Raw genomic sequence first — 72,089 nt, forward strand, 5'->3', positions numbered from 1 at the left:
TCACCGAAGAAGACTGGTGCGCGAAATTGTGATCTAGATGTGAAATTGTTGTTCGAAATTGTTTCCTTGGAAATGGCTCCAAAAACGTGTTCACAATACCATGGTCCAAACATAACTTCACAACTTCGCGCAACTAACCAGCAAGTGCACTGGGTCGTCCAAGTAATACCTTACGTGAGTAAGGGTCGAATCCCACAGAGATTGTTGGTATGAAGCAAGCTATGGTCATCTTGTAAATCTCAGTTAGGCAGATTAAATTGTTTTAAGAAATTATAGTGGATGAAAATAAATAAAATATAAAATAGGATAGTGGTACTTACGTAATTCATTGGTGAGAATTTCAGATAAGCATATAGAGATGCTTTCGTCCCTCTGAACCTCTGCTTTCTTGCTGTCTTCATCCAATCCTTCCTACTCCTTTCCATGGCAAGCTGTATGTAGGGCATCACCGTTGTCAATGGCTACTTCCCATCCTCTTTGTGAAAATGGTCCAATGCGCTGTCACTGCATGGCTAATCATCTGGAGGTTCTCGATCATACTGGAATAGGATTCACCCTCATTTTGCGTCTGTCACTACGCCCAGCACTCGCCAGTTTGAAACTCGTCACAGCCATCCCTTCCCGAATCCTACTCGGAATACCACAGACAAGGTTTAAACTTTTCGGATCTCAAGAATGGCCATCCATGGGTTCTAACTTATACCACGAAGATTCTGATTAAGAAATCCAAGAGTTACTCATTCAATCGAAGGTAGAACGAATCTGGTTGTCAGGCACACGTTCATAGGGAATGAATATCTTAAAAGCTGAATAAGTTGAATTGAATAGAAAAACAGTAGTACTTTGTATTAATCATGAGGAACAGCAGAGCTCCACACCTTAATCTATGGTTTGTAGAAACTCTACCGTTGAAAATACATAAGTGATAATGGTCCAGGCATGGCCAAATGGCCAGCCCCCATGAAAGTCTAAGATAGCATAAAACTAATCAAAGATCCCCTACAAAGATAGTAAAAAGTCCTATTTATACTAAACTAGTTACTAGGGTTTACAGAAATGAGTAAATGATGCAGAAATCCACTTCCGGGGCCCACTTGGTGTGTGCTTGGGTGGAGCTTGAAGTTTACACGTGGAGAGGTCATTTTTGGAGTTGAATGACAGTTTGTAACGTGTTTCTGGCGTTGAACTCCACTTTGCAACTTGTTTCTGGCGCTGAACGCCAGACTGCAACATGTAACTGGAGTTCAACGCCAGTTTGCATCGTCTAAACTCGTGAAAAGTATGGACTATTATATATTTCTGGAAAGCTCTGGATGTCTACATTTCAACGCAATTTGAAGCACGCCATTTGGGGTTCTCTAGCTCTTGAAAATCCACTTTGAGTGCAGGGAGGTCAGAATCCAACAGCATTTGCAGTCCTTCTTCAACCTCTGAATCTGATTTTTGCTCAGGTCCCTCAATTTCAGCCAGAAAATACCTGAAATCATAGAAAAACACACAAAACTCATAGTAAAGTCCAGAAATATGATTTTTAATTAAAAAATAATAAAAATATAATAAAAACTAACTAAATCATACTGAAAACTATGTAAAAACAATGCCAAAAAGCGTATACATTATCCGCTCATCACAACACCAAACTTAAATTATTGCTTGTCCCCAAGCAACTGAAAATCAAATAGGATAAAAAGAAGAGAATATACTATAAATTCCAAACTATCAATGAAATATAGCTCCAATCAAATGAGCGGGACTTGTAGCTTTTTGCCTCTTGAATAGTTTTGGCATCTCACTTTATCCATTGAAGTTCAGAATGATTGGCATCTATAGGAACTCAGAGTTCAGATAGTGTTATTAATTCTCCTAGTTCAGTATGTTGATTCTTGAACACAGCTACTTTATGAGTCTTGGCCGTGGTCCTAAGCACTTTGTTTTCCAGTATTACCACCGGATACATAAATGCCACAGACATATAACTGGGTGAACCTTTTCAGATTATGACTCAACTTTGCTAAAGTCCCCAATTAGAGGTGTCCAGGGTTCTTAAGCACACTCTTTTTTTTTTGCTTTGGACCTTGACTTTAACCGCTCAGTGTCAAGTTTTCACTTGACACCTTCACGCCACAAGCACGTGGTTAGGGACAGCTTGGTTTAGCCGCTTAGGCCAGGATTTTATTCCTTTAGGCCCTCCTATCCACTGATGCTCAAAGCCTTGGATCCTTTTTATTTACCCTTGCCTTTTGGTTTTAAGGGTTATTGGCTTTTTGCTCTTGCCTTTTGGTTTTAAGAGCTTTTGGCTTTTTCTGCTTGCTTTTTCTTTTTCCCATTTTTTTCGCTATTTTTTTCACATTTTTTTTCTGCAAGCTTTTGTATTCACTGCTTTTTCTTGCTTCAAGAATCATTTTTATGATTTTTTAGATTATCAAATAACATGTCTCCTTTTTCCTTATTCTTCAAGGGCCAACATATTTAACATTCATAAACAACAACTTCAAAAGACATATGCACTGTTCAGGCATTCATTCAGAAAACAAAAAGTATTGTCACCACATCAAAATAATTAAACTAGTTTCAAGGATGAATTCGAAACTATGTACTTCTTGTTCTTTTGTAATTAAAACATTTTTCATTTAAGAGAGGTGATGGATTCATATTCACTACTTTAAGGCATAGACACTTAGACACTAATGATTATGTAATAAAGACACAAACATAGATAAACATTTAACATAAAAAAAATGAAAAACAGAAAATTTAAGAACAAGGAATGAGTCCACCTTAGTGATGGTGGCGTTTCCTTCTTGAGGAACCAATGATGTCCTTGAGCTCTTCTATGTCTCTTTCTTGTCTTTGTTGCTCCTCTCTCATTGCTCTTTGATCTTCTCTAATTTCATGAAGGATGATGGAGTCCCCTTGATGTTCCACCCTTAGTTGTGGGTTTTGGAGATGAATCTTTCCATCTCCCATGACTCGGAAGTGGAAACTTTTGTCTTCCCTTTCCCTTTTCTAGAGATTTCTCCGGTCTTAGGTGCCATCAATGGTAATGGAAAAAAAAAAGCTTATGCTTTTAGCAGAACAAACTTAGAATATTGCTCGCCCTCGAGCAAGAGAAGAAAGAAAAGAAGAAGAAGAAGAGAAAATATGGAGGAGATGAAGGGGTTTGGGGAAGGGTTTTTATTGGGAAGAGAGGATGAATGTTGAGAAAAGGGAAGAATATGAGTGGAGCTAGGTGGGGATCCTGTGGGGTCCACAGATCCTGAGGTGTCAAGGATTTACATCCCTGCACCAATTAGGCCTGTAAAACACCTTTGCATGCAATTCTGGCGTTTAAACGCTGAATTGATGCTTGTTCTGGGCGTTCAACGCCCAGATGCAGCATGTTTCTGGCGTTCAGCGCCAGCTCTTCTCAGGGTGCATTCCTGGCATTTGAACACCAGGATGTTGCTTGTTTCTGGCGTTCAACGCTAGATCCATGCTCTGTTCTGGCGTTGAACGCCAGCCAGATGCTCCTTACTGGCGTTTAAACGCCAGTAAGTCCTTCCTCCAGGGTGTGATTTTTCTTCTGCTATTTTTTATTCTGTTTTTAATTTTTGTATTTATTTTGTGATTCCACATGATTATGAACCTAATAAAACATGAAAGAATAATAAAAATAAAAATAAAATTAGATAAATAAAAATTGGGTTGCCTCCCAACAAGCACTTCTTTAATGTCAATAGCTTGACAGTGGGTTCTCATGGAGCCACACAGGTGATCAGGTCAATTTTATAGACTCCCCACACCAAACTTAGAGTTTGGATATGGGAGTTCAACACCAAACTTAGAGTTTGGCTGAGGCCTCCTAACACCAAACTTAGAGTTTGACTGTGGGGCTTTAGTTGACTCTGTACTGAGAGATGCTTTCTATGCTTCCTCTCCATTGTTACAGAAGGAGATTCTTGAGTTTTAAACACAAAGTTGTCCTCATTCAGTTGAAGGATCAATTCTCCTCTGTCTACATCAATCACAGCTCTTGCTGTGGCTAGGAAGGGTCTTCCAAGGATGATGGATTCATCCTCATCCTTCCCAGTGTCTAGGATTATGAAATCAGCAGGGATGTAAAGGCCTTTAACCTTTACTAACACGTCCTCTACTAGTCCATAAGCCATTTTCATAGATTTGTCTGCCATCTCTAATGAGAAATTGGCAGCCTATACCTCAAGGATTCCCAATTTCTCCATTACAGAGAGTGGCATGAGGTTTATCCCTGACCCAAGGTCACATAGAGCCTTCTCAAAGGTCATGGTGCCTATGGTACAAGGTATTAAGAACTTTCCAGGATCTTGTTTCTTCTGAGGTAATGTCAGTTGATCCAGATCACTTAGTTCATTGATGAGCAAGGGAGGTTCATCTTCCCAAGTCTCATTACCAAATAATTTGGCATTTAGCTTCATGATTGCACCAAGGTACTTGGCAACTTGCTCTTCAGTAACATCCTCATTGTCTTCAGAAGAAGAATACTCATCAGAGCTCATGAAGGGCATAAGGAGGTTCAATGGAATTTCTATGGTCTCTAGATGAGCCTCAGATTCCTTTGGTTCCTCAAAGGGAAACTCCTTGTTGATCACTAGACGTCCCAGGAGGTATTCCTCACTGGGATTCACGTCCTTTTCCTCCCCTGTAGGTTCGGCCATGATGGTTATATCAATGGCCTTGCGCTCTCTCTTTGGATTCTCTTCTGTATTGCTTGGGAGAGTACTAGGAGGAGTTTTAGTGATCTTCTTACTCAGCTGGCCCACTTGTGCCTCCAAATTTCTTATGGAGGACCTTGTTTCACTCATGAAACTTAGAGTGGCCTTGGACAGATCAGAGACTAAGTTTGCTAAATTAGAGGTATTTTGTTCAGAGTTCTCTGTCTGTTGCTGAGAAGATGATGGAAAAGGTTTACTATTGTTAAACCTGTTTCTTCCACCATTATTAAAGCCTTGTTGAGGCTTTTGTTGATCCTTCCATGAGAGATTTGGGTGATTTCTCTATGAGGGATTATAGGTGTTTCCATAGGGTTCACCCATGTAATTCACCTCTGTTATTACAGGGTTCTCAGGATCATAAGCTTCTTCTTCAGAAGATGCCTCTTGAGTACTGTTGGATGCAGCTTGCATTCCATTCAGACTCTGAGAAATCATATTGACTCGCTGAGTCAATAGTTTGTTCTGAGTCAATATGGCATTCAGAGCATCAATTTCAAGAACTCCCTTCTTCTGAGGCGTCCCATTACTTACAGGATTCCTCTTAGAAGTGTACATGAACTGGTTATTAGCAACCATGTCAATGAGTTCTTGAGCTTCTGCAGGCATTTTCTTTAGGTGAATGGATGAACCTGCAGAATAGTCCAGTGACATCTTGGAGAACTCAGACAGACCATAATAGAATATATCCAAAATGGTCCATTCTGAAAGCATGTCAGGAGGACACCTTTTGGTCATCTGCTTGTATCTTTCCCAAGCTTCATGGAGGGATTCACCATATTTTTGCTTGAAGGTCTGAACATCCACTCTAAGCTTGCTCAGCTTTTGAGGAGGAAAGAACTTAGCCAAGAAGGCCGTGACCAGCTTATCCCAAGAGTTCAGGCTATCTTTAGGTTGTGAGTCCAACCATGTTTTAGCTCTGTCTCTTACAGCAAAAGGGAACAGCATGAGCCTGTAGACTTCAGGATCTACTCCATTAGTCTTAACAGTCTCACAGATCTGCAGGAACTCAGTTAAAAACTGGTAGGGATCTTCTGAAGGAAGTCCATGGAATTTGCAGTTCTGTTGCATTAGAGCAACTAATTGAGGTTTCAGCTCAAAATTGTTTGCTCCAATGATGGGGATTGAGATGCTTCTTCCATCGAACTTGGAAGTAGGTGTAGTATAATCACCAAGCATCCTCCTTGCATTATTATTGTTAGGTGCGTCTGCCATCTCCTTTTCTTGTTCGAAAATTTTAGTAAGGTTGTCTCTGGATTGTTGTAATTTAGCTTCTCTTAGTTTTTTCTTCAGAGTCCTTTCAGGTTCTGGATCAGCTTCAACAAGAATGCCCTTTTTCTTGTTCCTGCTCATATGAAAGAAAAGAGAACAAGAAAAGAAGAGGAATCCTCTATGTTATAGTAAAGAGGTTCCTTATTGTTAGTAGAAAAAGAAAATGAATTAGAGTGAAAAAGAATGGATAATCCAAACACAAGGGTGAGGATAGGAGCAGAGATATGAGATGAAGAAAAGTGTTAGTAAGTAATTAAATAAATAGAAGGAGATGAGAGAGAGAAGTTTTCGAAAATAATTTTTGAAAAGGAGTTGATGATTTTCAAAAATTAAAGGGGAAATAAAATTAAAATTAAAATTTAAAATAATTAATTAATTAAAAAGAATTTTTGAAAAAGAGGGAGGTATTTTCGAAAATTAAAGGTAGAGAGTTAGTTGGGCAGTTTTGAAAAAGATAAGAAACAAACAAAAAGATAAGATTGATTGAAAAATATTTGAAAATTAAATTTTAAAAAGATAGGAAGTTAGAAAAGAAGTTAGAAACTGATTCCCTGGCAATGGCTCCAAAAACGTGTGCGCAATACCATGGTCCAAACATAACTTCACAACTTCGTGCAACTAACCAGCAAGTGCACTGGGTCGTCCAAGTAATACCTTACGTGAGTAAGGGTCGAATCCCACGGAGATTGTTAGTATGAAGCAAGCTATGGTCATCTTGTAAATCTCAGTCAGGCGGATTAAATTGTTTTAAGAAATTATAGTGGATGAAAATAAATAAAATATAAAATAGGATAGTGGTAGTTATGTAATTCATTGGTGAGAATTTCAGATAAGCGTATAGAGATGCTTTCGTCCCTCTGAACCACTGCTTTCCTGTTGTCTTCATCCAATCCTTCCTACTCCTTTCCATGGCAAGCTGTATGTAGGGCATCACCGTTGTCAATGGCTACTTCCCATCCTCTCTGGGAAAATGGTCCGATGTGCTGTCACTGCATGGCTAATCATTTGGAGGTTCTCGATCATACTGGAATAGGATTCATCCTCCTTTTGCGTCTGTCACTACGCCCAGCACTCGCGAGTTTGAAGCTCGTCACAGCCATCCCTTTCCGGATCCTACTCGGAATACCATAGACAAGGTTTAGACTTTCCAGATCTTAAGAATGGCCATCCATGGGTTCTAACTTATACCACGAAGATGCTAATTAAGAAATCCAAGAGATACTCATTCAATCGAAGGTAGAACGAAAGTGGTTATCAGGCACACGTTCATAGGGAATGATGATGAGTGTCACGATCATCACATTCATGTTGAAGTGCGAATGAATATCTTAGAAGTGGAATAAGTTGAATTGAATAGAAAAACAGTAGTACTTTGTATTAATTCATGAGGAACAGCAGAGCTCCACACCTTAATCTATGGTGTGTAGAAACTCTACCATTGAAAATACATAAGTGATAATGGTCCAGGCATGGCCGAATGGCCAGCCCCCATGAAAGCCTAAGATAGCATAAAACTAATCAAAGATCCCCTACAAAGATAGTAAAAAGTCCTATTTATACGTACTAAACTAGTTACTAGGGTTTACAGAAATGAGTAAATGATGCAGAAATCCACTTCCGGGACCCACTTGGTGTGTGCTTGGGCTGAGCTTGATGTTTACACGTGGAGAGGTCATTTTTGGAATTGAACGCCAGTTTGTAACGTGTTTCTGGCGTTGAACTCCACTTTGCAACTTGTTTCTGGCGCTGAACGCCAAACTACAACATGGAACTGGCGTTCAACGCCAGTTTAAGTCATCTAAACTCGAGAAAAGTATGGACTATTATTTATTTCTGGAAAGCCTTAGATGTCTACTTTCCAACGCAATTGAAAGCGCGCCATTTAGAGTTGTGTAGCTCCAGAAAATCCACTTTGAGTGCAGGGAGGTCAGAATCCAACAGCATCTGCAATCCTTCTTCAACCTCTGAATCTTATTTTTGCTCAGGATCCTCAATTTCAGCCAGAAAATACCTGAAATCACAGAAAAACACACAAACTCATAGTAAAGTCCAGAAATGTGATTTTTAATTAAAAACTAATAAAAATATACTAAAAACAAACTAAATCATATGTAAAAACAATGCCAAAAAGCGTATAAATTATCCGCTCATCAAAGATGCATCCGGTATCATCTCAGGACATGACGACCCCATGGTCATCACCATCATACTGGAAAATGCCAATCTCCACCGCACATTAATAGACCAAGGGAGCTCCGCCGACATCTTATTCAAAACTGCCTTTGACAAGCTCGGCTTAGAAGAAAAGGAGCTTAGAGCATACCCGAACAGCTTGTTCGGACTGGGAGATACCCCAGTACAACCACTGGGATACGTGTCACTACATACAACCTTCGAAAAAGGGAACCAATCCAGAACACTCAAGATAGACTACATCGTGGTCGACGTGAGTTCAGCCTACAATGCCCTAATAGGTCAGACAACACTAAATCAACTCGGCGCAATAGTCTCAACTCCACATCTATGCATGAAATTCCTAACTATAGAAGGGATAGCTACGATAAAAGCAGATCAAAAGATGGCACGCCGCTGTTATAATGAAAGTTTAAACCTCAGAGGCAGAGAAGAAGAGTTCCATACAATTGAGCTTGGTGGAGTTCAGAAACGAGAAGAACTACGTCCACAGCCTGAAGGAGAAATAGAGAAAGTTCAGATCGGAGATACCTCAGACAAAACAAGTAATATTGGCACGATCATGAAGGGAGATGCAAAAGAATTACTAGTACAGTTCTTACGAAATAATGTCGATCTCTTCGCATGGAAAGCTGCAGATATGCCAGGCATAGATCCCAAGCTAATGTGCCAAGTTGGCGGTCTACTCAGGATCTCGGCTGGTACAGCAGAGACGAAGAAAACTTGGGCCAGACTGATCCCAAGCCGTGGAAGAACAGGTACAAGCACTACTGGAGGCAGGATTCATAAGATAAGTTAAGTATCCACTATGGCTAGCTAACGTCGTCTTGGTGAAAAAATCAAATGGAAAATGGCGAATGTGCACCGACTACACCGATCTCAACAAAGCCTGCCCAAAAGATCCTTACCCACTCCCAAGTATCGACGCTCTGGTAGATGCTTCATCCGGATATAGATACCTCTCATTTATGGATGCATATTCTGGATACAACCAAACCCCCATGAATCCACCAGATCAAGAAAAGACCTCGTTTCTGACACCAAAAGGAAATTACTGCTACATTGTGATGCCTTTCGGTCTCAAGAATGTGGGAGCTACTTATCAAAGGCTAATGAATAAAGTCTTTTCAGATCATATCAGAAAAATCATGGAAGTCTACATGGACGACATGTTAATAAAGACACAAAGCGAAGAGACATTATTATCTGACTTGGCTCAAGTGTTCGACACTATAAGGAAGCATGGCATGCAACTCAATCCCGTAAAATGCACCTTTGCAGTATAAGCGGGCAAATTCTTAGTTTTCATGCTCACACAAAGAGGAATTGAAGCAAATCCGGACAAATGCCAGGCCATACTCAACATGAAGAGTCGAACTTGTGTCAGAGAGGTACAACAACTCAACGGGAGATTGGCAGCCTTATCAAGATTCTTAGCAGAATCAGCGATAAGATCTCTCCCCTTCTATGCCACTTTAAGGAAAGGAAAGAAGTTCGAATAGACAATGGAATGCGAGCAAGCCTTCCAGGATTTCAAAAATTTCCTGGGACAACCACCTATCCTAACTCGACCACGAGAGGAAGAACCACTCGTATTGTACCTTGCGGTAGGAAGTCAGGCAGTAGCCTCAGCACTGGTTCGAGAGGACGACAAAGGGCAACAACCTGTATACTTCGTTAGTAAAGTGCTGCAGGGATCCGAGCTGAACTACCAAAAAATAGAAAAGTTCGCCTATACTCTCATACTGACATCTCGACGACTTCGCCCGTACTTCCAGGCTCACACCTTTAAGGTTCGGACCAACCAGCCCATAAAAGGGATATTGCAGAAAACAGATCTAGCAGGCAAAATTTTACAATGGACAGTCGAGTTATCCGAGTTCGACCTCCAATATGAAGCTCGGACAGCCATCAAATCACAATACTTGGCCGACTTCATTGCAGAATTCATAGATACCTTGGAAACCCCCACAGAATGGAATCTCTACGTGGACGGGTCCTCGAATAAGACTGGAAGCGGCGCAGGTGTGATAATAGAAAGCAACCAAGGAACCCGAATTGAGCTTTCCCTCAAATTTGGGTTCCCGGCCTCAAACAACCAGGTGGAATATGAAGCATTACTAGCTGGTTTAAAGCTGGCTAAGGAGGTTGGAGCTCAAAAACTCAACATGTTCAGTGATTCACAAGTAGTCACCTCACAAATAACAGGGAGCTACCAAGCCAAAGACCCCACCATAAAAAAGTATTTGGATAAAACCAAGGAACAGCTCGGACAACTCGGAGAATATAAGATCTGTCACATACCCTGCGAACAAAATGCCCGAGCTGATGCACTCTCAAAACTAGCCAGCACCAAACCAGGGGACAACAATAGAAGCCTCATCCAGGAAATGCTGCAGAACCCGTCAATCTCGGAAGAATAAAAAGTCCTAGCCATAACAAGTTAGGATCAAGGATGGATGACCCCCATAATTAATTACCTCAAAACAGAAACACTCCCCACAAATGAGAAAGAGGCAAAGAGGTTAAAACGGGAGGCTCAGTACTACACTATCATAAACAACACCCTATATAAAAGAGGGATTTCAATACCACTATTAAAATGTGTGCCGACCTCCAACACAAGGGAAGTTTTAGAGGAAGTACACAGTGGCATTTGTGGTAATCATCTCGGAGCACAAGCTCTCACCAAAAAAGTACTCCGGACGGGATTTTATTGGCCAACTCTACAAAAGGAAGCTACAGAGTTTATAAGGACATGCACACCATGCCAGAAACATGCCAACTTTCACATCGCCCCGCCAGAAGAGCTCATCAGCGTAACCTCGCCTTGGCCATTTGCAAAATGGGGACTCGATCTTCTCGGACCCTTTCCCTAAGGATCGGGACAAGTTAAATTCCTCATAGTCAGGGTAGACTATTTCACAAAGTGGATCGAGGCAGAGCCCCTAGCCAACGCTACTGCTCAAAGGAGCCGGAAATTCCTATATAGGAATATTGTCACAAGGTTTGGGGTTCCATACTCCATCACTACAGACAATGGCACCCAATTCACAGACGCGGGCTTCAGAAAGTTAGTAGCCGACTTAAACATAAAACACCAGTTCACCTCCGTTGAACATCCCCAAGCCAATGGACAAGCTGAAGCGGCTAACAAAGTCATATTGGCTGGGCTGAAACGGAGACTGCAAGATGCAAAGGGAGCCTGGGCCGAAGAACTTCCACAAGTCCTATGGGCATATCGAACAATGCCACATTCCACCACAAACGAATCACCATTTCGACTAGCATACGGAGTGGAGGCAATGATCCCAGTAGAGGTCGAGGAAAGGTCGCCTAGAGTGGTTCATTACAATGAGGAAGCCAGCTCCCAACTTCAAAGGGAAGAGCTCGACCTACTCTCTGAAATCCAAGGAAAAGCTCGGATCAGGGAAGAAGCACTAAAACGTCGAATGGCTTCCAGGTATAATCAAAAGGTAGTGCTAAGAGGTTTCACTGAGAATGATCTCATCCTAATCCGAAATGATATTGGAACAACTCGACCCGGAGAAGGAAAGCTGGCAGCAAACTGGAAAGGACCCTACCGAGTCATAGAAGTACTTGGGAAGGGCTACTACAAACTGTCCGAACTCGAGGGACGAGAGCTTCCCAGATCATGGCACGCCTGCAACCTAAGAAGGTACTATAGCTAGGAAAAGTAAAAGATCTCATCATAGGATGCACTCTTTTTCCTGAAAAGGTTTTTTAATGAGACACCAAGATGAGATTCAGAAATTATCCGACTTAAAGGGATGAAAAACTCCCACATGTATATATTTGCATTTTTTAAATAAAGCATATTTTAGATATTCTACAAATTCTCAAGACGTATTAATCTGAAGCATTCATCGTCCGATTATAAAGCAACAGATCGGCAGAAAAGTGAAAAACAGATTCACTGCACGATCACGATAAAGACCAATAGAGATGAAAACGCGATTCATCTAAAGGTCAACCAAACAAAGATAGAAACCACCTTCTACAAATCGGCAAAGATGAACACAAAATAATGCAAGAAGTTATCGAAAGTGATCTGGAAAAAGAACCTGACGAGGTCTTATGGATTGCTAAATATTAACTTAAAGACTGGCCGACGTTAAAAAGTCGGACCAAGTCAACCCAAGTTATCAGCAAATCCCTGGAAAGTGGTCTGGCCAACCCTATAAAAGAGGAATTGCTATAACTTAGAAGAGATCGACATGACGAAGTCGGTCTCCTACGAAAAACAAGTTATAAAAGTAATCCCTGAAAGAGACCTAACAAAGGTCCAAGAAAGAGGATTACAAAAATAACTTAGAAGAGATCGACATAAAGAAGTCGGTTTCCTACAACGAACAAGTTATAAAAGTAATCCCTGAAAGAGACCTAACAAAGGTCCAAGAAAGAGGATTACAAAATAACTTATAAGAAATCGACATAAAGAAGTCGGTCTCCTACAACAAACAAGTTATAAAAGTAATCCCTGAAAGAGACCCGACAAAGGTCCAAAAAAGAGGACTACAAAAATAACTAGAAAGAGGACCAACGAAAAGAAATCGGTTATGGACGGCCAGAAATAAATACAAGTAAGAGCCAGAAAACTGAAATACAAGTTGGATCCACACATCTACAACCTCAAAGGATCCAAGCTACATGCAAAAGGTGCCAAAAAGGTACAAAGACAATAAAACCCCATGAACTACCAATAACACTCTACTAGCATGAACATCCTCTTCCATTTCATTCTTTCTTCTCAATAAATCATTTCTTGCTTAGGGACAAGCAAGCTTTAAGTTTGGTGTTGTGATGACAAGTCATCTTAGCCTAGTTTCACTAGCTTTTTTCTTTAGTTTTTAATTGAATTATGCACTTTCTTGAACCATAAGCAAGCCAATTGGGTATATTTTCATGTTTCCTTTGATTTAATCAACCATGTATGAATTCATGCTATTTCATGAGGTTTTATGCTATAATTGTCACATATTATGAAAGAATGAATATCTCATGATTTTGAGCATAGCTTTGATGTGTTTGGTTGATTAATGATAGATGAAGAAAGCTTGGAGAAAGGTTGAAGCAATAAGGAATGGTTAGAAGGAAGAGAGGACAAAAAGTTTGAGCAAAAGTTTGCCTCAAACTTTAGCTCAAACTTTTGGATTAATTGAAAATGAACCAGGAAGCAAAAAGTTGGAGCAAAAGTTAGCCTCAAACTTTTTGGCTAACTTTTGGGCAAAAGCTGGAGCAAAAGTTAGCCTCAAACTTTTTGGCTAACTTTTGGCATCACAAAACACACCCTGGAGAGCAAAAGTTTGCGCCAACGTTAGCCCCTAACTTTTTGGCTAACGTTGGCGCTGAAAAACACTCCCTGGATGAGCAAAAGTTTGCGCCAACGTTAGCCCCTAACTTTTTGGCTAACGTTGGCGCCATGAGTATGCAAGGGGAGGCCAACGTTGGAGCAAAAGTTAGACCCCTAACTTTTGCCCCAACGTTGGTATCAGCAAAGAAGGGTGGCTGATGTGAAAAGTTGGAGTAAAAGTTAGCCTCCAACTTTTACTCCAACTTTTACTCAAGCTTTCATGATTCCAACCCGGTTCAATTTGGTTCTTCTCCAAACTCCAAGAGCAATCAACCAAGGCCTCTATCAACCCAATTCCATCAAGAGCAAAGGCCCAATTGAAGGCTTGAAGACCATTTGAAGAAAGTGTATAAATAGCATAGGATTTAAGTTTTTCAGAGAGCTTTTCCTTGGAGTTTTCAGAAAGAGTTTTCGGAGAGCTTTTGGTATTGAGTGAATTTTAATTTCTAAGTCTCGGGGAAGGAGAATTGAATTCCCTTCCTCTTAGTTTTCTTGTTTTCAATTTCAATTACAATTGTCTTGGATCTTGGGTTGGAGAATTGAAGAAATTCTGTTTCAATCTTATCCTGAGACCTCTCTGCTTTATTTTACTGCACAATTGAATTCAGTTTCGGTTAATTGCTTTTCATCTACTTTCTTTGCAATCTACATTTCCTTTGCAATTGTTCTTGTTGGATCTAGGAAGGCATTGAGATCTAGACTTGGTTTTCTAGTCTCTTGGGTCCTGAGATCCAGAATTCCCATTTCCCATTCCCTGTTTACTGTTTTCACACTCATTTACAATTCTGTTTAAGATCCGGTTCAATTCCATTCATCCTTTACTTCTCTGTTTGTTGCAATTTACTTTTCCTTGTTTAAATTTTGCAAATCCAATTCCCAATTCCCTTTACAATTCAAGCCATTTACATTTCTTGCACTTTAAGATTCTGCAATTTACATTTCTTGCGTTCTAAGTTTCTGCCATTTAATTTCTTGTTCTTTAAGATTCAGCACTTTAAATTTCAGTTCTCTTTAATTTCATGCCAATTACCCATTCCCCTTACTTTCCATGCAATTTAAATTCTGCAAATCACAAATCTCTCAACCAAATCTTGATTCGCTTGACTAAATCAACCACCAAACTAAAATTGCTCAATCCTTCAATCCCTGTGGGATCGACCTCACTCCCGTGAGTTATTAATACTTGATGCGACCCGGTGCACTTGCCGGTTAGATTTGGGTGTTTTGGAGAAATTCGTTTTTCCACAAAAATATCCCATCAAGCCCTTCCCAAGTACTTCTATGACTCGGTAGGGTCCTTTCCAGTTTGCTGCTAGCTTTCCTTCTCCTGGTCGAGTTGTTCCGATATCATTTCGGATTAGGATGAGGTCATTCTCCATGAAACTTCTCGGCACTACCCTTTGATTATATCTGGAAGCCATTCGACGCTTTAGTGCTTCTTCCCTGATCCGAGCTCTTTCTTGGATTTCAGGTAGTAGTAGGTCAAGCTCTTCCCTCTGAAGTTGGGAGTTTGCTCCCTCATTGTAATGAACCACTCTAGGCGATCCTTCCTCGTTCTCTACTGGAATCATTGCTTCTATTCCATATGCTAACCGGAAGGGGGATTCCTTCGTGGTGGAATGCGGCGTCGTTCGATATGCCCATAGGACCTGTGGAAGCTCCTCTGCCTAGGCTCCCTTTGCATCTTGTAATCTCCGTTTTAACCCGGCAAATATGACTTTGTTGGCAGCTTCGGCCTGTCCATTGGCTTGTGGGTGTTCAACGGAGGTGTACTGGTGCTTTATATTCAAGTCGGCTACTAGTTTTCTGAAGCCTGCATCTGTGAATTGAGTGCCATTGTCTGTGGTTATTGAATATGGAACCCCGAACCTTGTGACAATATTCCTGTATAGGAATTTCCGGCTTCTTTGAGCAATGGCGTTGGCTAGAGGCTCTGCCTCAATCCATTTTGTAAAATAGTCTACTCCGACTATGAGAAATTTTACTTGTCCTGATCCCTGGGGAAAGGGTCCGAGAAGATCAAGTCTCCATTTTGCAAACGGCCAAGGCGAAGTCACGCTGATGAGCTCTTCTGGCGGGGCGATGTGAAAGTTGGCATGTTTCTGACATGGTGGACATGTCTTTACAAATTCTGTAGCTTCTTTCTGTAGGGTTGGCCAATAAAACCTTGCCCGGAGTACTTTTTTGGCGAGAGCCCATGCTCCGAGATGATTACCGTAAATGCCGCCGTGTACTTCTTCTAGCACTTCCCTTGTGTTGGAGGTCGGCACGCATTTTTGTAATGGTATTGAGATTTCTCTTTTGTATAGGATGTTGTTTATGATGGTGTAGTACTGTGCCTCCCTTTTTAACCTCTTTGCCTCCTTTTCTTCTGTGGGGAGTGTTCCTGCTTTGAGGTAGTTGATTATGGGGGTCATCCATCCTTGGTCCTGACTTGTTATGGCCAGGACTTTTTCCTCTTCCGAGATTGACGGGTTCTGTAGCATTTCCTGTATGAGGCTTCTATTGTTACCCCCTGGTTTGGTGCTGGCTAGTTTCGAGAGTGCATCAGCTCGGGCATTTTGTTCGCAGGGTATGTGGCAGATCTTATATTCCTCGAGCTGTCCGAGCTGTTCCTTGGTTTTATCCAAATATTTTTTCATGGTAGGGTTTTTGGCTTGATAGCTCCCTGTTATCTGTAAGGTGACTACTTATGAATCGCTGTAAATGTTGAGTTTCTAAGCTCCAAACTCTTTAGCCAGCTTCAAACCAGCTAATAATGCTTCATATTCCGCCTGGTTGTTTGAGGCCGGGAATCCAAACTTGAGGGAGAGCTCAACTTGGGTTCCTTGATTACTTTCTATTATCACGCCTGCGCTGCTTCCAGTTTTATTTGAAGAACCGTCCACATAGAGATTCCTTTCTGTGGGAGTTTCCAGGGCATTTGTGAATTCTGCGATGAAGTCGGCCAGATACTGCGATTTGATGGCCGTCCGAGGTTCGTACTGGAGGTCGAACTCTGATAACTCTACTGCCCATTGTAAAATTCTGCCTGCTAAATCTATTTTCTGCAATATTCCTTTTATGGGCTGGTTAGCTCGAACCTTAATGGTGTGAGCCTGGAAGTACAGGCGAAGTCGTCGAGATGTTAGAATGAGGGTGTAGGCAAACTTTTCTATTTTCTGGTAGTTCAGCTCGGATCCTTGTAGCGCTTTGCTTATGAAGTAGACGGGTTGTTGCCCACTTTCGTCTTCTCTGACTAGTGCTGAGGCTATTGCCCGGCTTCCTACTGCGAGATACAATTGAGCGGTTCTCCTTTTCGGGTCGAGATAGGGTAGGCGGCCGTCCTAAAAGTTCCTTGAAGTCTTGGAAGGCTTGTTCACATTCTGTCGTCCATTCGAACTGCTTTCCCTTCCTTAAAGTGGCATAGAAGAGGAGAGACCTTATCGCTACTCCTACTAAGAATCTGGATAGGACGGCCAATCTCCCGTTGAGTTGCTGTACTTCTTTGACACAGGTGGGGCTCTTCATGTTGAGTATTGCTTGACATTTATCCGGGTTTGCTTCAATTCCTCTTTGTGTGAGCATGAACCCTAAGAATTTGCCTGCTTCTACTGCAAAGGTGCATTTTGCGGGATTGAGTCGCATGTCGTGCTTCCTTATAGTGTCGAACACTTGAGCCAGGTCGGACAATAGTGTATCTTCACTTTGTGTCTTTATCAACATGTCATCCACATAGACTTCCATGATTTTTTCGATGTGATCTGAGAAGACTTTATTCATTAGCCTTTGATAAGTAGCTCCTGCGTTCGACAGGCATCACGATGTAGCAGTAATTTGCTTTCGGTGTTAAGAACGAGGTCTTTTCTTGATCTGGTGGATACATGGGGATTTGGTTGTATCCCGAGTATGCATCCATAAACGAGAGGTATCTATATCCGGAGGAAGCATCTACCGGAGCGTCGATACTTGGGAGTGGGTATGGATCTTTTGGGCAGGCTTTGTTGAGATCGGTGTAATCGGTGCACATTCGCCACTTCCCATTTGATTTTTTCACCAAGACGACGTTGGCTAGCCATAGTGGGTATTTGACTTCTCTTATGAATCCTGCCTTTAGTAGTGCTTGTACTTGTTCTTCCACCGCTTGGGATCGCTCTGTCCCAAGTTTTCTTCGTCTCTGTTGCACCGGCCGAGATCCTGGGTAGACCGCTAACTTGTGACACATTAACTTAGGGTCTATGCCTGGCATGTCTGCGGCTTTCCATACAAAGAGATCAACATTATCTCGTAAGAATTGTATCAGTAATTCTTTTTTGAGTCTCCTCTTAGGATCGTGCCGATATTAGTTGTTTTATCCGAGGTGTCTCCGATCTGAATCTTCTCTATCTCACCTTCTGGCTGCGGACGGAGTTCTTCTCGTTGCTGAACTCCACCAAGTTCAATTGTATGAAACTCTTCTCCTCTGCCTCTAAGGTTTAGGCTTTCGTTATAACAGCGGCGCACTATCTTTTGATCTGCTTTTATTGTAGCTATCCCTTCTGTAGTTAGGAATTTCATGCATAGATGCGGGGTTGAGATTATTGCGCCGAGTTGATTGAGTGTTGTCCGACCTATTAGAGCATTGTAGGCTGAACTTACGTCGACCACAATGTAGTCTATTTTGAGGGTCCTGGATTGGTTGCCTTTTCCGAAGGTTGTGTGTAGCGATACGTATCCCAGTGGTTGTACCGGGGTATCTCCTAGTCCGAACAGGCTGTTCGGGTATGCTCTAAGCTCCTTTTCGTCTAAGCCGAGTTTGTCGAAGGCTGTTTTGAATAAGATGTTGGCCGAACTCTCTTGGTCTACTAATGTGCGGTGTAGATTGGCATTTGCCAGTATGATAGTGATGACCATGGGATCGTCGTGTCCCGAGATGATGCCGGATGCGTCCTCTTTAGTGAATGTTATCGCAGGGATGTCGGGTGCTTCCTCATTTCCCTCGATGTGATATACTTCTTTGAGATATCTTTTTCGGGATGATTTGGAGATCCCACCTCCTGCGAATCCGCCGTGTATCATGTGGACGTGTCTTTTTGGTGTCCGAGGTGATCGTTCAGCTCGTCCGTCATCTTCGTCCCTTCGTCTCTTTCTTTGGTCATCATCTCGGGTAGCCAGAAATCGATCTAATTTTCCTTCTCTCAGCAATTTTTCTATGATATTCTTTAAGTCGAAGCACTCGTTGGTGGAGTACCCTCAGACTCGATGGTATTCACAATATTACTTCCGGTTTCCTCCTCCCCTTTTGCCTTTGAGTGGCCGTGCTGGGGGGATTTTCTCTGTATGGCAGACTTCTTTGGATACGTCGACCAGGGATGCCCTGAGAGAAGTGTAATTATGGAATTTTTTATTTTCCCTCCTTGTCGATCCACTTTCCTTTTGGTTTCCTTGTCTTTATCTCGGTAGGGGCCCCAGATTTAGAGGTTTCTCCTAACCGAGCGTTTTCTTCCATGTTGATATATTTTTCTGCTCGTTCCTGTACTTCGTCTAAGGAGGTCGGGTACTCTTTTGATATAGACTGGCTAAAAGGTCCCTCTCGTAGGCCGTTGATGAGTCCCATGATGGCGGCCTCTGTTGGTAAGCTTTGTATGTCCATGCATGTTTTGTTGAATCTCTCCATGTAGTTGCGGAGGCTCTCCCGATCTCCTTGCTTGATCCCTAGTAAACTGGCAGTAATGGGAGGTATACAGATGCTACTTCCATATGTAGCAGTAATGGGGTTAGTATATGACCCCAAAGTTCTTCTACACTGTTCATTTCCACTTAGGTCCATGATGGAGAAAGGGAGATGATGGATTGCAAATAATTTTTTTTTTTGAAAACCGAAATTAAAATAAAATAAAATAAAAGAAAATAAATGAAAAATTGACTATAATTTCGAAAATTTAAAGAAAAATAAATAAAAGAAAATTGAAAACTAAATTAATTAATTAAAAAGATTTGAAAAAGATGTGGGTGAGGATTTTTGAAAAAATTCAAGAGAAAGAAATTGGTTAGGAAGTTTTGAAAAAGATATGCCTTAAAATTAAAGATACTTGTAAGAAAATAAAATAAAATAAATAAATAAAAAGAAAAGATATGAAAAAGATTTGATTTTAAGATTTGAGATTAGAAAAGATAAGATAAGCTAGGTAAGAGAAGATAAGGAATTTAAATTAAAAAATTATGAAATTTAAATTTTAAATTTGAAATTTAAATTTTAAATTTTAAAATTTGAATTTTGAAATTTGAAATTTGAATTTTAGAAGTTGAAATTTGAAATTTGAAATAAGATAAGATAAGTTTTTGAAAAAGATATGATTTTTTTTTCTGAAAAAGATTTGAATTTCGAAATTTTTGAAACTATGATAAGATAAAATAGAAATTTTAAAATAAAAATCTGAATTTTTAAAGGAAAATTTCGAAAATCAATTAGAATAAAAAGGGAAAATATTTTTGAATTTAATGATGAAAGAGAAAAACAATAAAAAGACACAAAACTTAAAATTTTTTTAGATCTAATGCTCCTTATTTTCGAAAATTTTGAGGAAAAACACCAAGGAACACAAAACATAAAAATTTTAAGATCAAAACATAAGCAAGACTCAAGAACACCTTGAAGATTCACAAGAACAGGAAGAACAAAAATTCAAAGACTCAAAGGACTCAAGAACATAAAAAAAAAAAAAGAACACCAAACTTAAAATTTTTAGAAAATCAAAAATAAATTTTCGAAAATTAAATAAAAACTAACAAGAAAATACCAAACTTAAAACTTGACACAAGATTTAATCAAAGAAAAATTATTTTTGAAAAGATTTTAGAAAGAAAGACTCAAAGGAGCAACTATTAACAAGAACATAGACACATTCAATAAATGCAAGGATTAAACAGAGAAAAATAAACCGTCAGTTGTCCAAACTCAAACAATCCCCGGCAACGGTGCAAAAAACATGGTGCACAAATTGTAAATCACACTTTTCACAACTCGTACCACTAACCAGCAAGTGCACTGGGTCGTCCAAGTAATACCTTACGTGAGTAAGGGTCGATCCCACGGAGATTGTCGGCTTGAAGCAAGCTATGGTTATTTTGTAATTCTTAGTCAGGAAATCAATAATAAGAATGATTATATTTATGAAGAGTAAAAAGCATAAATTAAATAGTACTTGTTATGTAGTAATGGAGAATATGTTGGAGTTTTGGAGATGCTTTGTCCTCTGAATCTCTGCTTTCCCCCTGTCTTCTTCTTCATGCATGCAAGGTTCCTCCTATGGCAAGCTGTGTGTTGGTGGATCACCGTTGTCAATGGCTACCATCCGTCCTCTCAGTGAAAATGGTCCAAGTGCTCTATCACCGCACGGCTAATCATCTGTCGGTTCTCACTCATGCTGGAATAGGATCCATTGATCCTTTTGTGTCTGTCACTATGCCCAACCCTTGTGAGTTTGAAGCTCGTCACAGTCATTCAATCCCTGAATCCTACTCAGAATACCACAGACAAGGTTTAGACTTTCCGGATTCTCAAGAATGCTGCCAATGGATTCTAGCTCGTACCACGAAGATTCTGATTAAGGAATCCAAGAGATACTCATTCAATCGAAGGTAGAACGGAGGTGGTTGTCAGGCACGCGTTCATAGCACTACAAAAAAAATACCCATTCAGCCACACTTTTTTTAAGCTACAGTTGAAAAGCGTAGCCTATTCTATGAATAGGCTACGCTTTTCTCCGTGTTGCCTTTTTATATGAGAAAAGGATACACAATTATGGTATCATTTAAAAAGTGTAGCCTTAAGTATTTTAGAAATCACTTATAAAGCGTAGCCTTATCTAAATATCTATGAATACACTTTTCTCATCAAAGAAAACGCTTTTAAAGAGTAGCTTATTTATTCTGTTTCAGGTGCGCTTTTAAAATGTCTCCTAATATGACAATCCTCAATAAACACTTAGTAAAAAAAATTTGTTGGCCCTCTCCCTCACTCACGCAGCAGTGCAGCACACACTCTCATCCTCACTCAACATACACAAATACGAAAGAGAGAAGAAATCAGAGAGGAGAAGTGAAGGAAGGAAAGAGAGGACGATGCCGCTAGGGCTCCGCCGCCATCGCCGTTGTCGTCGAGCGCCAGTGAGAGAGAGAGCTCGAGGATGAGAGGAAACGCGATGGAGGAGAGAAAAATGAGGTGCTCTGTCGCCACTGAAGCTCCACCACCACTGCTAAGGCTTGTTTCAGTCATTGTTCTGCCACCGTCGGGCTTCTGTGCCCCCGCCGAGGAGCTCGAAGGGAGGAAGCAGGGATGTATCACCGCCTTCGTGCTCTGTCGCGGCGCTGCCGTCGACTGGAGCTCGCCGTTGAGCTGCTGCACCGTCTCCAAGCTGTTGCGTCACCGCTCATCTCTTCACTGTCACTGCTCAACACCATCGTCGTATCCTCTGTCACCAGGTAAGCATTATATTCTCTGTTCTGCATCCTCTCTTTCTTGCTCATTCTCTAACACGCTCTCACTTTGTAGTTTGAAGGTGTGTATGATTTTGATAGTGATGATGAACTGCAATGGCTAATTGAGATACAGAAGGTATGTATCAATTTTCAATTGGTTCTATGAATTTTTGGGCGTTTTGGGTTCTAATTTTAGGTCTTCTAATTTTGGGGGTTTCGCCTTCTGATTCTCAATTTGTTATGATTCCTTTCTGTGTTTGCATAAACGGAAGCAATAGGTGCTGGAAATTTCATACGTGCATGCTAAACTAGGGAAATCATTCTGTAGAAAAGTGTCGAGCTGAAGGAGTTTTCATTGATTTCATGCCCTCCTAGTATGGGTCTTCAAGGGATGCGATGGTCAATTATCGTTGATCAGGTTTTACTTCCTTCACATTTCAATATTATAACCTGAAAAATAGTAGTTTTGGATATTTTATTAAGAATATTTCACATGATTAGGTTTTGATTCAGACACAAATGAAATGAGCATTTTCTTGGTATTTCACAGCGAGTCCTAAAACTGGGTTTAGATTGGGACACAAATGAAATGAGTATTTTGATGTTTGCTAAGCTTGTAAAGCCATTGATCGAAACTGTTGGGATTGTGATTAATAGTCTTCATATCAAGGTTGATGTGTGTAAAAGCAATGTCCACATTTTGAATTTTGAAGAAGCAAATTTAGAGAAAAAGAAAACGTGGATATCTTATCTTTACTTCTGGCGCTATGAACTATTGAACTGATTTTCATGCATTAATTAAAAACATGGTTTGGTGCTTTATCTTTTTGTTATTAAAATTCATATTCATTTTGCAGCTTCTATTTACACCAATCCTGGATGGAAATGCACTTTTGTATTCATTTGTATCCTGAATGGCCTGGTGTTTTTTCTGGTCTGGTGTGTTTCTACTACATTTGATTTAATATAATTGTTGTAAGAAAAATAATAAAATTTGAGTTGTGCTATTTTCCATAAAAGACTTCTGTTTGTGGTGCTTTTGTAGAAAGAATATGAACTTCGGTTTTGATGCAACTCTTAGAAATTGTAATGCATTGTGAATTATGAAGCTGATTCTATGTAAATGGATATCAGCTTGATGCCTTTCTTGTAATCATGCTTATTTTGAATTTAAATTTTTGTAGGGAAAGCTTTTTGTGAGAGCCATTCAAGAGCTATGGCAGTGGTGGTCGCGGTTATTGCACGTGGTGGTGGATACAGAGGAGGAGGAGGCGGTGGTGATGGTGCTTGCTACAGCTGTGGTGGAAGCTGTAACAACTGTGGGTATTTTGGGCTTTTGCAAGGGACTGCCCAGCAAGCTCTCGCTGAAAAATGTAAGTATACAGCTTTAATTTCTCTGATCATTATGTTGTGTTTGAAAAATAGTGGTTTTGCAGAATCTTGTGTCTTTCGAGTAGGATTGATTGAAAATTTTTGGTACCCTTTTGGTTAAAAAGTAATTTTAAAACTGAATTTTTGGTTAATTGTAAAAATTTTAATTTTTAACTTACTATTCACCTGCAAATGTTTATGCAAAATAATTGGTCTTTATTCTCAATGCAGCTTGGTGGGTTTGAGGGGAAGGAGGAAACTGTAATTTAGTAGAGGAATGGTGCAGTGGAGTGGGGCAGCGGAGGTGGCGGCAATGGCCTGATCAGATTGGGACTTGGGAGTAGGCAGAGGAGCATTACTGAACTCCTTCAGGTGAGGATTTACGCCAATTTCTATATCTTGGTTTCCTTGATTGGTTAGTTAGTTTGTATTGTTTCATGTTAATGTTTTGGTCCTGCTTCTACATTTGATTTAGAATTGTTTCTTCACTAACTGCAGATTGGGGAAGCTGGTAGAGCCTATATTGGTGTTTTGGATCTACTCATAAAAGCAACAAGCAGGTTGGTCATGCTGTCCTTGTTCCTGAACCTGCTACACCAGCAGGTCTAGCTGCTACTGTGGCACCAAATCCTTCAACCACCATTGTAATGCCATTCATTGTCCCTCTATCTTCTCCTGAATCTTTTCTCCAATCTGATCCACCTTCCGCTACTCCTTCGCCGGCTGGATTACTCTCTCTCAGTCAATTCTTACTCATCTGGTGGACCTGCATCCATTTGTGAAATATGGGTTTAACAGATTAATGAGTATTGTTAGATTAGTGATTTTTTATGTTTATCTTACCTTCTGATAAAGAATAGAATATTGTCATTATGTTTATCAATTTGTCTGGTTTTTATTTTTGACATTAACTCCCACCTTAAACAATTTTGATACTCACACTTATTCACTTACGTAACATGTCAGGTGCTAATCATTGCCACTGCTGATCGTAACTACGCGACACTATCGCAGGTCAGATATTGGCAATAGATTCTTCTGTTTTGTATTTATTTGGTCCAACTAATGCGCATAAACTTGTTATGCTACGATTTAGAAAATTGCACGATCGGCAAATTTCCTTCCGGCAAGTGCACCGGTTATCGTCAAGTAAAAACTCACAATAGAGTGAGGTCGAATCCCACAAGGATTGGTTGAATGAGCAATTCGGATTAGAAGTGTGTTCTAGTTGAGCGGAATCAAGATTTAGATGAGAATTGCGGAATGTAAAATTGGCGGGAAAAGTAAATGACAAGAAATTGAAATGGCGGAATCTTAAATTGCATGAATTAAAGAGCAGAAGCTAAATTGCTGAAATTAAAAGGGAATGGGGGTGATTGCATGAATTGAGTTGCAGAATGTAAAGAGAAAGTGGAAATCAGAAATGGGGAATTCATTGGGTATAGGAGATATTGAGATCTCCGAATCAAAACATGTTTATCTCTTCCTCAACCAATGCGTTCATTAAATTTTGCTTGGCAATCTTATATGATTGGATCCCAATCCCTTGGCTCACCAATTCTCTCTAAAAACAAACAAATTCCCAATCCCTTGGTTTAAATGTTCATAAGAAGAGATGATGCTCGATCACTGATTATACCACACAGTTTCATGAACCACAATTTGGTAGGATTACATGTCACAATATCCATCCAAACCCCAATCCAATTCACTGTGAGAAAGCTTCTCTAGCATGAATCCTCCATTCCTTTCCCAAGGTTCCGAAGGATTCCAATTATGGGTAGTTTCTTTCCCAAGACAACTACCCAATGGAATTAGATCGAGAAGCTTTCTAACAAAATTCAAGAGAAAAGATTGAAGAAGAAGATAAACTATTATTGATTCATTGAATTACAATAGAGCTCCCTAACCCAATGAAAGGGGGTTTAGTGAGTCATAGCTCTGAATTCAATTACAAAGATATGAAAACTAGCCAAATGAAAAGGTAAAAGTTCTCTCTAACTTAAATTCTATCCTATTTATACACTTTCTATATTGAGCTTCTGTTGTGTTTCTTGGGCTTTGAGGCCTCTTCCTGCTTTCCTTTTGCCTTGGGTTTATGATCCATAATCTTGATGAGGCTGTTGATCCAAATTCTGTAACATTCATTGAGCCAACTTAGTGATAATCAAATAATGACACATGACTCAATAAATGGAAATTTCAGACTCATCAATCCTTCAGGCCCAATCCTATAAACCATGATATTCAATTGGGTTTCATACCAGAGTAAGTTTAAGTTAATGTTTGTGCTCAAATACTAACTTAAACCGCAATATTTTTGGCCCAGAAACCCTTTTCCAAGAGTGGCGTTTAAGTTGCAGTTTAAGCTTAAACTGCAGCTTAAACGCCAGACACTTCCAGTGATGCCTTTTGTGGAAGCACGTTTAAGCTTCAGTTTAAGGTTAAACTGAAGCTTAAACGTGGAAATGGAATAAGGCAGCCCTGGAGGGTAATATAGTCGAACACGTTTAAGCTTCAGTTTAAGGTTAAACTGAAGCTTAAACGTGGAGATAGAAAAGGCAGCCCTGGAGGTCGAACACGTTTAAGCTCCAGTTTAAGGTTAAACTGGAGCTTAAACGTGGAAATGGAAGAAGGCATCCTGGAGGTCGAACACGTTTAAGCTCCAGTTTAAGGTTAAACTGGAGCTTAAACGTGGAAGCTGAGAAAGGTAGCCCTGGGGTGTCGAACACGTTTAAGCTCCAGTTTAAGGTTAAACTGGAGCTTAAACGTGGAAATGGAGAAAGCAACCCTGGAGGAGAAACTTGGTCGAACACGTTTAAGCTCCAGTTTAAGGTCAAACTGGAGCTTAAACGTGGAAATGGCTCCCTGGTGCTTTTCCCCTTTCTGGCGTTTAACCTCCAGTTTAAGGTTAAACTAGAGGTTAAACGTGGAACTGCCCCCCTTGGTGTCCTTCTCACTTCTGGCGTTTAACCTCCAGTTTAAGGTTAAACTGGAGGTTAAACGTGGAAATGCTTCTTTGGTGAGACTTTCATTCTGGCGTTTAACCTCCAGTTTAAGGTTAAACTGGAGGTTAAACTTCAATTCCAGCATTTCTTAGCCTTCCTGATTCTGGCGTTTAAGCTCCAGTTTAGGCTTAAACTGGAACTTAAACTCCACATGTGATATTCAAGCTTCCTTTATTGATTTTGTTGCTTCCTTGCTTAGCCTCTTCTTCCCTGAAATCATCCAAACAATTGCATCAAAGTCTTGCAAAATTTCATGAGAAATCTTCCATTCATAGCATTCAAGTAATATAACTAAAACTCATGGATTTTGCATTAAAATCATACTGTTTGGATGGTTCATTGCTTTGTTATTCATTTAACCATTCTTGGTTACTTTAAGCTCAAGAAAGTGCATAAAACAACTAAAACTAACAGAAAAATGCTAGTGAAACTAGCCTAAGATGCCTTGGCATCACAACACCAAACTTAATACTTGCTTGTCCCTAAGCAAGTCCTGAGTTATTTGAGAAGAAAGTATGAAACAGAAAGCAATTACATTGGCTATATTAGCAAGCATTTGAAGTTCATCAGAAGGGTTTTATGCAGAAAGTTGCAGCATCACTTTTTCATACTTATCAGATAAGATTATCACTTTTTCATTGCATCCATCAAACACTGCTATGGCCTCTTGTTATTCTTATGTCCTTGGCACTTTTCTCTTCTTTGTTTTTCTTTTCTTTTTCTTAGAGCTCCTTTGCTTCTTGTTTGCTTAGTGTCATGTGTTGCACAAGCCTTTGGCATTTTCTTTTTCTTATCAGTGCACTACACATATCCACTTTAGGCATTTTAGTTCACATTTCTTCTTGAGACATTGGTGCCCAGCACCTCTTTGTGTGACTAAATGTTTTGTATTTAGGTTGCTCTTGATAATGGACTTTTGTTTGATAATCCCGGGTTAGTTAACCCAAGTTACCGAGTGTTGAAACACTCCTCAGAACCTATTCATCCAAGCATATCCTTAATACATAAACACCACAGGCATTTGTCTCAGAAGTTCAAACCATTGGTGCCTAGCTTATTTTCTCAATTTTTTTGCTTTTTGGTTGCCCTTTTTCAGTGGCTTTTTCTTCTTCTTTTTCTTTCTTTTTCATGGCCAAAGACATTTATTCATCAAGATCCATAGACAGTTTTCAATTTCTACACAAAAAATGATAATTCTACACTCTATTTCCAGTGATCTGACTTAAACAATCAAGCATGCATACCACCACTTAATTCTACTTGATTTGTCACTAATTGAGCCAAGTCACTTTTGTTCAACTTTTCTTTTATTTTTGGAAACAGAACAAGCATGGCAAGCACTTGTTTAAGAAGATGAAGTTATATCCAAACATCTAGGCATTCACTTTATTCAAAGCAATAAACAGACAAATATACTAAAAACTTCACATTCCAGAAAGATTCAACATTTACAGTTTAAACCAGAACAAGCATGCTTTTGTTTTGCCCTTTTTAAAGAATTATCAAGGAACAATACCACCTTGTGAAATTCCTTGTTTTCTCTTTGTTGCCAGGAAACACTTTAATTTCTCCTTCTTCTCCTAATTGTTGCTTCATGTTTTAAGATCCTTGTTTCCTTTCCTGCAAACAGTGATGAAGTTGCTTGCTCTTCAAGCACTTGAGTGGTTAGCTCAACTATGTGTGGGTAAGTATCTGAGTCTTAAGTTGGTGTGTGAACACCAAACTTAGTCTCCCACTTACTTCTCTGTTCTTTGAATCCTTGAGTTCTCTTTGGAATGAAGTTGCTGCTAAGGGTTTTAAGCATTTCTGTGACTGCTTAGAATGGTTGTTCTTTTCATATAATTCAAAGGTTGTTGTGTTCAGTTGATCTTTATGGTGGAACACCAAACTTAGAGTCACACATTCCCCTTTGAATTATTGATCCACGAATTCATTGTTTGGTGTGAAACACCAAACTTAATTCTTTGCAATGCACAGAAACTACTTCACCCTTTTTATTGAAACAAATAAAGAAACAGCAAAAGGGTATTACCTCAGGTTGGGTTGCCTCCCAACAAGCGCTTCTTTAACGTCATTAGCTTGACGGTCAGCTTCCTCAGTTGAGGTGATATTTAACCTTGTCCTTCTCCTCCACATCTCCCAAGTAATGTTTGAGTCTTTGACCGTTCACAATGAAGGTTCGTTGTGACTTTTCTTCCATGATTTCTACTTGTCCATATTTGGAGACCTTGGTGACAAGGAATGGTCCAGACCACCTTGATTTTAGCTTCCCTGGAAATAGCTTCAGCCTAGAATTGTAGAGCAATAATTTTTGTCCTTCTTCAAATTTCCTTGGGGCTATGTTGCTGTCATGCTTCTTCTTTGCTCTTTCTTTGTAAATTTTGGCATTCTCATAAGCTTCAGCTCTGAACTCTTCCAACTCTTGAATTTGCAACATCCTTCTTTCTCCAGCAGCTTTGCTGTCCAAGTTCAAAAGTTTCAAGGCCCAGTATGCCTTGTGCTCCAACTCCAGTGGCAAATGGCAAGCTTTTCCGTATACTAGTTGGTAAGGAGACATTCCAATTGGTGTTTTGAAAGCTGTCCTATATGCCCAAAGAGCATCATCTAGCTTAATCGACCAGTCCTTCCTTGAAGTTCCCACAGTCTTTTCCAGGATCCTTTTGAGTTCTCTGTTAGATATTTCGGCTTGCCCACTTGTTTGTGGATGGTATGGTGTGGCTACCTTGTGTTTGACTCCATATTTTAGAAGCAATGCCTCTAATGGTTTGTTGCAGAAGTGGCTTCCTCCATTTTTGTCTTTTCTTTTGTACCTGCACAAACAAACAAGTTTGCTATTATTTTTCGGTCCATGTGAATGATGAATAGTACTTGCACATGTAAATCAATGATTGACTTCATGAGCTTATAGCCGTGACTTTTGTATGTATGCACACTTATTATTGGACACCAAACTTAGTGTTTGGTAAAGTCTCCTAATGACATGAAATCCATATTGGTTGTCCTTAATGAATGTGCATAATTCTAATAAATCATAGTCATTTTGGCTCTTTGATTCTAAACAAAGTTACTACCCTAAGTAATTGAAACCAAAGTATTAAAACATGCGAATGGTCTACTTGTCATGAATTTCGAAATCCAGAGGAACTTCTTGCTTTTCATGAACCGTGTTCAAAGAGGAACACCAAACTTAATGTTTGGTTGTGCTCTTTGCATGAAAAATTGAATGCATTTTGAATAAAGTTTGGGGTGCCTTCAGGCACACCAAACTTAGAGACAAATTGTATTTTATATGCAATGTTTAGTGCACTCTTTCAGCAGTTGTCCTGAGGATTCAAGTTCATGCATAAGAAACCATGCTTTATTAGATGCAAAACAAAACAAAAAAGTAAGGATATTAAAAACATGGGTTGCCTCCCATGAAGCGCTTCTTTAACGTCACTAGCTTGACGGTTGTCCCTTGTTAGGGTGGATTGTAGTGCTTGACGTTTTCTCCTCTCACTATGCAAACGTCCCCACTTGATTCCTTCATGACCTCTAAATGTTCCATAGAAAGAACTTTTCTGATTGTGAACACTTGAGGGAGCTGGGAAGGAATGGTTTTGAGGTCAGGTGGGATTGGCAGATAATGACTTGATATCACTTTATCTCCCGGAGAAAAACCTTCAGTGGGAATTTTCTTGTTTCTCCACCCTCTTGGCAATTTCTTTACAATTCTTCCCTTTCTCTTGAAGCTTTCTTCATTGACCCTTATGCCAGGAGGATCCTTCTGATCTGTTTCCATTGATTCTTGTGGCTTTAACTCTTGCAACTCCTGTTTGCCTTCCAAAGACTGTTTTAGAGTTTCAGCTGCTGGATTACTTTCCTCCAAACACAGATGGCTACTATCATCCTTAGGCTTTTCAGGTTCTGGTTCAGGCTCAGATGCAGGTTTGAAAACTTTGAAAATGAGCTGTTCATCATGTATTCTCAGAATTAGCTCTCCTTGTTCTACATCTATGAGCGCTCTAGTAGTGGCTAGAAATGGTCTTCCCAGAATGATAAGGTGTAGGTAGCTTTCCTCCATGTCCAAAATGACAAAGTCTGTGGGGAAGTAATAATCTCCCACTTTCACCAGCACATTCTCAACTACCCCTTCAGCTTGCTTCTGAGTTTTGTCAGCCAGTTGTATGATTACATCAGTGGATCTCACCTCATTCAGTTGTAGCCTCTTCATAAGAGTTAGAGGCATCACATTTATGCTAGCTCCTAGATCACAGAATCCTCTGTCAATTTTTGTTTCCCCTATGATGCAAGGGATATGAAAACTTCCTGGGTCTGTTTTCTTAGAGATTATATCCTTCTTGATGAGGGCACTGCATTCTTTGTTCATTATTACAGTTTGTCCTCCCTTTAAAACTCTTTTCTTGCTCAGCAATTCCTTTAAATACTTGATATGTGTAGGCATCTGCTGGAGAATCTCAAGAAAGGGAATATTGATATGGAGAGACTTAAATGTCTCTAAAAACTTTGAATAGGTTTTCCCTTTTTCACCTCCTCCTAACCTCTGAGGAAATGGTGCTTTTGGTTGGTATATTTCCAGCATGCCTTTTTGCAGCTCCTTGGCTTGCTCAGTTCCACTTTCCTGCTTAGCTTCTTCCACACCTTCCTTCAAGATTTCTGGCTCCTGCTCTGAGGGCCTGATTCCTTCTTCTTCTGAGACTTCCTTCAATATGGTGATGGCCTTGCATTCTTCCCATCTCACTCTCTTTTGTTCCCCTTTAGGATTCTTTTCTGTGTCACTAGGGAACACTGCAGTTGATTTGGGGGCCTGTTGAGATAGCTCTCCTACTTGAGACTCCATCCTCTTGAGTTTTTCACCATGGTTTCTTAAGGTAGCTCTCACATCATCCCTGAAGCTTTTCAATTCGGTTATGTCTTGACTCATGGTTGCCATCATTCCTTCTATCCGGTTTAATTGATCTTGAAATTGTTGGTTTGGATTAGGTTGGGTAGGTTGATTATTTTGGCCATGATATGATGGTTGGGAGTAAGTGTTTTGTGTGGCTTGGTATGATCTTTGGTTGGAGTTTTGGTATGTGGAATTGTTATGTTGGTTGTGGTTGTAAGGCTTGTGGTTTTGTGGTTGGGTTTGTTGGTTTCCCCACCCAAAGTTTGGGTGATTTTTCCATCCTGGGTTGTAAGTGTTGGAATGTGGATCATATGATTGCCTTTGTTGGTTTCCCACATAGTTGGCCTCTTCCCAATCACCTCCTTCAATGCTTACTTCCTCTTGATCTTGTGTGTGTATTGCAGCCACTTGCTTTGTTTCTAATTGCCTGGTAAGCTCTGCTAGTTGCTTGGCAAACACCTTGTTTTGGGCTAGAATTGTATCAACATGGTTCAGCTCCATGACTCCCTTAGTGTTGTGCCTCTCTGATGCATAGTAGTACTCATTCTCAGCCACTGTCTCAATCACTTCAATGGCTTCTTCCACAGTCTTTTTCCTGTTCAATGAACCTCCTGATGAATGGTCTATAGCCTTCCTTGATTCATAAGAGAGTCCATCATAGAAAATATGCAATTGCACCCAATCATGGAACATGTCTGGTGGGCATTTCCTTGTCAAATCCTTGAATCTCTCCCATGCCTCGTAGAGAGTTTCACCATCTTGTTGTCTAAAAGTCTGAACCTCAGAACGAAGCCTATTGACCTTTTGTGGGGGGTAGAAACGTGCCAGAAACTTGCTTTCCACCTCATCCCATGTTGTTAGACTCCCCCTTGGGAATGATTCCAGCCACTTAGCTGCTTTGTCCCTAAGTGAAAATGGGAACAAAAGCAGTTTATAGGCATCTTCCTGGACTCCATTGGACTTCACAGTGTCACAAATTCTCAGGAATTTTGTGAGATGTTGGTTGGGATCTTCATTAGCACTCCCACCAAATGAACAATGATTCTCCACAAGTGATATTAGCTGTGGTTTGAGTTCAAAATTGTTGGCCTGAATGGGTGGTTTCTGAATGCTGCTACCACAATTCCCAGAGGTTGGGTTTATGTATGAACTAAGAACCCTCCTCTCAGGAATGGCATTGTTTCCATCAGCTCTCTCATGGTTGTGAACTTCTCTATCCATGTTGAGATCTAGAGCTTCCTCAAAATTGTCCTCAGATTCTCCTTCAGATTCTTCTTCTCCCAGTACTCTCTTCCCTCTTGCTTCCCTTCTAAGTCTATGAAGGGTCCTCTCTGGTTCGGTATATGGAGGAGTTGATGTCTCTCCTCTCCTACCTGTCATACAAGAACACAGCACAGGCAACAAACAAGTGAAATACTCTTGGTTAATGGAAGAGTATGGTTAGAGCAGTTGAGGAATTAATTCAAACAGTTAGTGAGTCAGTGAGTTAGTTGCTTGAATTTAAAGGCATAAAGAAAGAAAGCATATAACAGAGTGCAGAAATTAAAATTCAACAAGTAACTTGTACTGAATTAATCAAAACAAAAAAAAATGCTCAATCTAGTTAACTTCCAATTGGAGAATTGTCAATCGAAAACCAATCCCCGGCAACGGCGCCATAAACTTGATGCACATAAACTTGTTATGCTACGATTTAGGAAATTGCACGATCGGCAAAATTTCTTCCGGCAAGTGCACCGGTTATCGTCAAGTAAAAACTCACAATAGAGTGAGGTCGAATCCCACAAGGATTGGTTGAATGAGCAATTCGGATTAGAAGTGTGTTCTAGTTGAGCGGAATCAAGATTTAGATGAGAATTGCGGAATGTAAAATTGGCGGGAAAAGTAAATGACAAGAAATTGAAATGGCGGAATCTTAAATTGCATGAATTAAAGAGCAGAAGCTAAATTGCTGAAATTAAAAGGGAATGGGGGTGATTGCATGAATTGAGTTGCAGAATGTAAAGAGAAAGTGGAAATCAGAAATGGGGAATTCATTGGGTATAGGAGATATTGAGATCTCCGAATCAAAACATGTTTATCTCTTCCTCAACCAATGCGTTCATTAAAGCCTAAGCAGATGCATATCTTGCATAGACTTCTCATGCAAAAGTCTTTTGGCTTGAAATTGAAGGCATGAATGATGCATGAGCATGTCACTGAAGGCATGAAGGATGCATGAGCATGACACTCATGTTGTTTATATTATATTGATGGCATATCTCCTGGTTTTTATCTTAGATGGCCAATGTGTGTAGCCATGTAATCTGATGCCGTCTTAGTAAAATATTGAACATTGCTATTGAATGATAAGAACATCAGCTTGCATTGAAATATAAGTTAATTAACAATCACCATGCCAAATGTGGAATTCCTTACAATACTTGCATATATGCTTGATTGCCCATAGGGCCTTGCATATATGTGGCTGATAAATGTGACAAGTTGTGTTTCATTGCGTTACTTTGAACTTGGTTTTGTTTTGTTTTTTAACCGGCATGAAAGCACACAATTTCTGCTTCATAATGGCTTATTGGAGTGACACGTATTTTTATTGCGAGCTTATTTTCTCTACATCTCACAAGCAGTGTTCACTGATCTAATGACTTTCTATCTTTTATCAGTTGATATGGAATTTGTTCCGTTCCTCTTGGATACTGCATATAAGCTGCAACAAGAGAAGACTTTCTTCCATTGATGCTCTTTTGTCATCTGTTTTGCATCCTGTGTTTTTTAATGATGAAATAATGCACCAAATAGGCAATGCACCTGGACCCCTGAAATGGGTTTGTATTCTCTTCAACAAGCTTTCTGATCTTCTGCTATGTTATTTCATGAAACTAGTGACTATTAGTTTTAATGCTTGGTAAACAGTTTGTTCAAAATCTTCTTGAGGAAGGAACAAAGAGTCCTCGTACAACTTGTCTGGCTGCACTGCACTTAACAGGATTGTGGCTCGTAAATCCTAGGATTATAAATTTTTACCTAAAGGAGCTAAAGCTGCTGTCTCTCTATGGTTCAGGTACAAAACTTAATTATTTTGCTGTATAATTGATTTACCTGGCTATCTATCTTTTGCTTTATAATATCAATTTCAATATATCATTCTGAATTTGAAATCACCTCTGTCAGTTGCATTTGATGCAGATTTTGAAGCTGAACTAGCTGACAACAATGATGCAAGACTGGAAGTGTCTCTATTGGCGAGGAGCCCTGACCAAGAGCTGACTGAAGTTAGTAACTCAACAGTTAAACAAGTTGGCTTATAGTCCCCCCCCCCACACACACACACAAAAATGTCCTTAACATCATGATATTTCTATGATAATAGAAGAACATACTGGTTTGCAATTTATTATAAGTGTATTATTTCTTTGAATTTCTTGAAGCTCGTAACTTTGTAGTAATTCGCCACTTCTCTTACCAGGCATTTATAATTATAATTATTATAAGTGTATTATAAGTATAATTATGTATTTATTTTTATTTTATAATATTCAACTCATTTAAATAAAAATGCAGAATTATTATAAATGTAATCATATTATTAACTATTATGTTGTATTAATAATTATTAGATATATATATATATATAGAAAAAAAAAAACAAAACCTAAGGCTACACTTATATACAGTAGCTATAGTATACAAAAAAAATGAGGGATCTAAGGCTACACTTATAAAAAGTAGCCATGGTATACAATGTGGCTACGCTTTACTGGTGATGCAGTAGCATTGAAAAGCGTAGCCTATTCTGGCAAAATTGGAAGCTGAAAAGCGTAGCCTTTGGTCCTGGACAGCATCACTTGAAAAGCGTATCCTATTCCCAAATGCCAAAACCGTAGCCCTTGGTGCAGAAAAGCGTAGCCTTTGAGAATAGGCAACGGCCGAATAGGAATCACTTCAAAAAGCGTAGCCGTAGCCCAAAAAGCATAGCCGTAGCCTAAGGCATCATTTTTTTTCACTTTTGGCTACACTTTTCAAGTGTACTTGAATGGGTGTTTTTCTTGTAGTGTAGGTTGAGAATGGTGATGAATGTCACGGATCATCACATCTATCATATTGAAGTGCGAATGAACATCTTAGATAGAAACAAGCGTGTTTGACTAGAAAACAGAAATAATTGCATTAATTCATCGAGACACAGCAGAGCTCCTCACCCCTAACAATGGAGTTTAGAGACTCATGCCATCAAAGAGTACAAAGTTCAGATCTAAAATGTCATGAGATATAAAATAAATCTCTAAAAGTTGTTTAAATACTAAACTAGTAACCTAGGTTTACAGAAAATGAGTAAACTATGATAGATAGTGCATAAATCCACTTTCGGGGCCCACTTGGTGTGTGCTGGGGCTGAGACTTGAGCTTTATATGTGCCTAGGCTGTTTCTAGAGTTAAACGCCAGGTTGTAACCTGTTTTGGGCGTTTAACTCCAACTTGTAACCTGTTTCTGGCGTTTAACGCCGGAATAGGGCAGAGGACTGGCGTTGAACACCAATTTGCGTCATCTAAACTTGGACAAAGCATAGACTATTATATATTGCTGGAAAGCCCTGGATGTCTACTTTCCAACGCAATTAAGAGCGTGCCATTTGGACTCCTGTAGCTCCAGAAAATCTACTTTGAGTGCAGGGAGGTCAAAATCCAACAGCATCTGTAGTCCTTTTTCAGCCTCTGAATCAGATTTTTGCTCAGGTCCCTCAATTTTAGCCAGAAATTACCTGAAATCACAGAAAAATACACAAACTAATAGTAAAGTCTAGAAATGTTATTTTTATTTTAAAACTAATAAAAATATATTAAAAACTAACTAAATCATACTAAAAACTATGTAAAAACAATGCCAAAAAGCGTACAAATTATCTGCTCATCACTAACCCTCAAAGAAAAGGAAAGGGCAAGGCTACCACTGGTAAAAGGAAAAGAGGTGAATCCTCTATGTCCATTCTGGACATTATGCATGATGACTCCTGGCGAGAAAAATACTTTACCCCGCAGGAGAAGGCTGACCAGCTCCTCCCTGCCAATGATCCTATTATGTTTGCAAACCGATACTGTGAGCTGAAGTATCTAGTGTTTGCCACCTCCAGAAACCCGTACTTGCGGCGAACTCTAAAAATTCCAGAAGAACTACAGCAGTACACCTCCGATCAGATCAAACAAAGAGGCTGGTTCTTCTTAGAGAGAAACCTGACAGAGGTCAATGCTTCCTGGGTAAGAGAATTTTACTGCAATTATTTCAAGACCTCCCTGGATGCAGTGCACCTCAGAGGGAAACAGATATTGGTCACTGAAGAGGCCATTGAGGATATTCTGCAGCTTCAGCCTAAGTCAGATCAGCCTGACGGTTACCAAACGGTTGAAGAGGATATGAGGTTTATGCGATTCGATTGGGATGCTGTCATGGAGCGGATATCCCTTGACCCTACTGTCCCATGGGTCATGGGTAAGAACACCACAATGCCTAAAGGAATCAAGCTTATGTATCTGAATGATGAGGTTCGGCTCTGGCACCAGATCCTAAGCAACTTTGTTATGCCAAGCACTTATGAGACGGAGCTGCCTGCAACTATGATCACCCTCCTCTGGTGTGTGCTAGAGGGTAAGGACCTGTATCTGCCACGATTCATCCAGCACTATATGGCCAGGATCCATGTCAGAGGCACCCTTCCTTTCCCTTACCTGGTCACCCAGCTAGGCCGTCGATCTGACGTGCCTTGGGAGGATGCTGATGAGAAGCCACCTGCTGCGGACTGCAAGAAGATTATCCCTCACAGCAGGAAGTTTCGGGCTTTAGGCTATACACCTCCATTCCTGACCGCTTCTGCTGAGACAGCCATGCCTTCAGCTGCCCCTTCTTCTTCCACTGCTGCACCAGCCCCACCCACTGCACCCACACCTGCTCCTGAGCCTATTTATCATTTGGTGCATCGACTCTTCGCCCGCTTGGATCGTATGGAGCGTTGCAACAAGCGACGCTATGAGCACGTCAAGTTGATGATCCGATCCGGCGGCGACATCCCCTCCAGCCTGACACCCCTTCTGATACATTTGAGGTGGAGGCAGACGATCACGAGGAGGAGACACCTACCCAGGCTGCACTGGCAGGACCAGAGCATACTACACCACAGCAGGAGGTGCCACACCAGATACAGGCTACAAATGCAGAGATTCCTATCTAGTCAGAGTCTCCTCTGCAGCAGACAGATCCTCCTACCCTCATCCAGTCCACAGACCCTCAGGCCACCACCGAGACTCCAGCAGCCCATCCTTCCAGTGATGACACTCCTTCACACCCAGCTTGAGTGAGCATCGAGGACGATGCTTTATTTTAAGTGTGGGGAGGTCGCTATCCCTGGCATATTTCTTTTTGGTGAACCACTACAGACTCTTTTATCTTATTTTGGTTATTTCTTGTATTTTTATCTTCATTTTTATCTTTCAGTACTTATACATTGTTTTTTCCATGTATTTTTACTTTATTTCCGCATTTTGCACTTTAGTTTATATTTTAGCCATTTAGTTTAGTTTGCAATTCTAAACTTATTAGTTATAGAATATGTGGAAGTAAAAGAAGTAAACTAGAGACTTTAGTAATTTAAAACAATCCACACACCTTGTATATATAGCATAACATGTTAGTTAGTTAACAACATTTCATCAAGGAGGAACACTAAAACTTTAAAGCCACCCAAGAAATTTTACATTGAGAACAATGGGAACTCTTAATTTCTACTTGCATGACATATATAATTGATATATGATTTTTGAGCTAGAGAACACACAGCCTGTGAGTTTTGAGCTTAATTGTATGGTTACATTCAAACCATAATTTTTATTCCTGTGTGTTTTGCCCTTCCTTTTTATTCTGGTGTTCTTTACTTTGTTTTAGTCTATATGTCCAATTATAGAGTATAGATACATACTAAGAGATGATTGAGGCCATTACTTGTTTAGCTCACTTATCCCAAATAAGTCTACCCTTTAAATCACCCTTGTTAGCCCTTTTGAGCTTTTTAATCCCCTCTTGTTCTATAAACCACATTACTAGCCTTAAGAAGAAAAATAAAATAAAAACCCCAAGTGAATCTTTGGTTAGCTTAAGATAGAAATTGTGTATTGTTTAAGTGTGGGAACTTTATGGGAACATGGATGATAGAAACAAAGGTAGAAAGTTAAAAAGAATAAAGATGTTTCAAAATATATCTCAATTTGGGAACCATGCTCATGTGAAATCAAAGCAATTGAATTACCATGTGCATTAAAAAAAATTTATTTTCGGTATTTAATTAAGGGGATACAAAAATTTCCCAATTGCAAAATAAAAAAGGATCAATGCACATGGGATAAAAAAATTAAAGTTAATGCATGAGCTTGCAATACAAGGTGAGAAAAGTTGGGCAAATAGGTTAAGAAACTTTGAATTACAAAATATGTATGTTAGGTGAGATCTTAGACTAACCAAGGATTCACTTATTAGCTCACTTAGCCTTATACATATACCCTTACCTTTACCTTGGCCCCATTACAACCTTGAAAAAGACCTCATGATTTTTCTATGTCTGTATTCTATAATTGTTGATTGGTTAGATGAAGAACAAGGTTATAGAAAGTAAGGATAAAAAGAAGAATAGAGTGATTAACCCAATAAACACTGAGTGACTAGAGAATAAACACAAAATCCAGTGAGGGTTCAATAGCTCATCACCATATATCTCTGCTTAAATTGTTAATTGTCTTGCAAGTTTGCAAAATATTTTTACCCATCTCAATTGTAAAAGTGCTTCAACATTATCTAGGGTTTGGCTATGCATATATGATTCCTTGAGAATGTGAATTAATTTAACTACATGTAAGTTTTATATACAAGTGAATAACAATTAGAATTGCATGATTCATTTAGGTAGTTGCATTTAGGATAGATTGCATTGCATGAGATTCCACCACTTTAACCTTACCTTACTCTTTATCTTGGACTTAGCATGAGGACATGCTACTGTTTAAGTGTAGGGAGGTTGATAAACCCATATTTTATGATATATATTGTGCTCAATTTAAGTGATTTATTCAATCCTTCACCTACTTATTCATGTAAATTGCATGGTTTCACTTTCTGTTCATACCCTGGGTCGAGCTATCCGATAGGAAAGCCCAATAAAGGGCTCAAATAGAGGAACACGACCCAAATCCAAAGGCAATCCCAGCCTATAGAGATAAAGGCGGTTCCCTTGAAGATAAGCTGACTTCATCCAAAATAGGATAAGATAAGATAAGATAACTAACTTATCTTATCAGAAAGGTCAGCCCACACTACTATAAATACACTGGAGCACCCAGGTATAACTCATACTCTGATTCTACGTAAAACCTGCTTAATACCCGTGCTAACTTAAGCATCGGAGTCTCTTGCAGGTACCCCCCACCCTCCGGTGGCCAAGGATCAGCAGTGCAACAAGTCCAACAAGTCGGACACAACAGCTCCGGCCGCCACCAGCCGGCCGGACACGTCATCCCCGACCAGTACCAAGGATCTCATCCGAGATCGACCTCCAGTTTCAGGTAACCCTCCGAACATTGGCGCCGTTGCCAGGGAACCTGAAAGTCATCCCAAAACCATGGCGGACGGCCATGCCAACGACCACGACTCGGATCTGGAGAACAGAACACCGCACAAGAACGCGGACACTACGCTAAAGGATACTCCGGAATCCAACGGGGACAAAAACTCACCAAATCCGGGAGCCATGGAAGCACTTCAAGATCGCTTAAAGCAACTTGAGAAAGAAATACAGCAACAACGGGAGATCGGAGAGGATCTACAAAGAGAGGTACGGCGACGTCGAGAACTAGAAGAAAAACTACAGCAATTAGAGGCCGACCTCAAATCAAAAGCTCCTCGGACCACTCCTGAGGAAAATTCACACAAAGAACAAGATCCATTCACCAGGGAAATCATGAAGACCAAAATCCCAAAAGATTTCATGCTCCCGGATATGGTTTTGTATGATGGCACTACAGATCCCAACCATCATCTCAGCAATTTCAGAAGCAGAATGTACCTTACCGACGCTTCAGATGCCGTTCGCTGCAAAGCTTTTCCAACAACTCTCACGAAAACGGCGATCAGATGGTTCGACAACTTACCTCCGAAGTCCATCTCAAACTTCGACGTGCTGGCCAAAAAGTTCCTGGCCAGATTCTCCATCCAAAAAGATAAGGCCAAGCACGCACCCAGCTTACTAGGGATCAAGCAAGGAGATCGGGAGAGCCTCCGCAACTACATGGAAAGATTCAACAAAACATGCATGGACATACAAAGTTTACCAACAGAGGCCGCCATCATGGGGCTTATCAATGGCTTACGAGAGGGACCTTTCAGCCAATCTATATCTAAAAAGTATCCTACCTCCTTAGACGAAGTCCAGGAGCGAGCAGAAAAATACCACAACTACAAAATTTGGGGCCTCCTACCGAGACAAAGACAAGGACTCCAAAAGGAAAGAAGATCGACAGGGTGAGAAAATCAAAAAATACCACAACTACACTCCTCTCAAAGCATCCCTGGTCGACGTGTACAAAGAAGTCTGCCATACAGAAAAAATCCCCCCAGCGCGGCCACTCAAAGGCAAAAGGGGAGTAGGAAACCGGAAGGAATATTGTGAATACCATCGAATTCAAGGGCACTCTACCAACGAGTGCTTCGACTTGAAAAATATCATAGAAAAATTGGTAAGAGAAGGAAAATTAGATCGATTTCTGGCCACCCGAGATGATGACCAAAGAAAAAGACGGAGAGACGAAGATGATGAACGAGCTGAACGGTCACCTTGGACACCAGAAAGACACGTCCACATGATACATGGCGGATTCGCAGGAGGTGGGATCTCCAAATCGTCCCGAAAGAGATATCTCAAAGAAGTATATCATGTTGAGGGAAAGGAGGAAGCACCCGACATCCCGGCGATAACATTTACTAAAGAGGACGCATCCGGCATCATCTCGGGACACGACGATCCCATGGTCATCACTATTATACTGGCAAATGCCAATTTACACCGCACACTAGTAGACCAAGGGAGTTCTGCCAACATCTTTTTCAAAACAGCCTTCGACAAGCTCGGCTTAGACGAAAAGGAACTTAGAGCATACCCGAACAATCTGTTTGGACTAGGAGACACTCCGATACAACCGCTGGGATACGTATCGCTACACACTACTTTTGGAAAAGGGAACCAATCTAGGACCCTCAAAATAGACTACATTGTGGTCGACGTAAGTTCGGCCTACAATGCTCTCATAGGTCGGACAACACTCAATCAACTCGGCGCAATAGTCTCAACTCCGCATCTATGCATGAAATTTCCAACTATAGAGGGGATAGCCACGATAAAAGCAGATCAAAAGATGGCACGTCGCTGTTATAACAAGAGCTTAAACCTCAAAGGCAGAGGAGAAGAGTTTCATACCATTGAGCTTGGCAGAGCTCAGCGTCGAGAAGAACTCCGTCCCCACCCAGAAGGTGAGGTAGAGAAGGTTCAGATTGGAGACACCTCTGACAAAACGACTAATATCGGCACGGTCCTAAAAGGAGACTCAAAAGAATTACTGATACAATTCTTACGAGATAATGTCAACCTCTTCGCATGAAAAGCCGCAGACATGCCAGTCATAGACCCTAAGCTAATGTGCCACAAGTTGGCGGTCTATCCAGGATCGCGGCCGGTGCAGCAGAAGTGAAGAAAACTCGGACCAGAATGATCCAAAGCTGTAGAAGAACAAGTACAAACGTTACTGGAGGCAGGATTCATAAGAGAAGTCAAGTGCCCACTACGGCTAGCCAACGTCGTCTTGGTGAAAAAGTCAAACGGGAAGTGGCGCATGTGTACCGATTACACCGATCTCAACAAAGCCTGCACAAAAGATCCATACCCACTCCCAAGTATTGACGCTCTGGTAGATGCTTCCTCCGGATATAGATACCTCTCATTTATGGACGCCTATTCGGGATACAACCAAATCCCCATGTATCCACCAGATCAAGAAAAGACCTCGTTCTTAACACCAAAGGTGAATTACTGCTACATCATGATGCCTTTCGGTCTCAAGAACGCGGGAGCTACTTATCAAAGGCTAATGAATAAAGTCTTCTCAGATCACATCGGAAAAATCATGGAAGTCTATGTGGACGACATGTTGATAAAAACACAAAGCGAAGATACATTATTGTCCGACCTGGCTCAAGTGTTTGACATTATAAGGAAGCATAACATGCGACTCAACCCCGCAAAATGCACCTTCGCAGTTGAAGCAGGCAAATTCTTGGGCTTCATTCTCACATAAAGGGGAATTGAAGCAAATCCAGACAAATGTCAAGCTATACTCAACATGAAGAGCCCAACCTGTGTCAAATAAGTACAACAACTCAACGGGAGACTGGCCGCCCTATCCCGATTCTTAGCAGGAGCTACGATAAGATCTCTCCCCTTCTATGCTACTTTAAGAAAGGGAAAACAGTTCGAATGGACGACAGAATGTGAGCAAGCTTTCCGAGACTTCAAGGAGTTCCTAGGACGGCCACCTATCCTATCTCGACCACGAGTAGGAGAACCACTCATATTATATCTCGCAGTAGGAAGCCGAGCGATAGCCTCAACACTAGTCAGAGAAGACGAAAATGGGCAACAACCCGTCTACTTCATTAGCAAAGCACTACAGGGATCCGAGCTGAACTACCAGAAAATAGAAAAATTTGCCAATACTCTCATCCTAACATCTCGACGACTCTGCCCGTACTTCCAGGCTCACACCATTAAGGTTAGAACTAACCAGCCCATAAAAAGAATATTGCAGAAAACAGATTTAGCAGGCAAAATTCTACAATGGGCAGTCGAGTTGTCAGAATTCGACCTCCAATATGAAGCTCGGACGGCCATCAAATCACAGTATCTGGCCGACTTCATCGCAGAATTCACAGATACCCTGGAAACTCCCACAGGCGTGATAATAGAAAGCAACCAAGGAACCTAAGTTGAGCTCTCCCTCAAGTTCGGGTTTCCGGCCTCCAATTACCAAGCGGAATATGAAGCATTATTAGCTGGTTTGAAGTTGGCTAAAGAGGTCGGAGCTCAAAAACTCAACATTTACAGCGATTCACAAGTGGTCACATCACAAATAATAGGGAGCTACCAAGCCAAAGACCCCACCATGAAAAAATATTTGGATAAAACCAAGGAACTACTCGGATAAATCGGGGAATATAAGATCTGCCACATACCCCGCGAACAAAATGCCCGAGCTGATGCACTCTTAAAACTAGCCAGCACCAAACCAGGGGGCAACAATAGAAGCTTCATCCAGGAAATGTTGCAAAACCCATCAATCTCGGAAGAGGAAAAAGTCCTGGCCATAACAAGTCAGGACCAAGGATGGATGACCCCCATAATCAACTACCTCAAAGAAGGAACACTCCCCGCAGAAGAAAAGGAGGCAAAGAAGCTAAAAAGGGAGGCACATTACTACACCATCATAAACAACATTCTGTACAAAAGAGGAATCTCAATACCGTTACTAAAATGCGTGCCGACCTCCAACACAAGGGAAGTGCTAGAAGAAATACACGGCGGCATTTGTAGCAATCATCTTGAAGCACGAGGTCTCGCCAAAAAAGTACTCCGAGCAGGATTTTATTGGCCAACTCTACAGAAAGAAGCTACAGAATTTGTAAAGACATGTCCACCATGTCAAAAACATGCCAACTTTGACATCGCCCCGCCAGAAGAGCTCATCTGCGTGACTTCGCCTTGGCCGTTTGAAAAATGGGGACTCGATCTTCTCGGCCCTTTCCCACAGGGATCAGGACAAGTTAAATTTCTCATAGTGGGAGTAGATTACTTTACAAAGTGGATCGAGGCAGAGCCCCTAGCCAATGCCATCGCTCAAAGAAGCCGAAAATTCTTATATCGAAACATTGTCACAAGGTTCGGGGTTCCATATTCAATAACCACAAACAATAGCACCCAATTCACAGATGCAGGCTTCAGAAAACTAGTAGCCGACTTGAATATAAAGCACCAGTACACCTCCGTCGAACATCCACAAGCCAATGGGCAGGCCGAAGCTGCTAACAAAGTCATATTGGCTGGATTAAAACGGAGATTACAAGATGCAAAGGGAGCCTGGGCAGAAGAGCTCCCACAGGTCCTGTGGGCATATCGAACAACGCCACATTCCACCACAAAGGAATCCCCCTTCCGATTAGCATACGGAATAGAGGCGATGATTCCAATAGAGATTGAGGAAGGGTCACCCAGAGTAGTTCACTACAATGAGGAAGCAAACTTCCAACTTTAGAGAGAAGAGCTCGACTTGTTACCCGAAATCCAAGAAAGAGCTCGGATCAGGGAAGAAGCTCTAAAACGCCAAATGGCTTCTAGATATAATCAAAGGGTAGTGCCGAGAAATTTCAGGGAAAATGATCTCATCCTAATCCGAAATGATATCGGAACAACTCGACCAGGAGAGGGAAAGCTGGCAGCAAACTGGAAAGGACCCTACCGAATTGTAGAAGTACTTGGAAAGGGCTACTACAGGCTGTCTGAACTTGATGGACGAGAGCTTCCCAGGTCATGGCACGCCTGCAACCTCAGAAGGTACTACAGTTAGAAAAGATAAAAGATCTCATCATTGGATGCACTCTTTTTCCTGAAAAGGTTTTTTAATGAGGCATCAAGTTGAGACTCAAACAATCCCATATGTATATATTTGCACTTTTCCTTTAAATAAAATATATTTTAGATATTCTACAAAGATTTCAAGACTCATTAATCTGAAGCATTCATCGTCCGATTATAAAGCAACAGATCGGCAGAAAGTGAAAAACAATTTCACTGCACGATCATGATAAAGACAACCGTCCGATAAAGGTGAAAACGCGATTCACCCAAAGGACGATCTAGAGATGACAACCACTTTCTACAAATTGGCAAAGATGAACACAGAATAATGTAAGAAGTTATCGAAAGTGATCCAAAAAAGAACCTGACGAGGTCTTACGTATTGCTAAAATAATAACCTAAAGAGTGGCCGACGTTGAGAAGTCGGACCAAGTCAACCCAAGTTATAAGTAAACCCTTGAAAGAGGTCTGGCCAACCCTATTAAAGAGCATTACTTTAACTTAGAAGGGCTCGACATGACAAAGTCAGCCCAAAATGAGAAGTTATCAAAGTAGTACCTGAAAGAGATCTGACAAAGATCCAAGAAAGAGGACTACAAATAACTTAAAGGAGACCGATATAACCAAGTCGGACTCCTACTACTTAAAAGTTATCAAAGTAATCCCTGAAAGAGATCTGACAAAGATCCAAGAAAGATGATTACAAAAATAACTTAAAGGAGACCGATATAACCAAGTTGGACTCCTACTACTTAAAAGTTATCAAAGTAATCCCTAAAAGAGATCTGACAAAGATCCAAGAAAGAGGATTACAAAAATAACTTAAAGGAGACCGATATAACCAAGTCGGACTCCTACTACTTAAAAGTTATCAAAGTAGTCCCTGAAAGAGGTCTGACAAAGATCTAAGAAAGAGGACTACAAATAACTTAAAGGAGACCGATATAACCAAGTCGGACTCCTACTACTTAAAAGTTATCAAAACAATCCCTGAAAGAGATTGGACAAAGATCCAAGAAAGAGGATTACAAAAATAACTTAAAGGAGACCGATATAACCAGGTCGGACTCCTACAACTGGAAAGTTATCAAAGCAATCCCTGAAATAGACCTGACAAAGATCCAAGAAAGAGGATTACAAAAATAACTTAGAAAAGGACTGCAAAAACAACTCGGAGGACTAACTTGAAGAAATCAGTTACAAATCATCAGAAATACAAGCCGAAGCGAGAACGAGCCAAAAATCAAGTTAGACCTACCTAGCCACAACCACAAAGGATTCAAGATACAAAGTTGATGCGCGGAAAACTTGTCTCTCAACAAATCTCCCTTCGGCAAGTGTACCGAATTTGTCGTCAAGTAAAAACTCACAATAGAGTGAGGTCGAATCCCACAGGGATTGATTGATCAAGAAACTTTAATTAGAAGAATGTTCTAGTTGAGCGAATCCAGAATTTGGGTTGAGAGCTGCAGAAAATAAAATGCCGGGAATATAAATAACAGAAAAGTAAATGCTAGAATTAAAGGACTGGAAGTAAATGACTGAAAATAAATTGCAGAATTGTAAATGGGAAAGGGGGATTTGCTAATAAAAGTAAATGGCAGAAATTAAAGAGAATGGGTAAGATCGGAGATGGGGAGTTCATTGGGCTTAAGAGATGTTGCAATTCTCCGGATCAAGTTCATTTTCATCTCTTCCTCAATCAATGCACTCAATGATCTCCTTGGCAATCTTAAGTGATTGAATTACACTTTTTTGCAATTCAATCTCTCAAATCTTGATCAATAGCCAATTCCTTGGTCAATTGCTCATGAGAAGAGATGAAGTATGGTCACTGATTATACCACATGCATTTCCCAAATCAAGTATTGAGAGGGTTATAGTCACATACCCATCCAAACCCAATTTGGTCCAGCATGAGAAAGCAATTCTAGCTTGATCTCTTCATTCGTCTTTCAAGGTTCAAAAGAGATCCAAGTTTGAATAGCTTCTCTTCCAAGATAACTACTCAATTGGATGAAGATCGAAAGCTTTCAAGTAAAATCAAGAGAAAAGATAGAAGAAGAATAATGAAAATTAATATTGATCCATCAAATTACAACAGAGCTCCCTAACCCAATGAAAGGGGTTTAGTTGTTTATAGCTCTAGAAAATGAAAATAAAGATGGAGAATACATCATAGAACTAGAAATTGCAGAGAAAGTAAAATACAGAGATTAATTCCCTTTTTCCAACTTCCAAAACCCCTTTAACAATTCAAAGCTACTCCTATATATACTACTCTTCTCAGCTTCTAGTTTGCTCTTCAAGTCTTGGGCCTTTGGATCTTGATTTTGAAGCAGTTCTTTTCTTCATTTGGGCTTGGCTTTACTTGCAGAGAGAAAGTGCTAAGTGGGCAGAGACTTTAGCTCAGGGCGTTAGGGGTGTTAACATTTAGTGAAAGTATAAGTTCGAGAACGTTAGTGACACTTAACATTTTCACTAACGTTCCAATGTACCTCTTTGCCTCACGTTAGAGCCCACGTTAACTAGGTTAACGTGGCTTCTAACGTGGCCTTGCCAACCTTCGAGAACGTTAGTGACACTCAACATTGTCACTAACGTTCCAGTGTACCCCTTTTTGCTTCACGTTAAAGCCCACGTTAACTAGGTTAACGTGGCTTCTAACGTGGCCTTGCTAAACTTCGAGAACGTTAGTGACACTCAACATTGTCACTAACGTTCCAATGTGCCCCTAGATCTCATGTTAGAGTCCACGTTAACTAGGTTAACGTGGCTTCTAACGTGGCCATTCTTAGCCATCCCAACGTTAGTGACAATGTTGAGTGTCACTAACGTTGGCTCATCATTCATTCCTCATCGTTAGCTTCCACGTTAACAAAGTTAACGTGGAAGTTAACGTGGCTCCTTGGGGGTTGTGTGGTTGCTTCCAACGTTAGTGACGATGTTGAGTGTCACTAACGTTGTCGACAACTCTCACTTCTTACGTTAGTTCCCACGTTAACCAAGTTAACGTGGAAGTTAACGTTGTGTGTTGCATCCTTAGGCCAACGTTAGTGACAATATTTTATGTCACTAACGTTGGCTTCTCATCCCCCTTTAACGTTAGAGGCCACGTTAACTAGGTTAACGTGGGCTCTAACGTGGCCACTCATGAGTGTTTGCCAACATTAGTGACAATGTTAAGTGTCACTAACGTTGGCTCAACTTCCCTTCTCCACGTTAGAGTGCACGTTATCTTAGTTAACGTGACTCTTAACGTGGGCAATGATGGCTTTGAGAGTGTTATTGGCAATCACTTTTCTCATTAACCTTGCAAGTTACCTCCCTTTCCTTGCTTCCTTTGGTCCTGAAATCAAGCAACAGAGTGCATCAAAGTTCTAGTCCAAGTCATGGGTAATGCAGCATACAATTTGTCACTAAATTCATGCAAAATCCTCATGGAATAATGTAAAATGCACAATGTATGCTTGAATCATGGTGTAGGTGAATATCTACCCAAAACTAGCTTATTTCCTAAAGAAATGCATGAAATTACCCTAAAAACAGTAAAGAAAAGGTCAGTGAAACTGGCCAAGATGCCCTGGCATCACAACACCAAACTTAAAGCTTGCTTGTCCCTAAGCAAGTACTGGAACAAGAGAATGATGAATGGAATATCCACAGGAATGAATCATTCTTGTGGAAGTCATGTTACTAATTTTATGGTGGTTTCATACATAGCAACTTAGGTTCATTCCATTACTGGCTTTCAGACTTTTATCATGTCCCTAAACACTTACTTTGTTTATATCCCATGAGACTTTTATCCATTGATCCTTTTATTGTTATTTCAAGGGTTATTTGTGTTATTTAGGCTAAGTGCTCTGTAAGGGGGCAACTCTTTAAGATAAGCTTTCAGCCAACACTCCCGAACCAGTTGGTTCAAGGTGCTAGGTGTTGAAGCACCCCTAAGGACTTACTCCCTCAAGTCTCTCCCCCATACATACACATCACAGGCATATAGTTTATTTATTTTCTTTTCTTGAGACCTTGGTGTCCAGCACCTCTTTGGGTTACTAAATGCTCTGTAGTGAGGGTTACTCTTGATAGTGGATTTTCAGCTGATAATCCCGGGTTAGTTAACCCAAGTTACCAAGTGAAAAAGCACCCCTGAGATCTTATTAATCCAAGTAGATCCCTCACACAGGAGCACCACAGACACTTGTCTCAAGGTCCAAACCATTGGTGCCTAGCCTTATTGCTTACTCTTTTTCTTTTGTTTTTCACTTCCATTGTTCTTTCCCTTTTCTCTTATTAGGATCTTCTTATTAACTTAGTCTCATGGGTATATCCAAAGTCAAGTATTCAGGATAGATAGTTGTCCTCCTAGCCTTGTGGTTGAACCAACTTAGCTAACTTATGACTACCCCAAAGATTCATGAATGCACTTCCACATTATGAACTCTACTCTGGTCTTTTAAAAAACATAAACATTCTCTTCTTCATTTGATTTAAAATGGACAAGCTTACAAGAAAGTTAAGGAGGATGCAGTGACATAAAGACTAGCACACATAGACCTATTCAAAACTTAAAAGACAGAATTTAAAAAGGGTTCAACTACGAGTAACTACAAATCAAAAGTGCATTCGAACTTCTAACTTTCAACAATTCTGAGTACAATGGAATTCAGTAACAATACAACCTTTGGGTGATGATTTCTGGTTGCCCTATCTCTTTGTCATCATCCTAGTTTTTGCTGCCTAGCTTCTTTGGGTGGAGGTGCACCATTTCCTCATAAGGTTCCTGCAAGGTTACTGGAAGTTGCTTGTTCCCAAAGCACTTGAGACATAGTTAGCTTGCATGTATGCTGGTGCTTTTTGAACTCAATTTGGTGTGTGAACACCAAACTTAGTTCCTTGCCCAGTCCAAACATTGCACATATGCAGAGAACCCCATATCTTGTTGTCAACAAAGCAATGATAACCTATAGTCTAACTACATCTAAGTGGTTTCTCTTGATTGGATGGAGCTAGCAATGTTCTTCTGGAGTGGAGTGTAATTCTAACCAATGTCCTTTGGTGGAACACCAAGCTTAGAATTACACCATCACTCTTGGATTGTTCTGGTGTGGAACACCAAACTTAGCTCCTTACAATACAGGGGAAACGACTTGTGAATTTTTTATTGAAATAAAGATGAAAGTGAAACTACCTGAGGTTGGGTTGCATCCCAACAGAGCGCTCTTTTATCGTCGCTAGCTCGACGAATCCTTAATTACTTGAGATGGTACTTTACTCTGGGGTTTTCACCCATGTTGGCCAGATAATGCTTGAGTCTTTGTCCATTCACTGTAAAAGTCCTCTCTGAACCTTCATCAGTGATTTCGATGTGGCCATATGGTGATACTTTCGTAACCATGAAAGGTCCGGACCACCTTGACTTGAGTTTTCCTGGGAACAGCCTTAATTTAGAATTATAAAGGAGTACTCGCTGCCCCTTTTCGAAACTCCTGGGCGCAAGATGCATGTCATGTTTTCTCTTTGCCTTTTCTTTGTACATCTTAGTGTTTTCATAGGCTTGTGACCTGAATTCCTCCATCTCTTGCATCTGCAAGATCCTTTTTGCACCGGCAGCAATGCTGTCAAAATTTAGTATCTTGATAGCCCAGAGAGCTTTGTGTTCCAGCTCCAATGGTAAATGACAAGCCTTCCCATAGACCAGTTGATATGGAGACATTCCAAGTGGAGTTTTGAATGCTGTTCTGTATGCCCAAAGAGCATCATCCAGCTTCTTCGACCAATCCTTTCTAAATGCACCCACAATCGTTTCCAGGATCCTCTTCAGCTCTCTGTTGGATATCTCAGTTTGCCCATATCGTAGGAGGAGAGCTTCTAGTGGTTTGTTACAAAAGTGGCTCCCTCCATCACTGATGAGGGCTCTTGGGACTCCAAACCGGCTAAAGATATTATTCCTGAGGAAGTTCATGACTACCTTGTTATCATTAGTTGGGGTTGCAATAGCCTCTACCCACTTGGAAACATAATCCACTGCTACCAGGATATACTTGTTTGCATATGAGGTTGGGAATGGTCCCATGAAATCTATTCCCCACACATCAAACAGTTCCAGTTCCAAGATGAAATTTTGTGGCATGGCGTTTCTTTTGGGCAGGTTTCCAGATCTTTGGCATTCATTGCAGCTTTTTACTAGTTCCTTGGCATCCTTAAAAAGGGTGGGCCAAAAGAATCCGCTTTGTAACACCTTTGCTACAGTTCTGTCCCCTCCAAAGTGCACACCATAACATGAACCGTGGCAATTCCACAGGACTTCTCTTCCTTCCTCTTCCGAAACACATCTTCTAAGGATTCCATCTGAACATTTCTTGAAGAGATATGGCTCGTCCCAGACAAAGTATTTTGCATCATTCATGAACTTCCTTTTTTTATGTTTATTGATCCCTGGGGGTAATGCCCCAGTTGCCTTGAAATTTGCAATATCTGCGAATCATGGTGCTTTGTGAACTGTCATCAACTGCTCATCAGGGAAGAGCTCGTTCACATTTGTATCATTTTCTCCACCTTGATCATGAGGGATTCTGGATAGGTGATCTGCCACCTTGTTCTCCACTCCTTTCTTGTCTTTGATTTCAATATCAAATTCCTGCAACAGTAAGATCCACCTTATTAGTCTTGGCTTTGATTCTTGCTTGGCAAAACAAATATTTAAGTGCTATGTGATCTGTAAAAACAATCACTTTAGCACCAATGAGGTATGATCTAAATTTGTCAAATGCAAAAACTATTGCTAGCAACTCTTTTTCAGTAGTGGTATAATTTCTTTGAGTTTCATTAAGGACTTTGCTAGCATAGTATATCACACAAACTAGGTTATCTTTCCTTTGTCCTAACACTGCCCCAACTGCAAAATCAGATGCATCACACATCAATTCAAATGGTAGGTTCCAATCAGGTGGGGAAATGATAGGAGCAGAGGATAACCTCATTTTCAAATGTGCAAATGCTAGCATGCATGTTTCATCAAAGATAAATGGTGTATCAGATACAAGGAGATTGCTTAAGGGCTTGGCTATCTTTGAAAAATCTTTAATGAACCTTCTGTAGAAACCAGCATGCCCTAAAAAACTCCTAATTTCCTTGACATCACTAGGTGGGGGTAGTTTTTCAATAAGTTCTACTTTAGCTCTATCAACCTCAATGCCTTGGTGAGAGACCTTGTGACCAAGGACTATTCCTCCTGTCACCATGAAGTGGCATTTTTCCCAGTTCAAGACCAAATTGGTCTCTTGGCATCTTTTCAATACCAAGGCGAGGTGATGTAGGCAACTAGGAAAGGAATCTCCGAATACCGAGAAATCATCCATAAAAACTTCAATGAATTTTTCTATCATATCTGAAAAGATAGAAAGCATGCAGCGTTGGAAAGTTGCAGGTGCATTACATAGCCCAAATGGCATGCGCCTATAGGCAAACACTCCATACGGACAAGTAAATGAGGTTTTCTCTTGGTCTTTGGGATCAACCACTATTTGGTTATATCCTGAATAATATGCGTGCCCTGCAAGTCTTTCCAACATCTGATCCATGAATGGAAGGGGAAAATGGTCTTTTCGTGTAGCCTCATTGAGTTTTCTGTAGTCTATGCACATCCGTCATCCTGTGACGGTCCTTGTAGGTATGAGCTCGTTCTTCTCATTGGTAACCACAGTGATTCCTCCCTTCTTGGGCACAACATGTATGGGGCTAACCCAAGGGCTGTCCGAAATTGGGTATATGACCCCTCCTTGCCAAAGCTCCATAACCTCTTTCTGTATCACTTCCTTCATGATTGGGTTCAGCCTTCTCTAGGATTGAATGGATGGCTTAGCATTATCTTCCAACAGTATTTTATGCATGCATATGGCTGAACTGATTCCCTTCAAGTCAGCAAGGGTCCATCCAATGGCATCCTTATGCTCCCGCAGCACCTTGAGTAGCTCGTCCTCTTGATCTTGACTGAGGGATGAATTTATGATCACTGGGTAGTTTTCATTTTCTCCTAGATATGCATATTTGAGAGTGGGTGACAGTGCTTTGAGTTCAAGCTTGGGTGCTTCTGACGTTTGGTTCCCTTCCTTTGGTGCATCTGGTATATGTATTTCTGTTGTGGTCACCTCTTCACTTGATTCAGATTCTTCCTCCACCAATCTCTCGTCCTCTTCAGGTTCTTCTTCTTCAAAATTCTCCTGCACTTCATCCTTAAGTGCATCTAACCTCATGTATTCCCCCAATTGTTCTGGTGGGTAACTCATGGTCTTGAACACATTGAATGTCATTTTTTCATTGTGTAATCTCAGGGTGAGGTCACCCTTCTGAACATCAATGACAGCTCCAGCAGTGGCCAAGAATGGCCTTCCCAAGATGATGGAGGTCTTGGCGTCCTCCTGCATGTCCAACACCACAAAATCTGCTGGAAATATGAAATCTCCCACTTTTACTAGCAAATCCTCTACTATCCCGTGAGAGAATTTGAACGATCGGTCTGCCAGTTGTAGGGCCATTTTTGTTGGTTTAGCCTCCTCAATTTTCATCTTTCTCATCATAGCTACTGACATCAAATTGATGCTGGCCCCTAAGTCACAAAGAGCCTTCTCTACTGTGATTTCTCCTATAATACAAGGGATCTGAAAACTCCCAGGATCCTTCAGTTTCTGAGGTAGTTTATGCTGAATGATAGCACTGCACTCTTCAGTTAGTATCACAGTCTCATTGTTCTTCCAGCTTCTCTTCTTAGTCATTAGCTCCTTAAAAACCTTGGCATAGAGTGGCATTTGTTCTATGGCTTCAGCAAAGGGTATGTTGATTTGTAGCTTCTTGAAGATTTCCAAAAATCTCAAGAACTGGTTGTCATCTTCCCTTTTCTTCAATAGCTGGGGATATGGAGCTCTTGAGATGTTCAGTTGTGGTATCCCTTTTTCTTTCTGCAGACTTGGCGTGGGAGGTTGAACTCCATCTTGCTCTTCTCCCTTTTCATTTGAGCCTTCTTCTTGTGGTTTTTAGGGACGTTCCTTCAGTTTCTTCCCACTCCTAAGTGTGATAGCTTGACACTCCTCCCTTTTGCTTGAATGGGCATCATAGCAAAAGTTGTTGTTAGGAAGCTGCTTAAACAGATAGCTGATTTGTGTCTCCAGTTTCTTGATGGCAGCATTTTGATTCTGCATGTTTGACTGCACTTCCTTTCTGAATGCTTTACTGTTTCGAATGTCTTTGCATACTCCTTCAATTAAGGTTTCGATCGTAGAGAGCTTGTCATCAATTGATGGGTGATTCGGAGCAGATGTGTTGTTTTGGTTTTGATAGGCGTGTGGAGAAGTATTGTTGTTGGAGTTGTAACGTCTCTGGTCTTGGTTTTGATCTTTCTCACTTCCCCACCCAAAGTTTGGGTGGTTTCTCCATCCAGGGTTGTAGGTCTTGGAGTATGGATCATAGTTTTTCCTTGGTGAATTCCCAATGTAGTTGGCTTGCTCCTAACTCCCCTCTGCTTCTTCATTCACTCCTTCTTGGGTTGTTGATGAAGTGGAGATTGCTGCTACTTGGTTCATCTCCATCTTCTTGGTGAGGTCAGCCAGCTACTGGGTAACGAGCTTATTTTGGGCCAACAGAGCATCTACATTGTTTAGCTCTATTACTCCTCTTGTGTTCCCTTTTTCGTAAGCATAGAAGTAGTCGTTCTCTGCTACTGTTTCAATAACATCTATGGCTTCCTCAATAGTCTTCTTCTTGTTCAAAGATCCTCTGGATGAATGGTCTACGACCTTCTTTGACTCATAAGAGAGTCCTTCATAGAAAATGTGCAGCTGCACCCATTCGTTGAACATGTCAGGTGGACACCTCTTTGTTAAGTCCTTGAACCTCTCCCATGCTTCATATAGAGTCTCACCATCTTGTTGCCTGAAAGTTTGGACCTCAGCTCTCATCCTATTGATTCGTTGAGGAGGGTAAAATCTTGCTAAGAATTTGTTCACCACGTCTTCCCAAGTTGTCAAGCTTTCCCTTGGGAAAGATTCCAGCCACTTGGCTGCTTTGTCCCTAAGTGAGAATGGAAATAGGAGCAGTCTATAGGCGTCAGGGTGAACACCATTAGACTTCACTGTGTCACATATTCTCAGGAAGGTGGTCAAATGTTGATTGGGGTCTTCTTGAACACCTCCTCCAAACGAACAGTTGTTCTGAACAAGGGTGATGAGTTGGTTTAAGTTCAAAGTTGTTGGCATGCATTGTTGGCTTTTGGATGCTACTTCCATAATTGCCTGGGTTTGGATTGATGTAAGAGCCCAAAACTCTTCTATCCTCCCCAGCATGATTTGCTCTACCTCCTCCCCCATGGTTGTGATCCTATTCTTCATGATGGTTTTCCATGTTGTCTTCCATGTTTGTTTCAAAGAATTCCTCTTCTTCCTCAGCACCAGCCACTTTCTTTCCTCTTACCTCCCTCCTTAATCTAAGGAAGGTCCTATCAGGTTCAGAATCGAAGGAAGTTGAAGCCCCCCTTCTTCTCCTTGTCATAAAACTATCAAGTGCAAGCAAGAAAAGATAGGTGCAGAAAGTATTTGTGTCAGAATTACTGTTAGTTGTGGGTGATACAATATATCAAACAGTTAGTGGGTTAGCAAACAGAATTGAAAATAACAAAGAAAAACAAAAGAGTAGAGGGGGAAAGGAAGAAGTTTAACTAAAACAAAAAGTAAATCACTCAAATAGAAAATAAAATTCACAAAAATAAAAATGCTCAATCTAGTGATCTTCCAATTTAATCATTGTTGATGCACAATCAATCCCCGGCAACGGCGCCATAAACCTGATGCGCGGAAAACTTGTCTTTCAACAAATCTCCCTTCGGCAAGTGTACCGAATTTGTCGTCAAGTAAAAACTCACAATAGAGTGAGGTCGAATCCCACAGGGATTGATTGATCAAGTAACTTTAATTAGAAGAATGTTCTAGTTGAGTGAATCCAGAATTTGGGTTGAGAGTTGCAGAAAATAAAATGGCGGGAATGTAAATAATAGAAAAGTAAATGCAAGAATTAAAGGACTGGAAGTAAATGACTGAAAATAAATTGCAGAATTGTAAATGGGAATGGGGGATTTGCTCATAAAAGTAAATGGCAGAAATTAAAGAGAATGGGTGAGATCAGAGATGGGGAGTTCATTGGGCTTAGGAGATGTTGCAATTCTCCGGATCAAGTTCATTTTCATCTCTTCCTCAATCAATGCACTCATTGATCTCCTTGGCAATTTTAAGTGATTGAATTACAATTTCTTGCAATTCAATCTCTCAAATCTTGATCAATAGCCAATTCCTTGGTCAATTGCTCATGAGAAGAGATGAAGTATGGTCACTGATTATACCACATGCATTTCCCAAATCAAGTTTTGAGAGGGTTATAGTCACATACCCATCCAAACCCAATTTGGTCCAGCATGAGAAAGCAATTCTAGCTTGATCTCTTCATTCCTCTTTCAAGGTTCAAAAGAGATCTAAGTTTGAATAGCTTCTCTTCCAAGATAACTACTTAATTGGATGAAGATCAAAAGCTTTCAAGTAAAATCAAGAGAAAAGATAGAAGAAGAATAATGAAAATTAGTATTGATCCATCAAATTACAACAGAGCTCCCTAACCCAATGAAAGGAGTTTAGTTGTTCATAGCTCTAGAAAATGAAAATAAAGATGGAGAATACATCATAGAACTAGAAATTGCAGAGAAAGTAAAATACAGAGAGTAATTCCCTTTTTCCAACTTCCAGAACCCCTTTAACAATTCAAAGCTACTCCTATATATACTACTCTTCTCAGCTTCTAGTTTGCTCTTCAAGTCTTGGGCCTTTGGATCTTGAGTTTGAAGCAGTTCTTTTCTTCATTTGGGCTTGGCTTTACTTGCAGAGAGAAAGTGCTAAGTGGGCAGAGACTTTAGCTCAGGGCATTAGGGGTGTTAACATTTAGTGAAAGTATAAGTTCGAGAACGTTAGTGACACTTAACATTTTCACTAACGTTCCAATGTACCCCTTTGCCTCACGTTAGAGCCCACGTTAACTAGGTTAACGTGGCTTCTAACGTGGCCTTGCCAACCTTCGAGAACGTTAGTGACACTCAACATTGTCACTAACGTTCCAGTGTGCCCCTTTTTGCTTCACGTTAAAGCCCACGTTAACTAGGTTAACGTGGCTTCTAACGTGGCCTTGCCAAACTTCGAAAACATTAGTGACACTCAACATTGTCACTAACGTTCCAATGTGCCCCTAGATCTCACGTTAGAGTCCACGTTAACTAGGTTAACGTGGCTTCTAACGTGGCCATTCTTAGCCATCCCAACGTTAGTGACAATGTTGAGTGTCACTAACGTTGGCTCATCATTCATTCCTCATCGTTAGCTTCCACGTTAACTAAGTTAACGTGGAAGTTAACGTGGCTCCTTGGGGGTTGTGTGGTTGCTTCCAACGTTAGTGACGATGTTGAGTGTCACTAACGTTGTCGACAACTCTCACTTCTTATGTTAGCTCCCACGTTAACGAAGTTAACATGGAAGTTAACGTTGTGTGTTGCATCCTTAGGCCAACGTTAGTGACAATGTTGAATGTCACTAACGTTGGCTTCTCTTCCCCCTTTAACGTTAGAGGCCACGTTAACTAGGTTAACGTGGGCTCTAACGTGGCCACTCATGAGTGTTTGCCAACGTTAGTGACAATGTTAAGTGTCACTAACGTTGGCTCAACTTCCCTTCTCCACGTTAGAGTGCACGTTAACTTAGTTAACGTGACTCTTAACGTGGGCAATGATGGCTTTGAGAGTGTTATTGGCAATCACTTTTCTCATTAACCTTGCAAGTTACCTCCCTTTCCTTGCTTCCTTTGGTCCTGAAATCAAGCAACAGAGTGCATCAATGTTCTAGTCCAAGTCATGGGTAATGCATCATACAATTTGTCACTAAATTCATGCAAAATCCTCATGAAATAATGTAAAATGCACAATGTATGCTTGAATCAAGGTGTAGGTGAATATCTACCCAAAACTAGCTTATTTCCTAAAGAAATGCATAAAACTACCCTAAAAATAGTAAAGAAAAGGTCAGTGAAACTGGCCAAGATGCCCTGGCATCAAAAGTACAAAGCAATCCAAAAAGAGATACCAAGTCAAGGATAAAAAGCGCGATATCGTCCACAAGGTTATAAAAGCCTCGGAGGCCACCAAAACCTATCTCAAAAAAGCTAAAGCATGCTACCATTTGTTTTTCATAAAAAACAAAAGTTGCTAGGCAAGCAACGGGAAAGTGTCAGCAATTAACAAAACATAAAGAGTTTAAAAAAGCCCAAAAGCCGGGCCAACTACATATCCAAAATAAAGTTAAAACTAAGGGTCAGAAGATTTTTTAGCAGCATCAGGCCGAGGAGACGTAGGCCGAGTCTGGAGAGGAACGGCATCTACAGTACCGTCATCCCGGTTCAAGATCTGGCAGTCAGGGTCAGAAGCAGGAGGACCAACCTCGGCAGGGACAGCAGAAGTCGACACCTTGGTAGAGGCTACAGGGGGAGGATCGACATCATCCTCATCCTCGTCATCAGGCACAACCTTGCCATCCCTAACAACGTTCTCCAAGCTAAAGAGGGTCAGGTCGGCCTCGGGAGCAATAACCCGAACTTGTTCCCTCAAGTTTTCATAGGCAGCAATTACACTGCCAACAAGATGACCTTGGAGTTCGGAATAATTAGCCCGGGCATTCTCCAACTCTTCTCTCAGACGCAACACCTCCCGGTAAGACGTCAAATAACTGTCCTTATGCCGCATAGCCGTGTCCTCAGCCAGTCTCAGAGAACCAGCCAGAGAAGTAGAACTAGCCTTTTCATTCTCCAAGTCTTTCTCCAACTTGGCCACCCTTACTTCAAGCTCTTCCTTCAAGTCCTTCATCCGATCAAACTCCTGTTTGGCCTCCTCCATAAAAGCTTTAGTAGCATGGAGAGGAAGACTTTGAGCAGTTCGATATAGGGCTGCCCCCATGTGTGCCAACTTGATACCACTCCGGGTGATATAATCAAAATGATGAAGAAGCGACACGTCGTCCATAGGAAGAACACCATAAGGGCCGATTTGTTGATCTACAAACTCAACCGCATCAAAGTTAAGAGCATCAAGGTTGAAAGGCTCAGTTGTTCTTTGCTTTTTACTAGGAGGGGCACCGGAAGCTGCAACAGAAGATTGTGGAGGATCGACCAGACGGACTCGGGGAGTAGGAATTGCTTTCCTCGGCCCGGGAGAACTCGATATAGGAGATTTAACTGGAGGCTGAGAAGATCCCTCTCCGGCCGCCTTGGCCCTGATGTTTAAAGCAGCGGTCGCCTTCTTCGCCTTCTTATAGGCTCTCATAGAATCATTATTCTTCGACATCTCTGAAAAACACAAAAATCAAAGACAAGTTACAACACAGGAGAAACAAAACTCGGGAGCAAGTATAAAAACAAATCAGACAGTACCCAAAGCAGCCCGAACCAAAGATGGATCACTCAAAAATCTCTTCGTGTCCAGATGGGGTGGCCTCCCCCACAAATCTTCAAGAACAACTACAAAGGCCCGCTCAACCTCACTAAGCATTTCCCATGTGTAACGTGGCACTCTTACATTCTTTTGCCACTCCAGAGGAAAAGCAGGCTCATCATTTTCATCAAGAAAAAAGGGGCGAACCCCCTCAACGGCACGGACTCGGAAGAAATAGTTCTTAAAATCTTTAAACGACTCATCATACATGGCAAAAACTTTATGCCCCTGGGCCGATCTGAAAGAAACCCAGGAAGCTTTCTTTTTGGAGGAACCTCCGGGTTTGGCCAAGACAAAAAGATAAAGGAAAAGAGTTTCAGAAGGTGTCATGTCCAACTCCTGGCAAAGAAGTTGAAATATTTTGATAAAACCCCAGGAGTTCAGATGAAGCTGGGACGGAGCAATGTTACAGGACCACAACAAGTCAGTTTCAAAAGCAGTAAAAGGGAAAGTAACGTTTAACTGGCTGAAGAAGTATTCATAAGCATAGAAGGAGGGACGCTCCCCCTCGACAGAAGTCGGAAAACAAACTCTCTCATCGGAATCAGGAGCAACAAGCTCATAATCACCCTCGTGGACACTGTTACCATAAATCCTATGGCGCTTCCTCAGCTCTGTGCAAAATTCAGCATCCACAATAGAAACACACAACAAAACAAGAGAGTCCAGCCAATCGGACATCCCCTCGGGAACTTTGGAAGACATCTCTACAATGTTATTGCGAGAAGACATGAGGCCAACTAATCCTACAAGTAAGAAAAGAAGATGGGATTACTAAAACCATCTCGGACAAGGGAGAAAAAAACTCAATACGATACAGGCAAACACACAGAAAAGGAAAACCCCAAGACTCAAACCAAAATCTTGGGGAATCCTTTGGAGGCAGTAACAAAGCAAGGTTTCCAGGAAAATCTACAGCTCCCACCCCAGCATTTTTCAAAAAAGAAAAAGACTTTAAACAGCAAGTAGTGTCAAAAGAAAAAGTCATCACAATCTATCAGCAAAAGCATTCCCAAAATCAAGTACGCCAAGAGGAAACCATCAAAGGTGCGAACTTTTTCAGAATCAGGCAAAGCAACCGTCAAATAAAGCAAGAAATAGATACAGGTTTTTTCTGGATAAACGGCATCAGAACGGAAACAACAAAGAACATGCAAAACCCTAAAAGCATTAAGCAAAGGCAAAAAAGGACCATGCAGAAATGAAGAAACTCCCAGAACGCACAACAATAGGGCATAACAAAACAAAAGATTCAAACTTTCTCTAAAGAAAGGGTCAAAATCAAAGCAAAACAAGGAGAATATATGAAACGGTACTAACCTGGAGACGATGAGAAACTTCGAGGAGAAAGATGGAAGCGCAAAAATAAAAGCTGCCCAAGAAAATCACCAAGCAACGCCGCAACGCAAGGAAGCAGAAGAACAAAATGAAAAACAGAGAGCGAAGAGAGCAGAGAAAGAAGTTACGAAAAGGGCGAAGGAGAGAAACCGTTTTTGGGGTTTTCAAAATCAAAATGAAAGAGCCAAAAGGAAACGGGGCAATTAATGACCAAATTAATGAAAGCATTAAACCCTTGCACGTTCCCAAAGCGCCGATATAAAAGCGCGCGCTTTTAAAGGAAACGTTCTACATTCAAAAGCTGTTTCAAAGGAATCGACAAAATGCTTGAGTTCGGCCTCACTAGACCGAAGTCAAAGAACTCAACCTCAAAGGAAGACCGAGCTCAAGCAGGGGCATTGTTCATACCCTGGGTCGAGCTATCCGACCCGGGATGATCGGCGACACAGCGACCGACCTCTTCAGGTCAGACTACCCGACCTCTTCTAAAAGAGCTCGGCCAAATCGACAGGAAAGCCCAATAAAGGGCCCAAATAGAGGAACACGACCCAAATCCAAAGGCAATCCCAGCCTATAGAGATAAAGGCGGTTCCCTTGAAGATAAGCTGACTTCATCCAAAACAGGATAAGATAAGATAAGATAACTAACTTATCTTATCAGAAAGGTCAGCCCACACTACTATAAATACACTGGAGCACCCAGGTATAACTCATACTCTGATTCTCTGATTCTACGTAAAACCTGCTTAATACCCGTGCTAACTTAAGCATCGGAGTCTCTTGCAGGTACCCCCCACCCTCCGGTGGCCAAGGATCAGCAGTGCAGCAAGTCCAACAAGTCGGACACAACAGCTCCGGCTGCCACCAGCCGGCCGGACACGTCATCCCCGACTAGTACTAAGGATCTCATCCGAGATTAACCTCCAGTTTCAGGTAACCCTCGGAACACTTTCCCTTCCTTATTATGTGATATATGTGAAAAACATGTTTCCTATGCTTTAAAAATAATTATTTTAATAACCCTTTATTACCATTCGATGCCGTGATTTGTGTGTTGAGTAGTTTCAGATCTTCTAAGGCAGGAATGACTTAAAGGATGGAAAGGAAACATACAAAAATGGAAGAAAAGCACAAAATGGAGTTTTTGAAGAAACTGGCAGCGACGCGAATGCATGAATAACGCGGTCGCATGCGAAGCGCAAAAGGCAGCGATGCAAACGCGTGACTGACGCAGGCGCACGCCATGAGCAGAACACAGATGACGCGTACGCGTGATTGAAGCGAACGCGTGACAAGGAAAACTCCAGATGATGCGAACGCGTGACCCACGCGGACGCGTGACAGACGCCACGCACTAGAAATTATAGAAAACACTGCCAGTGATTTTTGAAACCCTTTTTGGCCTAGATCCAAGTCAGAAGGCACAGATTAGAGGTTATAAAATGGGGGAATACATCCATTCATTATCATGCACTCAATTATTCACTTTTCATGATTTAGATGTAGTTTTTAGAGAGAGGTTCTCTCCTCTCTCTCTTAGGACTAGAAATTAGGATTTTTCTCACCTTCATGATTGTCTCTTTTTATCAGGTTCAATGTTCCTTTTTTAATTATTTTCTCAATTTAATTTATGAACTCTTCCATGTTACATATGATTCTCTTAATTAATGTTATTTGAGGTATTTCAGTTTATGATTGCTGTCTTTTATTTATGTTATTGTTGTTTCCAATCTGAAGATATTTTTTATTTGAGTAAGTTTAATTTTCCCCTTTTGGCCTTGGTTAAGTAATTGGTAACTCATGAGTTATCAAACTCAACGTGACTGATAATTGTTGTCTTTGCTAATTGAATTGAACTTCAATAACTCCAGTCCTTTCTTAAGAATTGACTAGGACCTGAGGATCAAACTAATTGGTCCACTTGACCTTCCTTTGCTTTAGTAAAGGCTAACTAAGTGGGATTAAAACTCAATTCTCATCACCATTGATAAGGATAACTAGGATAGGACTTCCAAATTTTCATACCTTGCCAAGAGTTTATTTTATAGTTATTTATTTATTTTACTTGTCATTTAAATTACTTGTTCCATACTTTCAAAACCCCCAATTTACAAAACTCATAACCAATAATAAGAACACCTCCCTGCAATTCCTTGAGAAGACGACCCGAGGTTTAATACTTCGGTTATCAATTTTAAAGGGGTTTGTTACTTGTGACAACCAAAACGTTTGTGAGAAAGGATTTTTGTTGGTTTAGAAGCTATACCTACAACGAGGATTTATTCTGCGAATTTCTAGGCCACGTAAAAGTTCTCTCTTCATGCACCATCGACATGTGCGTGTCAGGCAGGCGTGCGCGTCGTTTGCAAAACTTTGCCTACAAATTTTAACTTGCCCGAAAATGTTGGCTTAGTGAACGTAGCGCTCTCTTTTGAAAACAAGCGCCAAGCACTTCTATGCGTACGCGTCATGCACACGTACGCGTGGGTCTTAGAAAATTTCCCCTAACGCATAAGCGTCCCATGCGCGTGCACGTCGCTTACTGAGCGTGGCGTTCTTTCTTTGAACGCAACGTTATTCTGCAGTGCTTCTCCTTCTCTTCATTTTCTCAGCTAAAATCAACCAAACAAGCAATCAAAATCTCACCAAAATCATAAGAATTTGCATCATTCATTCTAATAACTTAATTCTTGCATAAATCTCATGATTTTATATAAAATAAATGATGTTTAATTGAATCACAATAATCATGAAATTCCACTCCAACCATTTACTTATTGTGCAAGAAAGTACATAAAACCTAATGAATCAAATGAAAAATACTTGTGAAACTAGCATAAGATGACTTGTTATCAGTCTTCACTATTCTTGCATGAGTTAATCTTTCTCACTTGATGCTTGAGTTGCTCTTTCCTTGGCTTATTGGCATGGGAAATCGTGATTCACACTTTTCACATCTCCGCACAACTAACCAGCAAGTGCACTGGGTTGTCCAAGTAATAAACCTTACGTGAGTAAGGGTCGATCCCACAGAGATTGTCGTCTTGAAGCAAGCTATGGTCATCCTTGTAAATCTCAGTCAGGTGAATTCAAATGGTTATGAGATTTTAATAATTAAAAGATAAATAAAACATAAAATAAGATAAAGTTACTTATGTAATTCATTGGTGCAAATTTCAGATAAGCGTCTGGAGATGCTTTGTTGCTTCTGAACCTCTGCTTTCCTATTGCCTTCTTCCAACCATGCATGCTCCATTCCATGGCAAGTTGTAAGATCCTCTCAGTGAAAATGGTCCTCTACGGTTTTTGCACGGCTAATCAACTGTCGGATTTCTCGTCTCGGGTGAAAAATACGAGGCACAGCTACCGCATGGCTAATCATCTCTCCGTTCCTGCTAGCGTCAGAATAGGATCCATTGATCCTTTTGCACACTGTCACTGTGCCCAACATTCGCAGGTTTGAAGCTCGTCACAGTCATCCCTTCCCAAATCCTACTCGGAATACCATAGACAAGGTTTAGACTTTCTGGATCCCAGGAATGCTACCAATGGTTCTAGCCTATACCACGAAGGTACTAATCTCACAGACTCGGTCCATGTATTAGATACCCAATAGAATATACTCCGGCTGTTGTCCAATGACTACGTTGAACATCATGTAGACCGCTTGTGGTTGTTAGGCACGCGGATCATGGCTAAGCGAGTAACGAAGATAGTGGGTGATTGTCACGGGTCACCCCTTCATTCTGACTTAACTGAATTAAGTACGAGAGTATATCTTGGAGAAGAAGTAGGCATGAATTAAAAGAAAAACAATAGTACTTGCATTAATTCATGAAGAACAGTAGAGCTCCACACCTTAATCTATAGGGTGTAGAAACTCCACTGTAGAAAATACATAAGTGAAAAGAGGTCTAGGCATGGTGATAAACCCTATTTTTAGGGTTTATCATGCATAGAATCTAAGGGTTTTATCAATGATCTTCCACACTTATTCATATAAAACTGCATGATTTCATGTCTCTTTCCCATTTTACCTCATAGATGAAAATATGCTTCTTTTGCATTAAAATTGAGATATTGTAATCCTCCTCTATTACCATTAGATGCCTTGATCCGTTTGTTAAGTGATTTTAGAAGTTATAAGGCAAAATGGCCAAGAGAAATGAAGGAAGCATGCATGAATGGAAGGAGCATGAAATAAATCAAAGAATTAAAGTTTGGACATGCACGTGCACGCGCACCGTGTGCGTTCGTGTGGATGCGCTCATCCAGAGCCAGCGCAGTGGAGCCGAACGAGGAGCCGGCGTGCTTATATGGTTAGGCCATATTCCTTATGATGCTCGCACGCACCTTATGCCTGCGCGCAGATCGCAAAAGACCCCAGGGATGCGTACGTGTGCAGTGCGCGTATGCGCCGATGTGTGCACATGATTTTTAAATAAAACACGTGCCCAGCGATTTCAAGGGGTTCCCAGGCCCTGTTTTGGAGCAGATTTTGGAGGGAAAAGCTTAAGAAGACCAAGGATTAGGAGTGTTAGGACAACGAGTCATAATTGTAGATATTTTAGGGAGTTAGTTACATTTTGTTTTTAGAGAGAGAAACTCCAACTTCTACTCTTAATTGATGTTCTTTTGGTTCGATTTCTTAGATCTATTTTTGGTTCACTTTGTTACTTTGAATGTGGATTAATGAATTGTGCAATTTCATTCAATTCCTTAATTATTGATGATTGTTTGGAGTAGATAGCTTTAATTTAATTCTCTTCTCTCAATTACATCGTGTTTTCTATAATTGCCTACCAATTGTTTGTGATAATGACAACCTTAGCTATGGAGTAGGTTTTTCTCACTTGGCTTAGGGGTTGAGTTATTGGAGACACTTGAATAGTGGATATCAATTGTAGATTATGAATTGAGAATTGCTAATTGACTTGGAGTGCACTAAAGCTAGACTTCCCTAGGGTGAGACTATGATGCCAGGGCATTTTGGCCAGTTTCACTGACCTTTTCTTTATGGGTTTAAGGTAGTTTCATGCATTTTCTTAGGAAATAAGCAAGTTTTGGGTAAATAATCACTTACATCTTGATTCAAGGAAACATTGTGAATTTTACATGATTTCATGAGAATTATGCATGAATTAAAGGACAAATTGAATGATGCATGTCTCATAACTTGGATCAGAGCTTTGATGCACTTTATTGCTTGATTTCAGGATAAAGGAAGCAAGGAAGAACCACGTTAGCAGCCACGTTAGTCTAGCTAACGTGACTACTAACGTGGAATGAAGGCTAGCTTGCAACGTTAATGAGAAAAATGATTGCCAATTACGCCTTCGTGAGCCATCATAGCCCACGTTAGTTACCGCGTTAACTATGTTAACGTGGAAGCTAACGTGGAAGAGAAGTAGAACTCCAACGTTAGTGGTAAAAGTAAGTGCCACTAACGTTCCAAAAAGGGCAATTGGCCACGTTAAGAGCCACGTTAACTTAGTTAACGTGAACTTTAACTTGGAAGAAGAAGATGATGCCAACGTTAGTGACACTCACCTTTGTCACTAACGTTGGACTAAGCCCATATTGGCTACGTTAAAAGCCACGTTAACCTAGTTAACGTGGACTCTAACGTGGACGGAGCAAGAATCACCAACTTTAGTGACACTCACATTTGTCACTAACGTTGGATTGAGCCACTATGAGCCACGTTAGTTGCCACGTTAATTACATTAACGTGGAAGCTAACGTGGAGAAGAGGGATGATGAGCCAACGTTAGTGACACTCACCTTTGTCACTAACGTTGGAGATGGCTATCAATACCACGTTAGAAGTCACGTTAACTTAGTTAACGTGAACTCTAACGTGGGAAGTAGGGGCGTTCTGAAGCGTTAGTGACAAAGGTAAGTGTCACTAACGCTCTCGAAGATTTGGTAAGCCTACATTAAAGGCCACGTTAACTATTCTAACGTGAACTCTAACGTAGGGAGAAAGGGGTACTCTCAACATTATTGAAAAAGGTAAACCTCAGTAACGTTTGCGAAGGGCCAAGGGTCAACGTTAGTGGTCACGTTAGTGCCACTAACATTGAAGTTAACATGGACCACTTTGGGTTAGGAACGTTAGTGAAAAAGGTGATTGTCACTAACGTTCTCAACCCCACATTTTCACTTAACGTTAACACCACTAACGCCCTAAGCAAAAGTCCCTGCCTACTTCACACTTTCTCTGCAAGTAAAGTTGAGCCCACTGAAGAAGATAACTGCTTCAACTCAAGATCCAAAGGCCCATATCCAAGACTTGAAGAGCCAACTAGAAGATCAGAAGAGTAGTATAAATAGGGAGAGCTTTGAACTAGAAAAGAGGAGCTTTTGGTATTATTAGAATTACTCTCTGTATTTTACTTTCTCTGCACTTCTAGTTTAACTTTCAGAATGTACTCTCCATCTTTGCTTTCCATTCCCAGAGCTATGAACAACTAAACCCCTTTTCATTGGGTTAGGGAGTTCTGTTGTAATTTGATGGATCAATAATAGTTTTCATTATTCTTCTTCTTTCTTTTCTCTTGATTTTACTAGAAAGCTTTCAATCTTCATCCAATTGAGTAGTTATCTTGGAAAAGAAGCTATTCATACTTGGATCTCTTCTGAACCTTGGAAAAGGAATGAACAGATCATGCTAGAAATGCTTTCTCATGTTGGACCAAATTGGGGTTTGGGCGAATATAGTGACATATAATTCTCCTAATACTTTGATTTGGAAATACATGTGGTATAATCAGTGACCACACTTCATCTCTTCTCATGAGCAATTAGACCAAGGAATTGGCTATTGATATGATTTGAGAGATTGAATTACCAAGGAATTGGAATTCAATCACTTAAGATTGCCTATGAGATCAATGAATGCATTGATTGAGGAAGAGATGAAAATGAACTTGATCTGGAGAATGCAACATCTCCTAAGCCCAGTGAATTCCCCATTTCTGATCTTACCCATTCTCTTTACTTTATGCCATTTACTTTCATGCTAAACTTCCCTTCCCCATTTAAGATTTTACAATTTACTTCCTGTCATTTATTTTCTGCTATTTACTTTCCCGCCATTTAATTTCCTGCAATTCTCAACTCACTTTCTGCTTAGCTCAACTAGAACATTCTTCCAATTAAAGTTGCTTGACCAATCAATCCCTGTGGGATTCGACCTCACTCTACTGTGAGTTTTTACTTGACGACAATTCGGTATACTTGCCGAAGGAAATTTGTTGAAAGACAAGTTTTCGTACATCAAGTTTATGGCGCCGTTGCCGGGGATTGATTTTGTATCAACAATGATTAAATTGGTGGATAACTAGATTGAGCATTTGTTTTTATTTTGTTTGATTTAAGTTCATTTGAGTAATTTACTTTTTGTTTAGCTATTTTCTTCCCTTTCCCCTACCCATTTTCTTAGTTGTTTACAATTCAATCACTAACCCACTAACTGTTTGATATATTGCATCACTCACACTAACAGCATTTCTGTAGAAATTACTGTCTGCATCTATCTCTCTTGCTTTTGCCTTGTTGGTTGTATGATAGGTAGAAGAAGCGGGGCTTCAACTTCTTTTGATTCTGAACCTGAGAGGACCTTCCTTAGATTAAGGAGGGAAGCAAGAGGAAAGAGAGTAGTTGGTGCTGAGAAAGAGGAAGAGTACTTTGAACCAGACATGGAGGAGAATATGGAGAACCATCATGAAGAAGAGGCTCACAACCATGGCAGAGAAGGTCCAGCGCATCAGGCTGGACAAGAGAAAAGAGTTCTGGGTTCTTACATCAACCCAAACCCAGGAAACTGTGGAAGTAGCATCCAAAGGCCAACTATACATGCCAACAACTTTGAACTAAAGCCGCAGCTCATCACCCTTGTTCAGAACAATTGTTCATTCGGAGGAAGTGTCCAAGAAGACCCCAATCAACATCTAACCACCCTCCTGAGGATATGCGATACTGTGAAGTCTAATGGTGTTCATCCTGACACCTATAGACTACTTCTGTTTCCCTTCTCACTCAAGGACAAAGCATCTAAATGGCTGGAATCCTTTCCAAAGGAGAGTTTAGCAACCTGGGAAGATGTGGTGAACAAGTTCTTGGCAAGATTCTATCCTCCTCAACGGATCAACAGGTTGAGAGCTGAGGTACAAACATTCAGGCAGCAGGATGGTGAGACTCTATATAAAGCATGGGAGAGGTTTAAAGACTTGACAAGAAGATGCCCGCCAGATATGTTCAATGAATGGGTGCAGTTGCACATTTTCTATGAGGCCTTTCGTATGAATCAAAGAAGGCAGTAGACCACTCATCCGGGGGATCTCTGAACAAGAAGAAGACCATTGAAGAAGCCATAGATGTCATTAAGACTGTAGCAGAGAATGACTACTTCTATGCTTCTGAAAGAGGCAATACTAGAGGAGTGATGGAGCTGAACAATGTGAATACACTGCTAGCTCAAAACAAGATGATTACCAAGCAATTAGCTGACCTCACCAAGAAGATGGAGAGGAATCAAGTAGCAGCAATCACTACTTCAGCAGCAACCCAAGAAGGAGTGAATGAAGAAGCAGAGGGTGATCAGGAACAAGCCAACTACATTGGGAATTCACCTAGGCGAACCATGACCCATACTCCAAAACGTATAATCCTGGTTGGAGGAACCACCCAAATTTTGGGTGGGGAAATCAACAAGACCAAGGCCAAGATCAGAGACGTCTCAACCCCAACGACACAGCTCACCAACATGCGACACAGAGACCATATCAGAACCCACCTAACAACCCTTTTCAACATCCATATCAAAATCAAAATGGCCCTTCTCAGCCTTCCTATCTCAACTCTCCATCATCGGAAGAAAGACTATTAAGGATTGAGACTCTACTTGAAGGCATATGCAAGGAGATTCAAGATAACAAGGTGTTCAAAGAGGAGGTGCGAGCCAATATCAAGAATCAAGGAGACACCATCAAGAGGTTGGAAATTCAAGTGGGATACCTATCTGAGAAGATTCCCAAACCTACTGATAGCTTCCCAAGTGACACAGAGAAAAATCCGAGAGGTGAAGCAAAGAAAGTCAGATGGGAAGATTGTAAGATGGTTACTATAAGTGATAAGGAGACTAGAAAGAGCCGAACAAACCATCAGAACAACCTGAAGATACATCAGTAGGAAAGCAGGAAGAGAATCATCAAGAAACCACAATTACACAGAAGGAGCTGCTGAGACTCTATGCACCCTTTCCCCAATTACTCAATGGTGGTGTAGAGAAGAGAATATACTCAAAGTTTCTTGACATATTTGCATCTCTCCATATAAATATACCATTCATCAAGGCCCTCCAACAAATGCCCTCATACATTAAGTACATGAAGGAGCTGCTGACCAGAAAAAGCTCACTCAAGGGAGGACAAACTATAGTGATGAATAAGGAGTGCAATGCTCTCATTCAACCAGAGCTGCCTACAAAAAGGAAGGACCCAGGGAGTTTTCACATCCCGTATGCCATAGGAGAAACAAAGTTTGATAAAGGACTCTGTGATCTGGGAGCCAGCATCAACTTAATGCCTTTATCCTTTATGAAAAGGCTGCAAATCAATGAGCTGATGCCCACAGACGTAGTCATCAGGCTGGCGGACAAAACTCAAAAACAAGCAATAGGAGTGGTTGAAAACGTGCTGGTGAAGGTTGGGAACTACTTCCTTCCCACAGACTTTGTCATACTGGAAACAGAAGAAAGTCATCTTCACCCAATCATATTGGGAAGACCATTCTTAGCTACAGCCAGAGCGCTCATAGATGTGGAGCGAGGAGAGCTAATACTAAGGGTACATGATGAACAACTCACCTTCAATGTCTTCAAACCCTCACAAGAAGCAAGTCAAGAAGGCAAGGAACTAAGGACAGAGCATGACAGAGCGATGGTGGGAGAAACAAGCATTGAGGCACAAGCTGTACACTCAGGAATTCCTTTTGGTGATGAACAAAATAATCAGCAACTGTCACAGTTAAAGAAAACTCAAGTGGAGCCAAAACCACCAGAATCATATGGGACCAGCAACAAAATCCCCCTAGGAAAAGAGACCACAAAGAGCAGGATAACAGCAAGAGAAACAAAGAAGAAGATACCAAGGAGATGGAGGAACAAAAAGATCCCTACTGAAGATTTCTCTCCAGGGGATAAAGTAATCTCAGCTTACTTCCTAGATATCCCACATCATCTCCCCATCATCCAATCTCAGTTACCTAAGGTTTTCACCATCAACAAAGTTCTCTCCCTAGAACATGTAGAGATCATTGATGAAGCCAATGGAGACAGGTTTACTGCAAGGGGGGAAGATTTGAAGCATTACCAACCACCCTGACAAAGGAAGAACGTCAAGCTAGTGACGCTAAAGAAGCGCTTCATGGGAGGCAACCCATGTTTTACATGCTTTTAAAGTAGTTAATAAAGCAAGGTTCATGGATTGCAAATTAACTTTGACATATCCTTGAATAAATCCTTTTATGCAACATATAGTGAAGAACAAGTTTGGTGTTCAAGGCACACTAAGAGGACATGAATGCAGCTCATAGCATGTCACTCTTAGCACCTTGAACAAATCATCTTACACCACATTGCCACAAACTAAGTTTGGTGTCACCAAGGTTGCATACATGGAAATTTAATTAGTCAGTTGGTTTGCATTTGTGAATAGCACTTAGTAGTTAACAACAACAATTTTAAAAAAAGTAGTTACTCTTTCTTGTCTTTTAAATTTTGCCGCCACTTTCCACAAGTTTTCTTTTAAACATATTTCTTTTATTTTGAAGGAGAATTGATGGGGCAATTGAAGGGTTCGGCCACCACAAAAAGAGAAGATTATACACGTGTCTCCACGGGGATTGCATTGAAAATTGTTGCCATGCAACATTGGAAGGAGAACAAGCTTGGAAACTGAACCAACCCCATCATAAAGTTGATGATCCTTGTGCTCATCCCATGCAAAACCCCATCCGTCCATCACATAACCACCCCATCAATCCACACCTTTCATTTACTCATCATTTTCCTATATAAGTGATTCCTAGTCCGTACTTCCCTTCACATTCCAGCAACCACTTCTTCAAACTTCTCACTCTCGAAGTACAATTCTTCAAGCTATATCCTATCCAAACCTAACCAAATTCCGCCACTT

At 40.7% G+C, this 72,089-nt stretch overlaps 1 long non-coding RNA gene and 3 other non-coding genes across 5 annotated transcripts; 3 read left to right on the top strand and 1 right to left on the bottom strand.

The window, feature by feature from the left end:
- Nucleotides 1-21,912: 21,912 nt before the first annotated feature.
- On the top strand, nt 21,913-22,344 carry LOC112782348 (uncharacterized). 2 transcript variants are annotated; one of them, XR_011879165.1, is made up of 3 exons: nt 21,913-22,008; nt 22,079-22,141; nt 22,278-22,344. It is a non-coding gene; the product is annotated as an uncharacterized lncRNA (long non-coding RNA). The 2 variants fall into 2 exon arrangements; XR_011879166.1 differs by having other exon boundaries at nt 22,284-22,344.
- A 9,619-nt stretch (nt 22,345-31,963) lies between these two features.
- LOC112788391 (small nucleolar RNA R71) lies at nt 31,964-32,067 on the top strand. The gene has a single exon (XR_003195756.1). It is a non-coding gene; the product is annotated as a small nucleolar RNA R71 (small nucleolar RNA).
- Nucleotides 32,068-54,836: 22,769 nt separating this feature from the next.
- On the top strand, nt 54,837-54,943 carry LOC112787724 (small nucleolar RNA R71). The gene has a single exon (XR_003195120.1). It is a non-coding gene; the product is annotated as a small nucleolar RNA R71 (small nucleolar RNA).
- A 14,101-nt stretch (nt 54,944-69,044) lies between these two features.
- On the bottom strand, nt 69,045-69,151 carry LOC112788061 (small nucleolar RNA R71). Its single transcript, XR_003195443.1, has one exon. It is a non-coding gene; the product is annotated as a small nucleolar RNA R71 (small nucleolar RNA).
- Nucleotides 69,152-72,089: the final 2,938 nt, after the last annotated feature.

This window comes from Arachis hypogaea, chromosome 20 (assembly GCF_003086295.3).
Source record: "Arachis hypogaea cultivar Tifrunner chromosome 20, arahy.Tifrunner.gnm2.J5K5, whole genome shotgun sequence".
NCBI classification, from domain to species: Eukaryota; Viridiplantae; Streptophyta; class Magnoliopsida; order Fabales; family Fabaceae; genus Arachis; species Arachis hypogaea.